The sequence below is a fragment of the Triticum aestivum genome, chromosome 5B (assembly GCF_018294505.1).
Source record: "Triticum aestivum cultivar Chinese Spring chromosome 5B, IWGSC CS RefSeq v2.1, whole genome shotgun sequence".
NCBI classification, from domain to species: Eukaryota; Viridiplantae; Streptophyta; class Magnoliopsida; order Poales; family Poaceae; genus Triticum; species Triticum aestivum.
This window is the reverse complement of record NC_057807.1, coordinates 143,619,232-143,691,320: the sequence shown is the minus strand read 5'-3', so window position 1 is coordinate 143,691,320 and position 72,089 is coordinate 143,619,232.

The window sequence follows — 72,089 nt, the reverse complement described above, 5'->3', positions numbered from 1 at the left end:
TCTGCTCTGCCAGACATGATGGATTGGCGTGATGTGGGAGGCATCACCCCACCTTGTGGTCCCCGCAGGCCACCGTTTGTTGGTCCAAGACCTCACCCTAGCCCTTTTGGTCCATAGGCTCCTCAGGACCGTCTGTTTCCGGATGCTCACGTTGAACTTCCAGGCTATGGAGGAGACTTCTATGAGAACTACTACGGAGATGTCTGAGTTAGTAGTAGTTCCACTAGTATTGTAATAGTTGTATTTCCACCGTCCTGCATGACTTGTGGAATATGACTTAGTGTGTAGTAATTCCAGGGGTGTAGGAAAAATAATGTTTAGGAGCTTGGGATGCCTCCGATGAGATGTAATCTTCCTTTCACCGTAGTAGTACTTTGTTTGGTCTTGTACTAAACCTTGTATGGTGTGTATGACGATGGAATAAAAGAAGCAGTTTCTGTATCTACCATGTCATACGGATGATCATCTTGCATTCTGAGTTGTCCATTACATTCTACATTCTATGTCGGAATCTTGTCATTCTGGACTAAACCATTGTCTTGTTTGTTTTCCTAGGATGGTCAACACCCGCAACAACCCTGCTCCCCCAGAGCAGGCCAAAGGCGGCAGAATTGGGGAAACAAACCTACCTCACCCTCCTTCTCTGGCCGAAGTTATGCTGGAAGCCAAGAGAAACAAGCGGGAGACCAACCGTTTGTTGGAGCGTATCGAACAGAACACAGCACACCATCAGAGGAATAACTTGGTGTCACTCAGTGATTTCATCAAGTTACATCCACCTACCTTCCACCACTCCGTCGAGCCTCTCGACGCCGACGACTGGCTTCGCAGTATTACTCACACACTGCGTTCTGCACTCGTAGCTGAGGCTGATAGGGTCACCTTTGCTGCATATCATCTCGAAGGCCCCGCCAACCTCTGGTGGGAGAACTATGAAGCTATGCGCCCAGCGGGCCATGTCACTACTTGGGCTGAATTCAGCGAGGCTTTCCGTGAACATCACATTCCGGAGGTTCTCATGGACCGTAAACGTGAGGAGTTCTGCAGTTTCACTCAAGGTCGACTCTCTGTTGACGCCTACAGCAGGGAGTTCGGCAATCTTGCACGATATGCAACTGAGGAAGTTTCTACCGATGCCAAGAAGCAGGCAAGGTTCCGTAAGGGACTTAGCCCTGAGCTTCGTCGTGACCTCCGTCTGCATGAGTGCACCTCTTTTCAGAAGCTTGTGAATAAAGCCATCAGTGCTGAGACGGGTCAGACTGATTTCGACGCAACACGCAAGCATGGCCGTGACTTGGGTTCCTCATCCGGTGCTGGACCACAGAAGCGCCGGGTGTGGGTGCCTAACACTGCCCTGCCACCCAGGTTTACACCGAGGCCATCCTATCATGCGCCTCGCCCAGCTCAACAGTATGCACCAGCCAAGCCCTATGGTGGTCCAACCAACAATGCTCCTCCACGCGCCAGTTCCGTGACGTGATTCAAGTGTGGGGAATCAGGCCACTATATGCGCGAGTGTCCCCAAACCAACCCCAACCAGTCTGCAAAAGCTGTTGGCCGTGGCAAGCCGACAGGGAAAGTGTTCTACACCAAGCCGGCCACCACTGCACGTGGCCATGTGAATTGTGTCTCTGCGGAAGAGGCTCAAGAGGATCCCAATGTCGTTCTTGGTACGCTCCTTGTTAACTGCCACCCGACATCTGTTCTTTTTGATACTGGAGCATCTCATTCATTTATATCCGAGAGTTATGCTCGACTGCATAACACCACATTCTGTGAGATGCCTACCCCTATGGTAATTCAAACCCCGGGATCCAAATGGAAAACCTCTAGCGTAAGCCATGGGAATGAAATTCAAGTCGACAGACTTGTTTTTCTTGCATCTTTGATAGCTCTCAAATCTTCAGATATTAATATCATCTTGGGTATGGATTGGATGTCAGCCCATCATGCCAAGATCGATTGCTTCTCTAGGACTGTTCAACTCACACACCCTTCGGGAAAGATAGTCAATGTCTTGACCCGAGTAGCTAAGCACAACTATATTCTCTTAACGCCAGTCCTTTGCCAGACCTTGAAGACGTCCCGGTAGTCCGTGATTTTCCGGATGTCTTTCCAGAAGAATTGCCAGGTGTCCCACCTGACAGAGATGTCGAGTTCGTGATAGATCTCATTCCGGGAACTGTCCCAATTTCCAGAAGACCCTATAAGATGGCACCTTTTAAACTAGACGAACTTAAGAAACAACTCGATGAGTCCTTGAAAAAGGGTTTCATCCGACCTAGTTCATCTCCATGGGCTTGCCCCGTCCTCTTCGTCAAGAAGAAGGATGGTACGGACCGGATGGTTGTAGATTATCGACCTGTCAACTTGGTCACAATTAAGAACAAGTATCCGCTCCCCAGGATCAACGACCTGTATGATCAACTCGCTGGATCCTCAGTCTTCTCCAAAATGGATTTGAGGTTGGGCTACCATCAAATCAAAATCAGGAACGGGGACATTCCTAAAACGGCCTTTGTTACTCGTTATGGCCAATACGAGTACACCGTCATGTCCTTCGGTTTAACCAACGCTCCAGCTACTTTTTCTCGGTTAATGAACTCAATCTTCATGGAGTATTTGGATAAATTCGTCATGGTTTACCTCGACGATATACTCATCTACTCCAAGAACGAGGAAGAACATGCCAAACATCTAAGGCTAGTGTTAAGGAAACTTCGAGAGCATCGCCTTTATGCCAAATTTTCTAAATGCGAATTTTGGTTGCCAGAAGTGACCTATCTGGGACATGTAATTTCGGGTAAAGGTATTGCTGTTAACCCCGAGCGAGTTCAAGCCGTCCTTAATTGGACTCCACCTGAATCGGTCAAGCAAGTTCGGAGTTTCCTTGGCTTAGCGAGCTATTGTTGTCGCTTTGTCAAGAATTTCTCCAAGGTTGCTAAACCTCTAACTGAACTCCTTAAGAAAGATAAAAAGTTCGAGTGGACTCCACAATGTGAGCACAGTTTTCAGGAACTGAAAAGACGTCTAACTTCTGCTCCTGTACTAGTACCACCAGATTTCTCCAAGGACTTTGTTATCTACTGCGACGCCTCGCGACAAGGACTAGGTTGTATTCTCATGCAAGATCGACACGTAATTGCTTACGCTTCACAGCAATTACACCCACATGAGGAAAACTACCCTACTCATGATCTAGAGCTTGCAGCTGTAGTCCATGCACTCAAAACATGGCGACATTACCTCCTCGATAATCGTTGCGAAATCTTCACTGATCACCAAAGTCTGAAGTACATATTCACCCAACCGGATTTGAATCTCAGGCAAAGACGTTGGGTCGAGTTGATCATAGATTTCGACTTAGGGATAACTTACACCCCAGGGAAAGCCAACGTTATGGTTGATGCGCTAAGTCGTAAATCTTATTGCAGCAATCTGATGTTGCAACAAAGTCAACCACTTCTCCATGAGGAATTTCGGAAGCTTAATCTTCACATCGTTCCTCAAGGATTCCTTTCCACCTTGGTGGCGAAACCTACTCTTACGGATCAAATCACCGCTGCCCAAAAACGGGATAAAGGAATATCCTGGATCAAGGAGAACATTGCTAGCGGAGATGCTAAATGTTTCTCTACTAATGATCATGGTGTTGTGTACTTTGAGAACCGTCTAGTGGTTCCCAAGAACCAACAATTACGACAGATGATCCTTAAGGAAGCTCATGAATCTCCTCTCACCATTCATGCCGATAGCACTAAGATGTATCAGGACCTACGCCAGAGGTTCTGGTGGACTAGGATGAAGAGAGACATTGCTCAGTTTGTTGCTAGTTGCGACGTCTGTCGTCGTGTAAAAGTAGAGCATCAACGGCCTGCTGGCACCCTTCAACCCTTAGCTATTCCTGAATGGAAATGGGACAAAATTGGTATGGACTTCATTACCGGTTTTCCCAGGACCAAAAGAGGGAATAATGTTATCTTCGTCGTTATCGACCGTCTTTCCAAAGTGGCCCATTTCTTACCTATTCGTGAGAGTATAACCGCTAGTCAATTAGCAGACTTGTACATCTCCCGAATAGTGTCCCTCCATGGTGTTCCACTAGAAATTAATTCAGATCGAGGAAGTCTCTTCACCTCTCGATTTTGGGAAAGTTTCCAAAATGCTATGGGAACCCGCCTTTCCTTTAGCACCGCTTTTCACCCTCAATCAAGTGGTCAAGTAGAACGCATCAACCAGATTCTAGAACACATGCTTCGAGCTTCGGTTATCTCATTCGGAATGGATTGGGAGAAATGCCTTCCATTTGCCGAATTTGCTTATAACAACAACTATCAATCTAGCTTGGGTAAAGCCCCTTTTGAAGTTCTCTATGGACGAAGGTGTCGAACACCCCTTAACTGGTCAGAAACCAGGGAAAGACAATTCTTTGGCCCGGATATGATCCAAGAAGCAGAAGAGCAAGTTCGCATCGTTCGTGAAAAGTTGAAAACAGCCCAATCTCGTCAAAAGAGTCAATATGACCGAAAACATAAGGCTATGACTTTTGGGGTTGACGAGAAGGCTTACCTTCGGGTTACTCCTCTGAAGGGAACCCATCGTTTCGGTATCAAAGGCAAATTGGCTCCTCGTTACATCGGACCCTTTCGCATTCTTCGCTAAACGAGGAGAAGTTGCCTACCAATTGGAACTACCTCCGCATCTCTCCAGAGTCCACGATGTCTTCCATGTTTCTCAACTCAGGCGTTGCTTCTCGGATCCTATCCGTGGAGTGGACCACGAAACGCTTGATCTTCAAGATAATCTCACGTATCGAGAGTACCCCGTTCGTATCCTCGATCAAGCCGAGCGTACCACTCGACATCATAATATCAAGTTTCTCAAGGTTCAATGGTCGCACCATTCTGAGAAGAAGCAACCTGGGAAAGGGAGGATCGTCTTCGACTCGAGTATCCCGCCTTCTTCCCGGAGGAACCTAAATCTCGGGACGAGATTCTTTTGAGTGGGGGTGAGTTGTCACACCCTAGCTAGTTCATGCATTAGAGTGTTGCATCATGTTTATTCTTTCAACAGAAACTTGAAATGGGGATGACAGAACCCCCAGCCCCCTCTGAATCCAACTAGGGTTTACTAAAAATATTTTCAATGAACCTGAAATGCCCTTCTAAAATGTCCATCATTTTTGTCTTGGTTCAGAACCTCTGCCAAAAGTGATGCACAATTTCTAGGTCATCCTAAGGTCTTTGAGTTAAATCATAAGTATTTGAATTTGGGCATTTAAAATTTATAAAAATATTTTAATGCTCAAATAACCCCAAACTAAAATGTTCCATGTTGGAAATATTCCAACTAAGGACCAGGTGCAGTTTGGTGATTTTTGGAATGTCCTAGGTATTTTTAGAAATTCAACAAACTTACAGAATAAAAACAGAAACAGAAATAAAGGAAAAAAACTTACCTGGCGCCACCCAGAGGCCCACCTGCCGGCCCAGCCCAGCCACCGCTCCAGCGAGCTGCTTGGCTTGGCCAGGCAGGCAGGCAGGTGCTCGACGGCGGCCGCAGCATGCGCCACGCAGCTGCCCGTCGCCCTGCTTCCCCCCCTTGCCTCCCCGCTAGCCTGGATGAGCTCCACATCGTGCCCCGAAGCCCGTAGACACGGCCATTCGACCCCAGCTCCTCTCCCTTGCTCTCCCACGCCATGGCCGACGCAACCACCGCCGTACCCTTGCTGTAGTCGTGCTCCCCATCGTCCCCACGCCACGCCACCGTGTCCAGGAGCTTCGCCACCCTCTACTCCTTAGTGCTAGCCGAGCCCCGAGCACTCGCGTGCCCCGAAGCCACCGCACGGACCTCGACCGAACCACCATCGCCGGAGATCCCCTTCGCCGTCGCCGCCGCATCAGCTCGCCCCCGACCACGCCGTCTGCTCCCTCAAGTCCGCTGTGAGCCTGGCTACCTCCTCCCCCTTCCCTTTCTCGCTCTCGTGCACCACCACGAGCACACGTAGCTCACCCGCACGCACCGCCGTGGAGCTCGTCGCCGACGTGTCTCCGGCTAACCACCGGCCACCCCACTTTGTCTAACGCACTCACCGCGTCCCCAGGGGCCCAACGCACCTCACCACGGGCCTCGCCGTGCCCCGAAGCGTCGGATCCATCTTCACCCGACTCCGGCAACCGCCAAAGTCGTCGCCGGCGACATCTCCGGCCACCCCGAGCTCAACCACCACCACCAATAGCCGCGACTCGGTCTCAGCTACGCGTAGATGCTCTCCGCCGTCCATTTGGTCGCCGGAATGCACAAAATCACTTCCGCCGCCCGTTCGGCCTCGTCGGCGGCTAGACGCCGGCGTGATTGACTTTGACCTTGACCAGGGTGGGCCCAGTTTAACTCCCCTGAGTCTATGACAAGTGGGGCCCCCTCTGCTAATTACCTCAGATTAATTTAAACTAAATTTAGTTATTATAATTAACCACTGACATGCGGGACCCACTGGTCAGTTTGACCTGGACCGGCCTGTTGACTTGCTGAGGTCAGCATGACACCATGATGACGCAGTAATCCTTTTCTGGAATTAAAATAAATCTAGAATGATTTATAAATTTTAGAAAATGATCTAAACTTCAAAAATTCATAGTAAATCAACCATAGCTCCAAATGCAAAGTGTTATATATGAAAAATGATCAGAAAAATCCAACCTATCCATCTGTACTGGTTTCATGCATGTTTAAACAAGCTAACCTACTGTTTATTGCAGAACAAGTTAAAGCACCTTAAAGGACCATATATGAGTTTGGAAAATTGAATCTTTGGTTCAAAATGGTTCAAACCCATCTGGTCTTAGTTGCATTAGCCCAACACACTCATATTGCCATGTCTCATGCATGCATCATATTGTTGCATATTGTTTGGTGATGTTTGTGTATCGGTGTTCTCTGCGGCAGGTTCTGCCCCCGAGGAGTACCGTGATTACCCCAACGAAGAACAATACCAGTGCACCGACCCATCAGGCAAGCAACCAACCGTTTGATCATATCGATACAATCCCATGTTCTTGCTCCTGCTCTCTTTTACTGCATTAAGACAACGCGTTTCAAACTGCTGTGTGCTGCGGTAGTTGAACCCATTTCCTCTGCATGACCTGTCATTGCCACAGTAACTAGATGAAACCCACTAGCATGTGTAGGAGTTGATTGAGCCATGTGTGTGTGTTGTTCCTACCTTGCTATGCCTGCTATGCTTAGAGTCGTGTCAGGTCTGGTTCATCTGGGTGATGGGCTAGAGTGAAATGATCATGTCAGTATGAGAGTGGTGTGTTGAACACGATTTGGTAAAGGTATCGATGAGAGGCCATGTAGGAGTACATGGTGGGTTGTTTCATTGAAGCCGTCCTTAAGCACTGAGATCTGTATGTGTGATTTAAGATTCAACTACTACCATACATTGGGCCCTGAAATATGACCCCGCTCGACTTCCTATTCACACTAGTCCTCTGTCCAGGAGTTGCAAGTAGTTTCTGGTGTTTATAGCTTACTGGAGGCCGTGGACAGCACTGATCGTAGGGGTGGGCTGTGATGCGGTAGGTACGTGGCACGGTGTACCGGCTGCCCGTTAGGCATCTCGGGAACCCTGTTCACATCGTTTGGGGCTGTGAGCGAAACCCCGGCCAGATCTCCTCATGGATGGAACCCGAATAGGCGATAAACCTGGACTAGGGACTTGAGTGTCTAGGTAGGTCGTGGTCTACACCCACGTCGGCTTTCGCTTGAAGTCTGCCGAGCACATGTCGTGTGCAGACGCTAAATGGTGTAAACATGTATGAAGAAGTACACCTCTGCAGGGTTAACATAATCTATTCGAATAGCCGCGTCCGCGGTAAAGGACTACTTGGTTGCCTATACAGTTCATAGACAAGTAAACTGGAAACTACTAAAAGCCTCAAGATAAGCGTGAGTGCCGAGGATGGCTCTTCCGTAGGAAGACGGAGGTGAATCCTCGGTAGCGTATTGAAGTGGTGAGTAGTGGACTCGTGTGCGCAAAACTATTTCAAGTTGGAGTCTCGTAGGATAGCTTAGCCAAGAGTCAAAGCTGGCTTGCTGCAATAACTCCACCAACCCTTCTTGATAATGTGCATGTATGTAGGATCTGATGTAAGTCTTGCTGAGTACCTTTGTACTCATGTTGCTTTAATTTACATTTTTCAGAACATGCTACAACCCTTTCCGACGGGTTCTTCGTAGACGTTGACATCGATGAGTAGACTAAGGCCCAGGTGGTGATCCTGAGCACGTGAAGGACCATGTAGTATAGCTAGGCTTACCCAAGCCTCTTTTATTTTACTAGTTGTCTGTACTCAGACAAGTTACTTCCGCTGTCGGCTTGTATGATTGTATGACTTGAATGTGGGTCGTGTGACCCGTACTTGTGTGTATGTTATGTATGGCTCTCTGAGCCTTTAAATAAAGTACTTGTGTCGTAGAGTCATGTTGTGATGCCTTGTTGTATTTGCACATATCGAGCATATTGTGTGTATGATTGAAATGCTTGGTATGTGTGGGATCTGACTATCTAGTTGTTTATCTTTAGTAGCCTCTCTTACCGGGAAATGTCTCCTAGTGTTTTCACTGAGCCATGGTAGCTTGCTACTGCTCCGAAACACTTAGGCTGGCCGGCATGTGTCCTTCTTCGTTCATGTGTCTGTCCCTTCGGGGAAATATCACGCATTGAGTGCCGGAGTCCTATTAGCCCTCTACAGCCCGGTTTACCTGAGTCCTGCTAGCCCGGTGCTATAGCCCGGGCCCACTTGCTGATGACCGACACGTTCGATGATGGGTCATGTATGCCTGTCCCTGTAAGTCTGTGCCACTTTGGGTTTACGACTAGTCATGTCAGCCCGGGCTCCTTATCATATGGATGCTAGCGACACTATCATATACGTGAGCCAAAAGGTGCAAACAGTCCCGGGCAAAGGTAAGGCGACACCCGTGGGGATACCGTGCGTGAGGCCGCAAAGTGATATGAGGTGTTACAGGCTAGATCGATGTGACATTGAGTCGGGGTCCTGACAATTACTAGGGGTAACATGGTCTTTTAGCATGTCATTTAATAACCTCTAGTCCATGTTTAGTCCCTGGAACCAAGCAGGTAGGGACTAGGGAGTTTTTAACCAAACAGGGCAGATTAACAATAGCTAAAGAGTTGCACGGGACAGTGGATGCACCAGCACCATGTATAGTATGAAGGGGTGATGTACAATATGAAGGGGTGATGCACACTCTGTTGCAACAAAGAACAAACAACCAAGGAGCATATTTGTGTTGGTCCTTTGTTATCATTAGACACCTTTCCCTATCTTAGCGCAGCAAATCTACTCCTGCTCAAACTCTACAGCCTTATCCCCCAAAACAAAAGATCAGTTTGTTACAGATGTGCGTACTGTGTTTGTCATTGTTTTCCCTTTTCGAACAACATAGGTGCTGGATAGCCAGCCTGTACTAGTACTTTCCCCCCTTCCTTTCTTATTTGAACCACGTCCTAGATTCATGCTATACAACTTTCCCCACTACTTTCCCCCATTCCTTTCCTCTTTGAACCACGTCTTAGATTCATGCTATACAACTTTCCCCACTACTTTCCCCCCTTCCTTTCCTTTTTGAACCACGTCCTAGATTCATGCTATACAACTTTCCCCACTACTTTCCCCCATTCCTTTCCTCTTTGAACCACGTCCTAGATTCATGCTATACAACTTTCCCTACTACTTTCCTGTTTGATTCAACACCTAGATTCGAGTGCAGAAGCGGAAAAAGCCCACATGCAGGTAGAGCAATGCATGTGGAATAAGTAAATTATATCTCAAGGTTCTTGGGGTGTGGTTCGGTGGGCGACCGGAGGCCATTCGGCCCACACTATCTACGTCGGCGAAGAAGAAGGGGTTGAAGGCCCTCCCGTGCCGCCGCTGGGTGAAAGTGAACAGCTGCGCCGGTAGTGGATTTCCTCCCTTGCCGATGGTGACAGCGTTAAGCCTCCTTCCCTTCCCAGCGGACGGATCCTGCCGGCTCTTTGACCAGTAGTGAGGGGGGGAGAGAGAGGCCAACAAAGTCTTGTTTAGATCTGGAGAGGGTGAGAGAGTGTGAAGAGCGCAACTACAAGTGCTGAGGCTCCAGCGTGTGTGTATGTGTATATATATCCGAGCTATTCTGCAACCCATTCCTGAATAAGCTATTCAGGAACCCTTCCTAACAGCCCAAGAACACACAGCTAACTGTGCAAACTATACTAGTTAACTGTTGGGCGGACTTTTTCTCGCACCGTTTTTTCGCACTGTTTTTGGGTCGTAATTATTGAACCGTTAATCGGATTGATGCAAATGATATACCGTTGGATAGCTGTTGAGAAGGAGCAAAAAACTCATGTTGATCGTTTTCCAAAAATCGATCCGTTTTTTAAACAAAATTCAAAAAACTGAAAATCCATCAAACGAGTTTTCAATGTTTTTGTGAAAGAAATTTTCAAACCATTTGTCGGAATGTTGTGTATGATATACCGTTATAAAGGTATGGATTAGCCCAAACTTTGGTATACAGAACTCGTTTTCAGATTTGCTACGGTTTAAGAGCAGTTTTCAAAAAACTAACATCATTTTCGTCATTTTTTGCCCGAACTGCTACAGTACACGCTAACTGCCCAACCGGAATAGCTAACTAACATACGCTGACAAGCTAACTGCTGAGACTGAAGAAACTTATTATTATTTGTTTTTTCGTGGTTTTCCCGGATCAAGCTAACTGCCGGTATTGAAATAGCTAACTGGAGGGGATTGCGGCAGTTAATAGCAAGTTAACTGCCGGACTAAAGGTACTAAATTTTTCTTTTCATATTTTTTTCGCCTGGGTCATACTAACTGCGGGGCCCAAAATAGCTAACTGTCAGGACTACACCAAATTTAACTGTCGCAAACTATAAAGTTAACTCTCGGTTTTTTCCATACCCAAAATTTTTAGGTGTTTAACTTTTGAAAATATATAGGTTAACTGAAGCAGTTTAACTGCCTGATTAAGTCGAGTTAACTCTTCGTGCTCCCATAGCTAACTGCATCGATTTTTCCGATTATTGTACCCAGCAAGCTGCCACAATTTTTAGAATTTAACAGCTTTTTTCCTGATGCGTCCAAAGTTAACTAATATAAATAAAAAAATCAACTGCTAGAAATTTGTCAAAGTCAACTGCTGTGTACCGCAGTTTTTGTACACTTTACTACCAAAGTGCAATACACAAAAATTCTAATTGGGGCACATCCAAGGTTCAGAACTCAACAAGCACGTCCTCTATACATTGGACCTTGGTTACTTGCACTTAGCCCACACACTCTGTACGCCGGCATATATGCATATATGCATACAAACGCAAACAACCAAGTTCACAGCTTTCACGAGGACATCCTCTGGACTATAGGATGAAAGTGGCGACGCCATAGAAGCTCTAAACAATAGGGTCGGCAAAAAAAATCTAAAATTTGATAAGACGTGCATCCAAAATCAGAGGGAAATGAATGGAGATGTGCTGCTAACTACTTAGTTTTTTGAATGTACCTGTGTTATCCCATGATTTAACTACAGAAAGATGGGTCGTGGGAAGTCACTTTGTCAACTGAAGCCATGCCCACCACTAACTGCTCGGTGAATTTCAGATCAGGGGAAGATGTTGGTTTCGGGGCAGGATCTCAGTATCTCACTTGCGGAGGGGAGTCATGGACCTCGCCGTCGTAGACAAGGGGGCGTGCAGGATGGGCTGGCCGGCAATGGCGAGAGGCCCCCGACCAAGGAGCATGCTCAGGTGGGGGAGGCTGATGGTTGTCGGAGCTTCAATGGGAAGAGCACGCGGCTTCGTAACTCGTAGCCCGCACCACGAGCTCTCCAACAGCTCGGCGATGCAGTAAAAAGACACACACACACACAAGTTCTTTATTCACTTCTCTCCTAAGACCTAACTGCTCCCATGGCCGGCGGCGGATGGATAACTGCATGTCATACCCCGGGCGAACCGCATGCGCGCACTCTCCTAACTGCATCATGGCTGATGCAGATTTTTTTGCCACTGGAAGATTTGCTCATCGGGAGAGGAGGAAGTGGAAAGCCACCAGACATGCATCGTACTGGGGCTCTGACCGAGGGTGAATCACACATGCACTCGAGGTGCTCGCCGTGCTCCCGTAGCAATCAACGCACGCTGGCCGGGTTGTTGTGGTCGCCGACCCAATCTAGAAGGCAATGGCGTGCAGGAGGCCAAGGAGGAGAGGAGCACAGTGAGCAGAATCTGGCGCCACACTCGGCACTGCAGCGCACCTCCTCTGTTGTCCGAACCAAGGAGGTCGCAGCTGCATCTGTATGGTGGACCGACGGTCGGGGTGGAAGGTGGGCAGTGCTCACGCAGACCGGGGCAGAGAGGAGAGACTGCGGCTGCACCCACCGGATCTGGGGAAGAGAGGAGCGGTTGGGGCCGTGCTCGCCGGATCTGCGGCGGAGAGGGAGGTTGGGCGCGGTGCTAGAGGTCCGGCCCCACGGCGGCAACCAGAGGTAGAAGGTGGGGAGGATTTGGTGACTTGGGGGTGGAAGAAGGTGTGCGTCCCGGCTTACCGCCAGCTCCGCTCGCCACCGCTCGCTCCGCGGGGAGCTACAAGTAGGAGAGGGTGGGAGGTTGCGGGTAGCTACAGGTATGAGGGGGTGGGGGTTGCAGAATACCTTATTTAGGAACTCTAGAGGGGGTTGTAGAAAAGTCTCATTTCTGAATAAGCTATTCAGGAACCGTTTTTAACTGCCGGAAAACAGATAAGCTAAATGTGAGCCATACACTAATTAACTGCGGGGCGGACTTTCTCTTGCACTGTTTTTTCGTATTGTTTTTGGTCTTAATTTTTGGACCATTTATCGGAATGTTGCAAATGGTATACCGTTGGATAGCTATTGAATAGGCGGAACTTCATCATGTTGGTTCTTTTCCCAAAATAATTACGGTTTTTAAACAAAATTTAAAAAAATTGAAAATTCTTCAAACAAGTTTCCAGTGGTTTTTGAGAGAAAATTTCAAACCGTTTGTCAGAATGATGCGTATGATATACCATTGGAAAGCTATTGATTAGCCCGAACTTTGGCATATATAACAGTTTTTCAGATTCACGACGGTTTAGGAGCAATTTTTGAAAAACTAACGTCATTTTTTACCATTTTGCCCGAATTGCTATAATACGTGCTAACTACTTGAGCGGAATAGTTAACTGCACTACACTGAGCTAGCTAATTGCCCGACGGAAAACACTATTTTTTATTCTTTTATTTATATTTTCCTGGTCATGTTAACTGCCAGGATTGAAATAGCTAACTGTCGGGGCTGCAACAGTTAACACCAAGTTAACTGCTGGCATAGAAAATACTATTTTTCTCATTCTGTTTTACCCGGTTCAAGCTAACGACTAGAAGTAAAATAGCTAACTACTGAGGATTGCCGCAGTTAACACTGAGGTTAAAGATATAATTTTTTTCTTTAGTTTGTTTTTTGCCCTTGTCATGCTACCTGTCGAGGATGAAATAGCTAACTGTCCCGCGATGAGCAAGCTAACTGCCAAGGCGATACTATTCTTTTGCTTCATTCATTTTTTGTCAGTGGTCACACTAAGTTCCATACCACACCGGTCGACGTTAACTGCAAAACTTGATGAACTTTTATTTTTTATTTTGAACTACTACGGTTGTCGCAGTTAACTTGTATACCTTGTAAAGTTAACTGCTATGGTCGTTCGTTAGCTGACCATTTTATAACTGAAATATTATATATTGCAGTTTTTATTTATTTTTTTATTAATGGTTGGTTGAGCAGAGTTAACTATGTATGCTACCATAGCTAACTGCACCAATTATTTTTAGAGTTTTTAAAATCAAGCAAACAACCTCAATCTTTAAACCGTACACATATTTGTGCTCTAACAGAACTCACCTTCATTTAGTAAAAGTAAACTATTACAAATATCCAAAGTTAACTGAAGGAAGACGCACAACGCAAGAGAAAGTTCAATTGCTGCAAAGAAATACAAACTTAACTCTCATTTTTTTTATTTTTTTAGGTTCTTAACTGCTGCAAATTTTAAAGTTAAATACACATTTCTTCAGGCTGCAGTAGCACTCCCTTAGCTGCTGGATGCAGATGTCCATAATCTTCTGGAACATGTGGTCCTCCTGGATAAACAGATTCTTCAGGAACTCCTCAAGCGGCATCCACTGGACCATATAAAGGCACAAATATATATAGACGCTTCAGTAAAGCACTCCTTTTTCATGTATAGTTTTGTAGATGGTGACGCAACTTTGCTACCTGATTATCTATTTCGTCGATTTGGATAGCGCTAGACAAATGTCCCATCATGTAGATGAAGGACAAGTCGGACTTCTGAAACGCCACTTTGTGGGTGTCAGCGCGTGCCTGTCGTTGTGAACGGCAAGAGTGGTGAATGAGAAAACATTCAGTGTAAGATACGATAGTTTTCAACATTCCTACGTGGAGGTGGATGATTGTTTACCTGAAGGCAACCACATCCACGAATTAAGTGTCAACCCGTACAGAGCACCACTAGAACAATATGTTCAGACTTGATCCTCACAAGAAAGTCCCAGGCAACGGGTATCCAAGTGCTCGATTTCTTTCTTACCCATGTTTCTTCCAGCCTCTCGATGATGGCTTCTATGTATTTTTCTTCTTACTGCAAGAGGAAAACCAATTGCTTCAGTAACAGCGACAAACATCACATATTCTAAGGTTCTGTCGCCTGAGATGATCTTCAGCATGTCCTTACTCCTGAATGAACCCCATGGGGAGTCAGACACCATCTAACGCCTAGCCTTCATACTTCTCTTGCACCACTAGGACATGTCAGGTTGTTCATGGAAATGCTAGCTGCAAGAATGGTAATAGCTACTGAAGAAGTGTTAATAGCTAACTGACAGAGATACAAATATGCAGCTAACTGACGAATAAGCATGCAAAAAATCTCGCCGGCAGTGCTCGATGGCTCGGGGCCTCTCGCTAGGTGGTTGTCGACTGTGGTGGTGTAGTAGACAACCGAGAGGTGCGGTAGTGCCAGAGGCTAGCATGGAGCAGGTGAACTAGGAGGTTGCTCCACCAGCGAATCCCCATCGAGGTCCTGCACCTCGTCGATCCCTAGCGTGATGGAGCATGCGGCTGGGGCCAGGGTGCTTCCGAAGCACTGTGTGGAGAAGTGGGGAGGCCCATGTGGCGAACCAGACCATGGACGCTAACTACAGAAGTTAACTACATGATCGGAATAGCTAATTGTTGAAACTGCGATAGTTAACTGCGAGGATTAAAAATACTGATGAAGATATGCAAAATGCAAGCGATAGTTAACTGCCAGGACCGTGACATAGCAGTAATAGTTAACAATAGTAATTAGCAATAACTAATACTCCCTCCGTCCCAAAATAAGCGTCTCAAGCTTAGTACAACTTTGTACTAGAGTTAGTACAAAGTTGAGACAGTTATTTTAGGACGGAGGGAATAACAACTAGAGCATCAGTTAGCGGCAGAATTGGTGCACGTTGGCGGCGGAGTGTGGTCGCACGGGTAGTGGCTCGCTCAATGGGGGCCTCGAGCCTCGACGGGCCTCGCTGGGGGTAGGGAAGGTGGTCGGCGCGCAGCCGAGCTCCATCTGGTGGTCGTGCCCCGACGGGCCTCTGGCTGCGCCCCTCGACCTCGCGCGCCTCTTTTCCCTTCCATGGAGAGGTAGCTCCATCGACTAGCGGCCGCCGAAAGGGGCTACAGAGGTGTTGGGACGGCGAGGACGCTTGGCTGGTAGGGGAAACAACGGAGGCCAGGATCTTGACCGACGGGGGAGGCAAATGGGCGGTGCTCCAAGATCCAGGCGGGAGAGGTGAGGTCGTGGGCAAACCTCATTGGATCTGTGGACCTGGGGCCGAGCGGAGAGGTTGTGGTGGCGCCAGAGGTAGGGGGAGGTGGGCTCGACGGCCGGTGTCGGGGTAGGTGTGGGCCTCACAGTGTGCAGGGGAGAAGGTGCGGGAGGTTGGGGAGCTAGGTCGAGATGGTGGCGCACTGGCGGAGTAGGTGGTGGTGGCGCGCCGGGCGGTGTAGGTGATTGTGGTGGTCGTGGCGACGCGTCGACTATGGTAGAAACAGGTTAGGTGGGGGTTGCTGCAGCCGGCGGCAAACCATAGCTCGCTCGCTCCCTTCGGGAAAAGAAACATGCAGGAGTGGGGGTGGTTTCTGAATAAGTTTATTTAGGAACTCTAGAAGGGGGTTGCAGAATATATATTGGAGAGAGAGTGTGAAGAGTGCAAACCCTAGAAAACAAGTGTCGAGGCTGCAACTTATACGTGATGAGGTGATTATACGGTCACTACGAGATCATATAGCTCCGTATCCATCCATTTTGACCAGTCAAAGAATCCTCCTGGCACCGCCCCAGATCACTTTCTCTCTCTGTCACGCGGGGCCTACCTGTCATTGGGTGGAAGAAAGAAGTCGAACAACACAAAATTAATATCAAGTGTAGTTATCGAACCCGAGACCTCAAGTTTGATGAGCGAACAGGCTAACCAGTTACATAACCCTCCCGTTATGTTCAACGAGACGAAAATAACCTTTTATACATTCCTGCATTCGTGTGACAAGCATGTCGTGTTTTTTTTGCGTGGGAGTCATTGGGATTTAAATCATAACCGTGTCATGTGGCTTTGGTGGTAAGACTATCCACAGTATGTGGTAAAATCACACATCTTTAGGCAAAATAGATGATGTGGCGAGTAATTAATGAGGAAAGAGAGGCATGTCGTAACATATGTAGTTACTGTAACATCACACATACCAAGACAAAATGAGTCTATAATCTAATAAACAAAGTGTTGCATGATACCATACAATGTTACTCCCCACTATAGAGGTAGTAACATGGACTAGTAACATATGCATGTTACTAGTCTAAGTTACTATCCATTGTGACTAGTCTAAGGTGTTGTGGGATTTAAAGCAGTGTTGGTAGTAAAGAAATAATGCAGCCTTAGTCACCTTACCTCTCTCCATGTAGTACGTTGGGTCCCACCAGTCAGAGGATGAAAACACAAATTAATAAGAAAAAATAAAAGCGCCAGCGGTGTATCTTACCTCACACATCTCTCTACTACTCGTGAACTCTGTCCAATTGATCCCTCTGTTCGCTCACGTACTATTTTAAGTGAATCCTTATTATAACATGCACACAATTTTGGGCACTTGTATCCAACCTAAGTCAGTGTGCCACCGTATCTTGTACTACTCCCTCCGTCTAGGTGTAATAAAGTCATGTTAGAAGGTGCAGCAGGACCAAGGTGCAAGCAGATTGGAGGAGAAGGAGAAACTTGACCGGTGCTTCCTCCAATCAAAGCCCTGATTTCTGTCTCTAAACACAACAATTAATCCAAACAACTAAGAGATGCCATTTTAGTTACCATGCAGGGCTACGTATTTACTCGCATGCAAGCCGACTTTCTTTTCTTGACTGATCAACGCGTAGTTGCGCTCCATGCATTGGGTTTTCGGGGGAGATAACGCGGCAGAGTAAGGAGCATTCGGTTACATTGCTTAGGCTGGTCATAGTGGTGAGTAACTTGGACTAGTAACATGCATATGTTACTAGTCTATGTTACTACTACATGAAGTTTGCCGTCAGAAGCGAGCCGATCTGACTCTCCTAAGCTAGCAAGGTTTTTCTAACCCACCCAAGCTAGCTGGCCCACAAAAGCTAACATATTTTAATAGTTCCAAACGCCTAACCTTGCCCGGCTAGGCTATAAGCTATTCTTGCTAAGGATCCAAACGCTCCCTAAGTAACAACGCTCGCTAGCAACGAGGCCAGAAGGGGATTGAGATGCAAAGTTAATGGACGATGCCTAAATTTCTTGGGAATATCTGATTTCCGTAAGATGACTTAACACCTAGACAGAGGGAGTACTACTCCTCAGTCCAGGTTTGATGGAATATTCGTCACCTCTTCTCTTCTTGTACGTACTCCATTTTTATCTCACTTCCTGTGGCTTCGCACTCGCACGATTTTCCTATTCTACGAACCTGTGTGTGTATGTGTGTTTAACAACATGTGTGTGTTAGAGAGAGCGACAGGTCGACCTACTCCTACAGAGAGATGGTGTGTAGTGTACGATTTAGCCACGAGAGTCGGTGCATCCTCTCATTTCCGGGCGTCCGGTCGGGACAGGAGGACAGCTGCCACGCCCGCTCCTGACCAGCCTAGCCCACCCAAAAACCCTCCATCGCCCACGCGCGCTTCCCGCCCGAAATGGTCAGTGCCGCTCCAAAGAATCGGTGCCGCATTCATGCCCGGTTAGAGCAGATGCAACCTCTCACTGGCGCCTGCATTGAAGGGAGAAGCGGATTCAAGCATGATGGTTGCTTCGTCCGTCCAACTTACTGCCGGGTCTATGTGATTTGACATCTCATTGGTCATTATTACTGAGGTGGTAGGACTGTTGGATGTCCCACGCTTTTGGCGAAAGGAGGTACTACTACTAGATTACAATTTTCTCCATTCTTGCAGCGGAGGAGTGCGAGAGCAGTGAAAACACGCAGGCTCAATGATTACATGGCCCACCTCACACTATCACCATATTTTCTGGACACCGTGAGACATCTAACTCTTTACATATTAATAGTATAGTACGTACTGTAATTTATCAGCGACATAAATTTGTACAATGCTATGAAGTAATATGGTGATACAAAGGAGACTAACATGCATGCTATTGCATCTCAATGATTGACAGATCATAGCCAATATGTACTCCCTCCGTTCCAAAATAAGTGTCTCAACTTTATGCAAACTTTAGTACAAAGTTGTACTACTACTAAAGTTGACACTTATTTTGGAACAGAGACAACTAAAGAAAAAAAAACCGATCCATGTAGTCCCTAGCCCTTGAATCGTAAACCCTAACCAGGCTTTAATTTGCTGGCAACATTGGAGCTTCCCAAGAAATGAAGTTTGCAACCCTTTGACCATCGGATCATTTTGTGCAGTTTCACCAAAATCGAGATGAGCATCCCTTTGGCAAAGAAATTGAAGAAGCGTGATTAGAATAAAATTACTGGGACTAGTTGATGAGACATAAACTCATCAAAAATACAGTACGTAGAAGCCAGTAGAGGTATGTGCGGGGCAAAGAAGTAGAGAAATATCCACATGGAGTGATGTGGGCAGCTGGAGCAGTGGTGCAAGCCGGCTGCAAACGGAGTTGTACCTGAGGGATGTCGGGACGTAGCTCAACCTTGAGGAGGGCGGCGGGAGGCGGCAACTGCCCACGTTGCAGCAGTGATCAAGGGATGAAGGCAACCTCGCCGGCTTTGTGAGAGAGAACGGTGGGGACCCTTGATCAGTACGTGCCGATCATGGGTTTTCGCCGTCGGCGACGGCGACCGCATCTACACTAAGCATCCACCCCTTCCCCCGGTGGACATGATCCACTGGGATGTTAGAGATGTGGCCACAGTCATTTTGTGCGAGAGAGTGTGAAGAGAGCAACCCCAGCAAGCAACCGTGTTGGCTGGCCCGTCCTGACTATGTATATAGTGGAGCGGTTTCCTTTTCTTTCCATATGAACCTATTATATTGCGTATGTGCCACTGAAGAAAAAAAACTTTATTTATAAATGACGCGGCACCTACTACTCATTCTCCTATAAACCTTGCGCTTGGCATCTCCAAAATATTAGCCTTGCGATTGGCTCTTCGCCTCTTTGGGAAGTCGAGCAATAATGGTACCGCAGTATATATCGTTCTGGCTATATGAGATCGAATGAATTACTGCACGTCCACCACGTGGGCGAGGGTCGAGGGGCGAGGGAGAGTGCAAACTATTACGTCTGTTTCAATATGGACTACATACGGAGCAAAATGAGTGAATCTACACTCTAAAATACGTCTATATACATCAGTGTTTGGAGTATGTACTAGTACTTCATATTGAAATCTACCAAAGGACATATATAATATTCCAAACAATATGATAATCTCTCTAACCAAGGTAGGGACGAGGAGTAAACGGAGGGAGTAGTAAAATTTTCTCCTCGTCATGCGAACTACCCCGCGCGTGGGCGAGGGAGCGGGCATAAGGCGTACAGTACTAGTAAGCAAGCTTCACCTCATCCTGCAAGCCACCGCACCCACGGGTGGGGGAGATGGTGTACTAAACAAGCTTCTCCTCGTTCTACGAGTTGACGGGACACATCAAAAGTACTCCAGTGTATAGAGCCTTGCCTCTAAGGTAGGACCCACATGGTTTGCCTCTTTTTTAACATAATGCGTCAAGTCACAATTTGTTTGTTCACCCGTGATAGACGATCCTCCCTCCATCAAGTGGACAACAAATACACGTGCCAAATTACCACGTGGGCTGCCTATTCGTAAAGAAATGAGCTCCACCGTGTACCCGCGTGGGTGTGGTTGGGAAAGAAACGGGAGTACGTGCGCCGTGCGTGCACCTCTTCTCTTCGTGCACGTCCCCCACCTACGTGGGTGTGTGTGTGAGAGAGATACAATCCTAGATAGACGGCATGTGCGTTCATGAGTGTTTTTTGTTTGGGGGGTGTGTGATTTCGTGAATGTATTTGTGGGAATATGTGTCGATGACATCTCAAAAAAAATTGCGTGCAATGTGTGTGAAATGGAGGCCTGTCCATATCATATATAGAGGGTCGGGCGATCCACGAGAAGAGAGGGAGGGGTCATAGATATCGATAGAGTCGAAGAGAGGATCAAGTGGGTGGGTGCGAGATCGATGAAGAGAGCCATCAAAATTGTGTGTGTGTGCAAGTCAAAGATATAGGGCGACTGACCTACTGGAACGTCACAGGGCACATGTCAAGTTTGTGTGTGGCAGGGAGACATGACTAGATCGCTTGATGTATCGGTGTATGTGTGTGGGAGGGGGTGGGGGGAGGGAGAGGCAGAGGCCTAACTATAGTGGTAGAACGACTCGTATATGTGTTGAGAAGGAGAGACCCAGCTATGTCTTGAGGGAGATCGGTCGACATCCATACATAACTGAAGGACTGGAAATAGGGTGGGACAGAGAGAGAGAGAGAGAGAGAGAGAGAGAGAGAGGGAGGGAGGGAGAGGGGTAGAGTGTTGGATGGGTGATGGAGTTGCTTCTCAAAGATTGTGGGAGAGGCCTACTAGACAAACTGAGGGTGGAACTGCAACATTATCAATAAGAGTGGGGATGTGTTTCTGTGTGTGCCTGTGCGTGATAGATCTGTCGGGCGCATGCATGGATGATGAAGGGGAACCATGTGTTTGGTAAGCAAACCTAACTAGATTGGTAGATCAATTGTTGTTTGTCGGAGGAAGGGAGAGACATAACTAATGAGGTAGATTGATCGACACGTGGGAAAAACGAGTTATAAGGACCTAGCTAGCTATATGTATAGCGGGAGATCGGCCGGTGTACATCAATTTGTTAGAGGCAAATAAGGCCTAGCGAGACGGATAGACAGATAGAATGGACCTAGGAGGTGGTGCGAGAGGCCGAGCAACTAGCTAGATAGGGGGAGGAGTGTGCGGTTGTGAGATCGATGAAAAGAGGGGCGAGAGTTTACACGTGTGTGGGACTGTATGAGAGACACGAGGCATGGAAACAGAAAGGAGGAGATGGAAGGTGCGTGTCGCTGGAGAGGTTTATAGATTGGTGTGTGTCGAAAAGGAGTTGTGGAGGCTGTGAGAGAACGACCTAAGGAAAAAAAATGAATGTGCGCGATGGATAGAATGCTAAGGGAGGGGGTGGGCGAGGAGGGCGTGTGCATGCACGAGAGAAAGTTAGTGCTAGCTACAAAGGTTAGAGGATTGTGTGGGTGTAAGAGACTAACAAAGATCATAAATTGATATGAAAGTGGATTCATATATTTGAATAGGAGATCATAGTGTTATAAACATATGCATGCATGAATACAGCGGTGATACGCGTGTTGTGGTTTTGCACATGTTATACCATAATGTGATAATGCATGACGTTTGCAACTCACAGCTAAATGTCAAACAATCTAAACCATACTATACATTGAACAATCTCACATTTTATTTGAATTTGTGATAATGTGTGGCGTTTGCAGCTTACAGCTAAATATCGAACAATCTAAACAATACTGTATATCGAACAATCTCACATTTTATTTGAATTTGTGGTAATGTGTGGTGTTTGCAACTCACATCTAAATACTTGTAGGCGTAGGGGTGGGGCACCATACATTATGTGATAAACACATTATACATAATAGACATGGTTTAGATTATGAAGATCTAGCTAGAGCTTGAAATATACTGTGATTTGAAATCAACATAAAGTGGATTCAAAAAATCGAGTTCGAGTTCATATAGTACACATAGTTCATATGTAACTCGAGTGTAATCATGTGGTGTGATGTGAAGATAATACACAAATGATGGTTTAACTGGACGATACTGATGATTGTAGATCTTATTAAAATAGAGAAACGAATTCAAATGGTTTGACATCACAACAATCATTATTGTAGATCTTATTCAAATAGAGAAACAAATTCAAATTTAGTTCATATTGAAGCGGTAGTATATACGTTTGGAATGCACTAAATGGTTCATTTGAGTAGTAGGTTGCATGCATTATACACGTAGCGAAATATTTTAATTGAAAATAACATGAATTCAAAGTTTTTAGTGACATTTGTAGTGCGAATTGATTTGGTACAGTACACGGGACTAGACACTCTTGTGTGCTGCGATTTTTTTTTGTTTTTTCATCGACGGAAGTGCAAATTGATTTGGTACAGTACATGTTAGGCTTGTCTGGAAATTTCAACCCACGCCTTGTTAGCCCAAAATATTTAAGATATATCTTTGTCTCTTTGTGCTCCGACAACTCCCTTCATCTCAACCCGCGCCTTGCTATTCCAAAATTACAACGCGTGCGAAAACTCCCACCTCCTGTGAAATCCCGACATGCGAAATGCCCGTGATACCCCAGAACCAAAAGAACCGCCTCAAATCGGTGCGGGTACTTCCATAACTTACCCCACATTTCGGACAAGCGGGTCCCTAAGCCATGGTTCCCCACTCTCATCCCATCCGCCCACCCATTCGTACATCGAGGCCGCGAAAACCCGCGAAGCCCCACACCCTCCTCCGCCCGCCACCCAACCGGAGCCTCTTCCCCGACGACGCCGTCCGTAGCAACACCTCGACATCCCTCATCCACCGTACCGGATGAGGATCCGTCATTGATCTTGTCGTCCCACCGATTCAGCCACCCCGTCGTCCACCTCCAAGGAGCTGCCTCGATGTTCCCCTCGTATTTCACGCCACCTCCATTCCTACACCGCCGTCTTCACCTGCACCACCGGAAGAGCAGCATCAGCACTGTTTCCTTGGATGAAACCGCAGCCTAATCGGTGCCACCAAAAAGGTTGTACACTAATCGCCGCATTTTCTTCTTAATTCAATCTCACGGTGCTGCTAGCTCTCGGTCCCGAGCCGACACGGCACAGCTCCATCCACGGCGGCGTCGCCATCCACTTCCTCCATGGCATCACTCCCTCGGCGGCAACGTCCACATCAGTAGGAGTTGCTGCTACTTTAGCTCTTGCTCGCGCTGTTGCTCTGCTCTTGCTCTCGATCCCCTGCCTGGTCTGCTCTTGTTATTTCTCTTGCTCTTGCTCTTGCTCGCACTGCTGCTCTCGCTCTTGCTCTTGCTTGTGATGCTGCTCCGATTAAGCTACACTTCAGTCGACTGAATCGACTTTTGGGTCGGTGATTTTCAGGGGGTGGGGGGCTCGCTAGACTTAAGGAAGAACCATCCACAGCGGGGAGGAGGGCTAGCCAGAGAAGTACCCCACTATCTATCTTAGGGTTCAGGGTGGGGGCGGTGGTGGGGCGGTGGCGTGGGGATTGCCAGAGAAAAAGCTCGGCACGGGAGGGGGGGGGGATAGAGGGATGGCCGTGGCGGCAGCGGACCGGCGGTGGGGAGTGTTTTCGAGGCGGGCGAGATGGCGCACCGCCAGCCGCAGGCGGCGGGGGGCAGCTGTTTTGCCGGTGGTGACTGGCGGTTCAGGGGTGGAGGTTGAATATGAACTGCAGGCCCTTGATTTCGTATCCAACGGCTGCAAAATTGACTGACCAGAGATGAAAAAGTCAGTCGACTGACGTGTAGCCTCACCTCCAGTGCGTTCAGTTTCGACAGTAAAATTCAGTTTCGACAACAAAATTCAGTTTCTACAGTTAAGTTCAGTTTCGACAGTTAAATTCTGTTTCGACAGTTAAGTTCAGAGATGAGATGCTGATTTATTTTATATCTAGCACTTTGTGGTTATGTACTTTACGTCATCTATTGGAGATGCTATTAGAATTCCACTCAGGTAAACCTTGTCTCTCCTGTCCTGCTTCAGCCTCGGTGTCGTACAACTCACTGGAGCTGCTCCAACGACGAAACCCTCCATCACAGCGGAGCAGTACCCCGGGCTCCATCTCAAGATGCCTAAGATCTTCTTCCCCTCCTCTGACAGCCAAGTCAGCCGGATCATCCTCACCGACCAACCCAATCACGCTGAGATCAACATGGCTTCGCCAAAGAGGTTGTACACTTGTTGCATCTCTTTTTTACTCTACATGTTATATATATTCTCCACTGAGCACACGCAGTAACGTGAAATACGATTAGTTTCTCCTACTATAGGACAAGCAGTTAGGTACCAGACAACTTAGCTATCCATGATGGACTCTCTTGAATGCCATCATTATTTATCTCTGCGCGTTTGAGTTGTGCATTTGTCAATGGGCCTAGGAGTTGATCTAGTAGGGCAGTGGCCTGAGTCCAAAGTAGTAGAAGTAGCACAAAACCATTTTTTGAGTGTAGGCTTTTCCTTGCTCAAGCCTGCCTACTAGAATCGCCAGTGCTGAAAGGAAAAGTGAAGGAAAAACATAAGAATTGGAAAGTTTCCTATGGTACTACTATTCATGCATTTGGTTCAAAGGAATGGAGCAAAGGAAAACTGTAGGATTTGTTCCTTTAGTATCTCCTTGAAAGAAAAACCATAGGAATTTTAATATCCACTTGTCCTCCTTTTCAAATTCCTATTCATGAAGCACAAGACTAAGAGATAGTAGCATAATAGCATTATAACCGTACATTTTCTTCTGGTCTGACTTAATCTCACCATCCTTCTTTGCATCCTGTGATCTTCCAATTCTTGTGAACCAAACACCCAGATTGGCAGAAATCCTGTGTTTTTAAATTCTCTGTTTTGCACGTGCATTCCTATCCTATTACTGTGTATTTCCTATACCTGCATTGTCAGAATCCTCCAATTCAAACGAGCCCTTACAAAATTACTTCTCTTACAGATAGTTGTCAAATAAAACCTTGCGTGGTTTGTCCCGCTCCTACAGCGCCGTCGTCCACCCCAGCTCAGCTGCTCCAACGACAGAAGGGCCCAACACAGCAGGGATCCGACCTCTAGACTGTCTTTCACCGCCTCAGACCTTCTTCCCCGCCACCGGTAGCCATGAAAACTGCATTACCATCATCAACCGAGCAGATGACCTCCAGGACTACACGGGTCCGCAAGAGAGGTCGCACTCTTTCATGTCTGCTTATGTTATGCATCGCTTAATAGTACATGCTACTTTATTGTCCTATTCACCGATTAGCCTCTGAGTTAGATCAAAACTAATGGTCAAACTTGAGTTTTTAAATGGTTGTGGGGTACATATCGGGGCCGCAATCAATAGTATCTATCTACTATCTGGTTAATCTCTGTGGTCTACTATTAGTTTCATGTTGGGTGGGAAACAAACAGTAAAGAAGCCATTATCTGTATTTTTTAACTGAAGCCATTGCCTGCTATCATTGGTTTTGGTTCTATTCGTAGGTTGCTACCATCACTCTGGATTTCTGCATGCACTCCTTACATAATCTCACTATGTTTTATTCCTATGCATGCCAGTTATTGTAAACAATGGAACTGAACATGTAGAGCAAAAGAGACGAGCCTTGCATGGCAATAAAATTCCATGCATACGTCGCTCCATGGTAGGCGCAAAGGCAGCCCCCCCTCCACCCATTTCAGATTGTAACCGAGAGGAAGATATCTATTCTGAGGGGGATTCAGAAGGAGAAGACTACTCCTATTTACCCCCTCAGGTCTTCGCTCTAACTTGGCATGCTGATGTTGGTTATATCATGCATATGGTGCCTTGCATTGCTTACTTTATACATCAAATATGTCATCTGCTTAGTTTAGACATCCTTTGTGTGAATGCCATATGTTTAGTTTATTCATCGTTTATGTGAATTATGCAACGCCATCTTGTTTAGCCAGGCATCATATGTGTGAATTTTGCAATGCCATCCTGCTTAGCCAGTCATCTTATATGTGAATTATATCAGGCCATCCTTTTTTTGTTACGTACTACATTTGTCAAATATGGTAGTACATTCAACTACTCTTCGTGTGCATCAGCCATTTGACACGGTGATGGAAAATTCTGGAGTGAAAACAAGGTCTTCAGAGCAGACTATGCTATCTGACGAAGCTTATATCTCGCTAGTTATGGATAGCTCCTCAGAGGAGGATTCAGAGACAGATGACCAGTCCTATTTCCCCCCTGAGGTGTATGCTCTAACTTGGCAGGGTTATGTTGCTCATATCGTGCGTATGGTGTCTTGCATTGCTATGTCATTTGATTAGTTTAGACATGCTTTGTGTGAATGCCACCTGTTTAGTGTCTAATTACCATATATGTGAATTATGCATTGCCATCTTGTTGCAAGACATTATATATGTGAATTATGCAATGATATCTTGTTGCAAAGGCATTATATATGTGAATTATGCAATGCCATGCTGTTTAGCCAATCATCATGTATGTGAATTATATCATGCTATCATTTTTTTGTATTACGTGTTCCATTTGTCGACAATGTTTGTATATTCAACTACTCTTCCTGTGCATCAGCCATTTGAAGCGGTGATGGAAGTATCTGGAGTGAAAACAAGGTATTCAGAGCAGACAATGCTACCTGCTGAAGCAGACATCTTGCTGGTTACAGAGAGCTCCTCAGAGGAGGATTCAGAGACTGATGACCAGTCCTATTTCCCCCCTGAGGTCTATGCTCAAACTTGGCAGGGTTATATTACCCATGTCATGCATGTTGTCTTGCATTGCTTAGTTTTTACATCATATATGGATTGCCATCTGCTTACTTGCTTACTATATAAATCATATATTTGAATTATATCATGCCACCATGTTTACATACACAGCATCTATCTGAATTATGGCATGCCAACCCATTTAATAAAGACATCATATAGTTATATCATCTCATCCTGTTTAGTGTTTACAATCATCATATTTTGAATTATGTCATTCTATCCGTGAATTATATCATGCTATCATGTTTCCATAGGCGGCATGTATGTGAATTATGGCATGCCAACCTATTTAATAAACACATTATATAGTTATATCATGTCATCCTGTTTACATAGTCATCATATTTTGAACTATGTCTTTCCATCTTTTTTAGTTAGCCATCATAATGTGAAATTGTGTCATGCTATCCTGTTTAGTTGGCAATCATATATGTGAAATTGTATCATGCTATCCTGTTTGGTTAGACAACATAAATGTGAATTATTTCATGCCCTCTTTTATTCCCCACTATCCATTCCAACTGTCTATCATACAATGTCTGTACTTTCATTTACTTTTATTGTTTATCAGCCATTTGAATTGGAGAGGGTGATGGCAGTATCTAAGGGAGTAACAGCACAGTCTTCGGAAAAGATAGTGCTACCAGTTGATGCAGATAGAACCATAGTTGTACTTTCCCAAGAACCAGCCCAACCACACATAACCCAGACTCTCGCAGATTGTACCCCTACCCAGTTGGACAGAGAACCAGCTACATCCTTCTAACCCCAACCCCGGCAGATAGTAACCCAGTTCCAGTTGACACAACACCGTCTCCACTACAAAGCGCCCAAACACGAGCAATTAGTAAGGGGACTGCAGTGCCCAAAGCACGAGGACCACCACTCCGAATCCCAACTCAACGCTTAAAGGAGAAGAAGATTTGTTCTCAGGTCAGGTTCTGTAGCTATGGTTCATACTCCTTTGCTCTTGCATCACTATATTTACTCATACCAACTATTTTCAAATTTGAAGGATGGAATTGAAACTCCAATGGCGCAACAGGTATGTTTTAAACCTGTTTCTTTAACTGGTTTGCTGTTATAACTTGCTCTATGTTGATTTCAGTTTCAATTGAATAAACAGTTATGTTCCCATGTCATGCACATTACAAGTATTGTTATTGCTCTATAGTTCCCCACACTTATATTCTATCTATTCTGCTTTGTCTTGAACAAATATTATTTGAACTGTGTCTCTATCTTGATTTGGCAACAAAAACTAGAATGATATAGACCATAAATTGACCATGGTACATAGGTATATGTTTGTTTCATGCTGTTATCCTGTCCACTTTACTACTGAACTGATTTACCAAAATGAGTTTCATATACAACATGGTAAACCTGTGATGTGTCCGCTTGTTTATCTTTTAAAATGCGGACAAAATATTGGAGAACAGTACCCCTTTATGCAATGGTAGAGGAAGTAATGCAAATAAGGTTCAAGATAGTGAGACATCCCTATTGGTCTCCAAGAAAGTTGATAAAAACTATCTTGACGACAGTGAGAGAACCCAAAAGTCATGTCTTGATGTAGTGTTCGAGTTACTGGCCACTACTGCTGGCACAAGCTCTTCGAACTCGCTGCCTGGATCAGTTCGTCTTCTTGAGTCTCAACTTCAAGTTGAAAGACATCGATCAGATGTGCTGCGATAGGAGGCTGAAGGACTGAGGAAGTCCCTGCAGAATTCAGATGCATACTTTCTGGTGCAACAACAAGCACTGGAGGATTTAAGCGCCAAACAAGTGTAGCAACCAGACCTCAAACAGTCTGATCTCTATGCATCAGTGTCATCCCTGGATCGATAATGCTAACACGCACATTACTTGAGGATTTATAACAGAGTAGCAGTCCCACACTTATTACATTGAATGTCTCACGAGAGAACTTATTACAATAATATGGCTTAAGGCCATCTAAAAAGATAACAGCGGAAGGCTTGTAAGATAAAGTGAGCCCATCAACTCCAACGGCATCACTGAGTGAAAGACAATGACCTATGGCACCTTACTCGTCGTCTGAAAAGTCTGCAACATGAACATTGTAGCCCGAAATGGGTCAGCACATGCAATATGCTAGCAATGTAACACATAGAGTAATGAACAGAATGAATGCTATCACTACATGTATATATGGCTGGTGGAAAGCTCTATGGTTACATTTTTGCATAAAGCCAATTTTTCCCTACAACAAAGGAATAAATTTTATTTAACTATCATGGTGGTTGTTAAACATTGAGAAGGTTCCTCCAACTCAATCCCAATTAAACATCATCATTAAACCCAATCAAATTGTATTAAGAGTGATGAGATCAACATGATAATACAAGGACTAGATACTCAAAACGTCCATAACCGGGGACATGGCTAACCATGATTAGTTTGTACACTCTACAGAGGTTTGCGCACTTTTCCCCACAAGACTCAAATACGTCCATGGTCGGAGATTCGAGACACAATCTTTCTAAAACAATAACTCTTTACTCTGGGTGGACAGTTACACCTACTTTCCCCTACATCTGCTAGCCCACCACTGAAAGAGGTCTTGTAACATACTTAACTATGCTAGAGCCCATAATAGCTTGTGGTTGCACACGGAAGTTTCTAGCATGAATAATCTTATGATCCCTTTGAGCCTGGGTGGCGGGCCATAGGATGATCACACGGGTACTCCGGGATATCCTAGGACAACACTGGATTCTCCAGGTGCCCTGATGACCACTGGGTACTCCAGGGTTCCTCAAGCAATCGACCCAGATGTGTATTAAAGTAGCCACCTTAAGTTAACCATTAATTAACAATACTCACATCTGTCATGAATCACTCGAACCAAACCACGTCTACAAGCATAGTAGCAATATAAGCAACATAGAAGTAACTCCCAAAGGTTTGATAGTAAACAGGGTAATAGGTTCTACCTCATCATATACTTCCCAGAACCCACAAGTTAAACAGATCCTACCATGCAATTTTTTGAGGATTGATCAAAGTGTTACTTGCCTTGCTGATGATCCGTGAAACCTATAGACTCATAGTAGCATGCTTCGCAATCCGGGTACTCTATCGCAAACAAACAAGCATACAATAAGAACTCAACTGCAAGCACGGGTAAAACTCAAATAAGAGATCTAACCAGAAAGTCCAACTTAAGAACTCCGGTTTGCAAAAAGAATCAAATCAAATGAAGCAACGAAACTCAAACTGCGAAAGAAACAAGATCCGTTTACTAATCTGGACTAAAGTCAAATTTTACAGTAGCAAAATCTTGTTCAAGCTGATTAAACAGAAAGAGGGCTTCGAGACGAAGACCCAGGCGCTTGAATCGCCTGATTCTGATAAACGAGCGAAAAGATAAAATAAAATGAAAATCAGGGCAGAAATCGCGATCGAAAATAATCGCGGAAAAACTCTGGAAAAAGAAAAACTGATGAACAGGCTAACGAACGAACATTCACTGTCTGGGTGAACTCCGTTCGTTAAAACAAACGTACGGACGAATGTTCGCTATTTAGGTAAACCGAGAAAACCGAACCGATCTAATCTAAAACAATAAACCTAGGTTTCTAAAAAAAACGAGCGGTTTTAAAAAAAACGAATCGGCGGCGGTGGCTGATTCTACCTCCGGCGAGGCGGGGCGGCTCCGGCGGGGTCCTGTTGCAGCGGCGAGGCTCCGGGGCGGCGGCGAGGTGGCGGTGAGGCGACGGGGACGCGCGGCAGCGAGGCACGGCGGCGGCTCCGACAGGCGGCGGCGGTGGCGGCGGGTGGCGGGGTGGGGTGGCGAGAGGCGGCGGGGCTGGCGGTATTTAAGGAGGGGAGGAGGGCTCGGCGGCTTGGGGAGGGGGTCGAGGAGGAGGAGTCCTCCTAGGACGCGGCGGCGGCGGCGTGCGCCGGCCGGACTCCTGGTCGAAGTCGGTCGGGGTGAGGCGGCGGTGCTGGCGAGGCCGGCCCGGCTCGGCTGGGCCACTTGGCCAGTTGGGCATTACGAACACTTTTTTTAAAAAAAATTCCGCCTAAACTAAAAAAATCCTAGAAAATAAAATAAAAATCTAAAAACGCCAAAACAAATTTTCACCGTCTAAATAAAATATTTAGAATAAGATGAACATTTTCCTGGCCTAAAAATGCAATTTTGAAAACGTGCAATTTTTCTAATATAAATAAAATTGCAATAAAATCCAAATAAAACTATTTATTTGATTTAATATTTTTCCTCTAACATTTCATTTATTTTGAATAAGTCATATTATCTCCTCTCATATATTTTTATTTTAGAAATATTATGAAAGAAAAATAATTAAAACCAAATGATCCTCTTTTCAAAAATTTGAGAAAACTCAAATATGAAAATAATGAAATCCCCAACTCTCTCCCTGGGTCCTAGAGTTTGTGTAGAATTTCTAGGATCAACCAAAAATGCAATAAAATATGATATGCAATGATGATCTAATGTATAACATTCCAAATTGGAAATTTGGGATGTTACAAACCAACCCCCCTTAAGATGAATCTCGCCCTCGAGATTCAGGTTGGCTAGAAAATAGGTGTGGATGGTCCTTCCATAGGTCTTCCTCTCTTTCCCAGGAAGCTTCATCCTTGGTATGGTGGCTCCACTGAACTTTGCAGAATTTGATAACCTTGCTGCATGTAACTCGGCTGGCAAACTCAAGAATCTTTACTGGTTTGTCCTTGTAGGTCAAATCGCTATCCAACTGAGTCACTTCCAGTGGCACTGTATCTCTCAGAGGGATATCGGCCATCTCCTCGTGGCACTTCTTCAACTGAGAAACGTGGAACACATCGTGAACTCCTGACAATCCTTCGAGCAACTCCAACTTGTAAGCAACTTCTCCCATACATTCCAAAACTTTGTATGGTCCCACAAAACGTGGTGCTAACATTCCCTTAACTCCAAAATGCTTAAATCCTCAAAGTGGGGACACATGAAGATACACTCGGTCTTCGACTTTGTAATTTGTCTCCTGGCGTTTAGAATCCGCATAGCTCTTCTACCTTGACTGGGCTACCTTGAGTCTATCACAAATTAGCTTAACCTTCTCTTCAGACTCTTTAATCAAATCTGGTCCAAACAACTGACGATCTCCAACTTCATCTCACAACAATGGTGTCCTACACCTCCTTTCGTACAAAGCTTCGAAAGGGGCCATCTTCAAACTGGCTTGATTTGTTATAAGAGAACTCTGCATAAGGCAAATTGTCGTCCCAACTAGATCCATAATCTAGCGCACAAGCTCTCAGCATGTCCTCCAGAATCTGATTGACTCTCTTGGTTTGTACATCTGTCTGTGGATGAAAGGTTGTACTGAATTCTAGCCTGGTACCCAAAGTTTCATGCAACTGATTCTAGACTTTGAGGTAAACTGGGTTCCTCTATTTGATACAATGGTCCTCGGAAGTCTATGCAGACATACGATCCTGGTCATGTATATCTTTGTCAACTTAGCACTGGTGTAAGTGGTCTTCACTGGAATGAAATGAGCTACCTTCATCAAACGATCGACTACAACCCATATCGAGTCATAGCCTGAACGAGTCATGGGTAATCCCGTGATAAAATTCATGCCTAGCTTATCCCACTTCCATTCGGGTATCAGTAATGGTTGTAGCAATCCTGCTGGCTTCTGATGCTCTTCCTTCACTCTCTGACATACATCACAAACTACTACATACTCCGCAATATCCTTCTTCATTCCTGTCCACCAGAAACTATCCTTTAAATCCAGATACATCTTGGTGTTTCCTGGGTGAATCGAATACGGCAAATCATGGGCCTCCTGCAGAATCAACTTCCTGATCTCTGGATCATTTGGCACATATACGCGGTCCTCAAACCATAAGGTATCGTGCTCATTCTCACGAAATCCTTTAGCCTTTCCTTTGCTCATCCTTTCCTTTATCTCGGCAATCTCCTTGTTCGTCTTCTGAGCTTGCCTGATCTTATTAATTAGAGTAGACTGAATTTCCAATGCTGCTACATAGCCTCTTGGAACTATTTCCAAACATAGCTCACGAAGATCCTCTGCTAACTCCTTGGGTAACTCTCCGGTCATGAGCATATTGACATGGCTCTTGCAACTCAACGCATCAGCTACTACGTTGGCCTTTCCAAGATGATAATGCGACCTCACATCATAATCCTTGATGAGCTCTAACCATCTCCTCTGCCTGAGATTCAATTCCTTCTGCGTGAAGATATACTTCAAACTCTTGTGATCTGTGTACACCTCACAGTGGTTTCTTATGAGAAAGTGTCTCCATGTCTTCAACACATGCACTACGGCTGCTAACTCCAAATCGTGTGTAGCATAATTCAACTCAGGGGGTTTAAGCTATCGTGAGGCATATGAAACAACTCTTCCCTCCGGCATAAGCATTGCTCCAAGTCCTCGACGAGAAGCGTCGCAATACACTTGATAATCCTTGCGTCGATATGGAAGAATCAACACTGGAGCTGTAACCAAACGTTTCTTCAACTCCTGAAAACTGGCCTCACATTCCTTAGTCCATTTGAACTTGGTGTCCTTCTTCAACAATCCGTCATGGGCTTTGCAATCTTAAAGAAATTCTCCATGAACCTCCGGTAGTATCATGCGAGTCCTAGAAAACTCCGGATCTCTCCAACTGACGTGGGTGCTTCCCAGTTTGTCACAGTGACAACCTTGGTGGGGTCTACTGCTATTCCTTCTACGGATATAACATGTCCGAGGAATCCAACTTCCTTCAACAAAAACTCTCACTTGCTGAACTTGGCATATAGCTGATGTTCTCTGAGCTTCCCAAGTACCAAACGCAAATGCCCCTTATGCTCCTCTTCATTCTTCGAGTAGACCAATATGTCATCAATGAACAGCATAACGAACTTATCCAAAAACTCCATAAACACCTTGTTCATCATGTTCATGAAATAGGCAGGTGCGTTAGTCAGACCAAATGACATAACGGTATACTCATATAGCCCGTACCTTGTGGTAGAAGCCGTCTTAGGTATATCCTGCTCTCGAATCTTCAGCTGGTGGTATCTTGATCGCAGATCGATCTTGGAAAATACTTTAGCTCCTTGCAACTGGTCAAACAAATCATTGATCATCGGCAGTGGGTACTTGTTCTTGATTTTCACTTCATTCAATCCACGATAATCAACAACCATTCTCAACGATCCATCCTTCTTCTCCACTAGAAGTACTGGTGATCCCCAAGGTGACGAACTTGGGCGAATATAGCCTTTATCCAGACTCCTTAATCTGGTTCTTAATTTCCTCCAAATCCTTTGCGGGCATCCTATACGGTCTCTTAGATATTGGCCATGTGCCTGGCAAAAGCTCAATCAAAAACTCAATGTCTCTATCCAGTGGCATGCCTGGCAACTCTTCTGGAAATACATCAGGGAGATCCTTCACCACTGGTACTTCCTCCTGTACAACTCCTGATAAGGAATTCACTTCAGTCCTCTTCGGCACATGCCGGGATACATACTTAATCCTCCTTCCTTCTGGGGTGGTGAGCATAATCGACTTACTGGCACAATCGATGTTTCCTCCGTACATCGATAGCCAATCCATACCCAAAATCACATCCAAACCTTGCGACTCCAGAATTATCAGGTCTGAGGGGAAAACATGCCTACCTATGGTCAATGGCATCTGAAAACATCATTGGCTTGCCATATGCTCCACTCCTGGCCAGCTTACTAACATAGGTGTTCTAAGAACTTTGGTGGGCAACTTATACTTATCCACAAATCCCCTTGATATGTATGAATGCGATGCACCAATATCAAAAAGAACGATTGCAGTAAATGACTTAACCAAAAACTTACCTATTACTGCATCGGGTTGCACTTCAACCTCCTCCACGCTAACGTGGTTCACTTGTCCCCTGTTGAAGGGATTGGGCTTCTTCCCAGAGCTTCCATTGCCATTTCCATTCTTTGCTTCAGAACACTCCAAGGCGTAATGTCCATTCTTCTTGCACTTGAAACAAGTAATGTGACTTAGATCCTTCTTGGCGGGCATTGCTGGGATGGAACGGTTCTGGCCGTTGCTTCCTCCATTCCCGTTCCCATTCTTGGGGCCACTATGGTTATATGAACTCCCTCCATCGTGACTGTGACCTCCATGGTTATGGTGAAGGTGTCCTCCCAAGTTCGGGGTAAAACGGGGCCTCTACTGAGCTCCTGAATTGTACTTCCCTTGTCCATACTGCCTCTTGCGGTTGTCAATCTGATGCAGCTTCCCTTCAATCAGAAGAACTCTCTCTACCAACTCCTGGTAGTTGTTGAAAGTTGCCACCATCAACTGCATGCTCAGCTCATCATTTAGTCCTTCCAGAAACTTCTCCTGCTTAGCTGCATCCGTAGCAATGTCATCTGGGGCATAACGTGCTAACTTGCTAAATTAATCCACATACTGGCCCACTGTGCGCCCTACCTAGTGCAAGTTACGAAACTCACGCTCTTCATGGCCATAGCTCCTGCTGAAACATGGGCAGTGCGAAAAGCTTGCTGAAACTGATCCCATGTGACAGTGTCGACGGGGTAAGTGGCTATGAAATTCTCCCACCATGATGCTGCGGGTCCATCAAGCTGATGTGCGGCAAAACGCACCCTCTCCGCATTTGTGCATCCTGCAGTGGTCAACTCCCTTCCAATCTTGCAGAGCCAATCATCTGCAACTATCGGCTCAGTGCTACCGGAGAACACTGCTACGTCTTGAGCTTGCGTTGGTTTTCCTTGAAGAGGAAAGGGTGATGCATCAATAGTAGCATAAGTATTTCGCTCAGTTTTTGAGAACCAAGGTATCAATCCAGTAGGAGGCTCCTCAAAAGTCCCACGCACCTACACAAACAAACAAAGAACTCGCAACCAACGCAATAAAGGGGTTGTCAATCCCTTCACGGCCACTTGCGAAAGTGAGATCTGGTAGAGATAGTATGATAAGATAAATATATTTTTGGTGTTTTATAAGATAGATGAAAAAGTAAAGATGCGAATAAAAGTAGATTGGAAGCAAATATGATAAGAGATAGACCCTGGGGCCATAGGTTTCACTAGAGGCTTCTCTCAAGATAACATAAGTATTACGGTGGGTGAACAAATTACTGTCGAGCAATTGATAAAAAAACGAATAATTATGAGATTATCTAGGCATGATCATGTATATAGGCATCATGTCCGCAACAAGTAGACCGACTCCTGCCTGCATCTACTACTATTACTCCACACATCGACCGACTCCTGCCTGCATCTAGAGTATTAAGTTCATAAGAACAGAGTAACGCATTAAGCAAGATGACATGATGTAGAGGGATAAACTCATGCAATATGATATAAACCACATCTTTTTATCCTCGATGGCAATAATACAATACGTGCCTTGCAACCCTTTCTGTCACCGGGTAAGGACACCGCAAGATTGAACCCAAAGCTAAGCACTTCTCCCATGGCAAGAAAGATCAATCTAGTAGGCCAAGCCAAACTGATAATTCGAAGAGACTTGCAAAGATAACTCAATCATACATAAAAGAATTCAGAGGAGATTCAAATATTTCTCATAGATAAACTTGATCATAAACCCACAATTCATCGGATCTCGACAAACACACCACAAAAAGAGTTTACATCAAATAGATCTCCACAAGAGAGGGGAAGAACATTGTAATGAGATCCAAAAAGAGAGAAGAAGCCATCTAGCTAATAACTATGGACCCGAAGGTCTGTGGCAAACTACTCACATCTCATCGGAGGGTCTATGGTGTTGATGTAGAAGCCCTCCATGGTCGATTCCCCCTCCGGCAGAGCGTCGACAAAGGCTCCAAGATGGGATCTCGCGGATATAGAAGGTTACGACGATGGAAATTGTGTTTCGTTGGCTCCCTGGATGTTTTCGGGGTACGTAGGCTTATATAGGAGGAAGAATTACGTCGGTGGCCGCCCGAGGGGCCCACGAGACAGGGGGTGCGCCCTATAGGGGGGGGGGCGCCCTACCCTCTCGTGGCCGCCTTGGCTGCTTCTTGACTTGCAGTCCAAGTCCTCTGGATCATGTTCATTCAAAAAATCACGCTCCCGAAGGTTTCATTCCGTTTGGACTTCGTTTGATATTCCTTTTCTTCGAAATACTGAAATAGACAAAAAAACAGCAATACGGGCTGGGCCTCCGGTTAGTAGGTTAGTCCCAAAAATGATATAAATGTGTAAAATAAAGCCCATAAACATCCAAAAGGGGTAATATAATAGCATGGAACAATAAAAAATTATAGATACGTTGGAGGCGTATCAAGCATCCCCAAGCTTAATTCCTGCTCGTCCTCGAGTAGGTAAATGATAAAAAAGAAATTTTTGATGTGGAATGCTACCTAGCATAATTCTCAATGTAATTTTCTTTATTGTGGCATGAATGTTTAGATCCAAATGATTCAAAATAAAAGTTCATATTGATAAAAGAAATAGTAACACTTCAAGCATACTAATCAAAGTAATCATGTCTTCTCAAAATAAAATGGCTGAAGAAAGTTCATCCCTACAAAATCATATAGTTAGGCTATGCTTCATTTTCTTCACACAAAGATGTTCCCAACTTCTATACCCCCGATGACAAGCCAAGCAATTGTTTCATACTTAAATAATCTCAAACTTTTTCAACCTTCACGCAATACATGAGCGTGAGCCATGGATATAGCACTATAGGTGGAATAGAATATGATGATGGGGATTGTGTGGAGCAGACAAAAAAGGAGAAAGTCTCACATTGAAGAGGATAATCAACGGGCTATGGATATGCCCATCAATTGATGTCAACATGAGGAGTAGGGATTGCCATGCAACGAATGCACTAGAGCTATAAATGAATTCTCAACAAAAGAAAACTAGTGGGTGTGCATCCAACTTGCTTGTTCACGAAGACCTAGGGCATTTGAGGAAGCCCATTGTAGGAATATACAAGCCAAGTTCTATAATGAAAAATTCCCACTAGTATGAAAAAGACAACTTATGAGACTCGCTATACGAAAAACATGGTGCTACTTTGAAGCACAATATATGAGACTCACTACATGAAGAACAAGGTGCTACTTTGAAGCACAAGTGTGGAAAAAGAGATAGTAGCATTGCCCTTTTTATTTATTTCTTTTTTTTCTTTTTCTTCTCTTTTTTCTCTTTTTTTCTTTGGCCTTTCTTTTTTTTACTTTTTTCTTTTGGCCTTTCTTTTTTTTCTTTTTGGGGAATGCTCTAATAATGATGATCATCACACTTTCATTGATTACAACACATGAATTACAACTCGAAACTAGAACAAGATATGACTCTATATGAATGCCTCCGGCAGTGTACCGGGATGGTGCAATGAATCAAGAGTGACATGTATGAAAAATAATGCATGGTGGCTTTGCCACAAATACGATGTCAACTACATATTCACGCAATGGCAATATGACAAAAGTAAAGTATGTCATGATGATGATGAACGGAATGTGGAAAGTTGCATGGCAATATATCTCGGAATGACTATGGAAATGCCATAATAGGTAGGTATGGTGGCTGTTTTGATGAAGATATAAGGAGGTTTATGTGTGATAGAGTGTATCGTATCACGGGGTTTGTATGCACTGGCGAAGTTTGCGCCAACTCTCAAGGTGAGAAAGGGCAATGCCCGGTACCGAAGAGGCTAGAAATGGTGGAAAGGTAAAAGTGCGTATGATCCATGGACTCAACATTAGTCAAAAGAACTCATATACTTATTGCAAAAATTTAGAAGTCATCAAAAGTCAAGCACTACGCGCATGCTCCTAGGGGGATAGATTGGCAGGAAAAGGCAATCGCTCGTCCCCGACCGCCACTCATAAAGATTCACAAGCCAGGTACACTTCATGTTTCAAATTTGTTACACAACTTTAACCATACGTGCATGCTACGGGACTTGCTAACTTCAACACAAGCATTCTTTAAATTAATGATAACCCAACTAGCATGACTTTAATATCACTACCTCCATATCTCAAAACAATTATCAAGTATCAAATTGATCATAGCATCCAATTCACTTCCTATGATAGTTTTTATTATACCCAACTTGGATGCCTACCATTCTAGGACCAATTTTATAACCATAGCAAATACCATGCTGTTCTAAAAGACTATCAAAAAGATATAAGTGAAGCATGAGAGGCTAGCAATTTCTACAAAAATAAGTCACCACCATGCTCTAAAAGATATAAGTGAAGCACTAGAGCAAAAACTATCAAGCTCAAAAGATATAAGTGAAGCACATAGAGTATTCTAGAAAATTCAATCAAGTAGGCTTCTCCCAAAAGGTGTGTACAGCAAGAATGATTGTGGTAAACTAAAAATCAAAGACTAATATAATACACGATGCTCCAAGCAAAACACATATCATGTGGCGAATAAAAATATAGCTCCAAGTAAAGTTACCAATGAACAAAGACGAAAAAGGGGATGCCTTCCCGGGGCATCCCCAAGCTTAGGCTTTTGGCTATCCTTGAATATATTGGGGTGCCATGGGCATCCCCAAGCTTAGGCTCTTGCCACTCCTTATTCCATAGTCCATAAAAGCTTTACCCAAAACTTGAAAACTTCACAACACAAAACTCAAGAGGAAATCTTATAAGCTCCGTTAGTGAAAGAAAACAAAACCACCACATAAGGTACTGTAATGAACTCGTTATTTTTTTATTTTGGTGTTAAACCTACTGTATTCCAACTTCTCTATGGTTTATAAAATATTTTACTAGCCATAGATGCATCAAAATAAGCAAACAACATACGAAAAACAGAATCTGTCAAAAACAGAACAATCTGTATAAATTTGTAACTAATGCAAACTTCTGTACCTCTAAAAATCTTACCAAAATAGGAAGTCCTGGACAATTTGTCTATTGATCAGCATAAAAAAGAATCAACGCAAAAGCACGATCCTGTGATTTAACAAAACTAAATTCGTGCGTGCAAAGTTTCTGTTTTTCAGCAGAATCAAATCAACTATCATCATAGGTTATCCTATAGGTTCTACTTGGCACAAACACTAATTAAAAGATAAAAACACATCTAAACAGAAGGTAGATGCAAGATTTATTACTAAACAGGAACACAAACAAAAAACACAAATAAAATTGGGTTGCCTCCCAACTAGCGCTTCGTTTAACGCCCCTAGCTAGGCATAAAAGCGAAGATAGATCTAAGTAGTGCCATCTTTGGCACTAAATTCATAAGTAGCCCGCGTGATAGATTCAGAAGGTAATTTGACTTTCTTTCTTGGAAAGTGCTCCATCCTTTATTTAATGGAAATTGGAATCTAATATTCCCTTCCTTCATATCAATAATCACGCCAATCGTTCTAAGGAAAGGTCTACCAAGAATAATAGGGCAAGAAAGATTGCAATCTATATCAAGAACGATAAAATCTACGGGCACCAAGTTTCTATTTGCAACAATGAGAACATCATTGATCCTTCCCATTGGCTTTTTGATGGTGGAATCCGCAAGGTGCAAATTTAAAGAGCAATCATCAAGATCATGGAAACCTAGAATATCACATAAAGTTTTCAGAATCGTGGAAAAACTAGCACCCAAATCACACAAAGCAAAACACTCATGATCTTTAATTCTAATCTTTATAGTAGCTTCCCACTCATCATTAAGTTTTCTAGGTATAGAAACTTCCAAATTAAGTTTTTCATCATAAGATTGCATCAAGGCATCAACAATATGTTTGGCAAAAGCTTTATTTTGACTATAAGCATGAGGAGAATTAACAACGGATTGCAACAAGGAAATACAACCTTCTAAAGAACAATTATCATAATGAAATTCCTTGAAATCCGAGATAGTTGGTTCAATACTATTTAAAGTCGTGACCTCTCCAATCCCACTTTTACCAAATTTAGCATCAAGATCTAAAAACTCCGAATTCTTGGGACGCCTTCTAAGTAAAGTTGACTCATCATCAGTCCCATAATTATCAAAATTCATATTGCAAAACAAAGATCTAATAGGAGATGCATCAATAACTTTAAGATCTTCATCATTATTTTCATCTAACTTTTCTGGCTTAGCGGCCATTTTATTGACTAAGGTGGCTTTCTTATCAGAAATTTTGGCTATAGCATTTTCAAGCCAGGTAATATGAGAGTTCACACCATAAATTCTTTATTCATATCATCAAGTTCTTTGTTCATAAACCCCAACAACCCTTTTTGTTCCTTAAGCTCTTTTTGGAAGAAATTATTATGCTCAAATTGCAAATTCATAAAGCTCCTAATATTTGATTCAATCTCTTCCAACCTTCTAAGAAGGTGGTCGGTACTCTTAGGCAAAGCCATAAGGAAAACAAGCACACAAGCAAACAGAAAAAGGCAAGCAAAAAAGAGCGGAGGAGATTGGGAAAGAGAGGGCGAATAACACGGCAAGGGTGAAGTGGGGGAGAGGAAAATGAGAGGAAAATGGCAAATAATGTAAATGCGAGGGATATGAGTTTGTGATGGGTACTTGGTATGTCTTGACTTCAGCGAAGACCTCCCTGACAACGGCGCCAGAAATCCTTCTTGCTACGTCTTGAGCTTGCGTTGGTTTTCCTTCAAGAGGAAAGGGTGATGCAGCAATAATAGCGTAAGTATTTCCCTCAGTTTTTGAGAACCAAGGTATCAATCCAGTAGGAGGCTCCTCAAAAGTCCAACACACCTACACAAACAAACAAAGAACTCGCAACCAACACAATAAATGGGTTGTCAATCCCTTCACGGCCACTTTCGGAAGTGAGATCTGGTAGAGATAGTATGATAAGATAAATATATTTTTGGTGTTTTATAAGATAGATGAAAAAGTAAAGATGCGAATAAAAGTAGATTGGAAGCAAATATGATAAGAGATAGACCCTGGGGCCATAGGTTTCACTAGAGGCTTCTCTCAAGATAACATAAGTATTACGGTGGGTGAACAAATTACAGTCGAGCAATTGATAAAAAAGCGAATAATTATGAGATTATCTAGGCATGATGATGTATATAGGCATCACGTCCGCAACAAGTAGACCGACTCCTGCCGACATCTACTACTATTACTCCACACATCGACCGACTCCTGCCTGCATTTAAAGTATTAAGTTCATAAGAACAGAGTAACGAATTAAGCAAGATGACATGATGTAGAGGGATAAACTCATGCAATATGATATAAACCCCATCTTTTTATCCTCGATGGAAACAATACAATACGTGCCTTGCAACCCTTTCTGTCACTGTGTAAGGACACCACAAGATTGAACCCAAAGCTAAGCACTTCTCCCATGGCAAGAAAGATTAATGTAGTAGGCCAAACCAAACTAATAATTCGAAGAGACTTGCAAAGATAAATCAATCATACATAAAAAATTCAGAGGAGATTCAAGTATTTCTCATAGATAAACTTGATCATAAACCCACAATTCATCGGGTCTCGACAAACACACCGCAAAAAGAGTTTACATCGAATAGATCTCCACAAGAGAGGGGGAGAACATTGTATTGAGATCCAAAAAGAGAGAAGAAGCCATCTAGCTAATAACTATGGACCCGATGGTCTGTGGTAAACTACTCACAACTCATCGGAGGGGCTATGGTGTTGATGTAGAAGCCCTCCGTGGTCGATTCCCCCTCCGGTAGAGCGCCGACGAAGGCTCCAAGATGGGATCTCATGGATACAGAAGGTTACGACGGTGGAAATTGTGTTTTGTTGGCTCCCTGGATGTCTTTGGGGTACGTAGGCTTATATAAGAGGAAGAAGTACGTCGGTAGCCGCCCGAGGGGCCCATGAGACAGGGGGCAAGCTCTATAGGGGGGGGGGGGTTCCCTACCCTCTCATGGCCGCCTCGGCTGCGTCTTGACTTGCACTCCAAGTCCTCTGGATCACGTTCGTTCCAAAAATCACGCTCCCGAAGGTTTCATTCCGTTTGGACTCAGTTTGATATTCCTTTTCTTCGAAATACTGAAATAGGCAAAAAAACAGCAATACGGGCTGGGCCTCCGGTTAGTAGGTTAGTCCCAAAAATGATATAAATGTGTAAAATAAAGCCCATAAACATCCAAAAGGGGTAATATAATAGCATGGAACAATCAAAAATTATAGATACATTGAAGACGTATCAAACACCGGCGGATTCAGCCTTAAGAAAATGGGCTAAGTGATCAACATGTGGTGGTGGTGGTGGGTTGTTATTGTTGTTGTTCTCCTGATTCTGATTCTGGACTAGTATGTGCTGCTGGATCAACTGAGTGAGATCCGGTGGGAAAGCAAATCCATTGTCGTATCTCGGAGGCATCTGATGGGTTTAGAGAAGATGAGAAAACAAAATAGAATGATATCTAGAGGGAAAACACTACCCATATGCACATGAGACAAACACAAACATATCACTTCAATCAATTCAAACAAGGACATACAATCGGTCTAACTATCATTACAAAAGTGCTCGGACTATACTATATACATGGGGGAATACTACTACTGATATGGTGATTGACTAGAAAACTTGATCGGTGGAAGACTCCATGATATCTGCTCCAGCTTCATCAACGTAGTCATCATCGCTATCGGGGTCCGAGTCGGTGTCGTCGTTGATGATGTAGTTCTCCGGACAAGTGGAATCATCGTGTTCTCCTCCTGGCGCGGGGTCTCCCATGAATACTCCTAGCTTCCTCGTCAAATCGTTGTTCTTCTCAAAGATTATCGTAATTTCCTCCTCATATCCATCATGTGTAGACTTGAGTTCTTCCTCCAGCTCTATGATCCTGGTCATTGCTTTCTTCAGATTCATCATGCCTGCGCACATCTGGTTCTCCTGGCGATGAATGTGCTGGTTTAACTCCTGGATGAAAGCTGCAATAGACCTATTCTTCCTGGTGCTGGTCATCTCCCATTGCTCATCTCGGCACCCACAAATCTGGTAGATAGTATCCTTGAGATCCTTGTTGTAAACTTCTCCAATGCGTCCCGTGGTGATGTGGGATGCCATGCTCTTTCCTAGACTCCAGGTTGGTGCATCAAACGAAAACTCTATGGGCTCGATGACTGGCATGAACGTCCTTCCTGGAACTTGAACTCGAATCATCCAAAGCTCCTCTTCTGGTAAAGTGGCAATGTAGGTCTCGGTGAAGCTTGGTATTCCGATGTTCAGGTATCTAGTAACTTCCTTCAAGTGCCATCCAAAAGGTGTATCTTCATCTGGTTGGGTGAACTTGTTCCTTGCATCCGCCATCCTAAAGAGTAGAAAAGGGAGAGGAGTCAGAACCGAGAAGAGAGTAGTGATCTAGCGCTTTAGCTTAGTGGTCGTGTCCGACAGTCAACGTGCACTCCAATACCATCTTGTAGCGACCAGACCTCAAACAGTCTGATCTCTGTGCATCAGTGTCATCCCTGGATCGGTAATGCTGACACACACAATAGTTGAGGATTTATAACAGAGTAGCAATCGCACACTTATTACATCGAATGTCTCAAACGAGAACTCATTACAATAATATGGCTTAAGTCCATCTAAAAACGATAACAGCGGAGGGCTTGGAAGATAAAGTGAGTCCATCAACTCCAAGAGCATCACTGAGTGAAAGACAACGACCTATGGCACCTTACTCATCGTCTGAAAAGTCTACAACATGAACATTGCAGCCCAAAACGGGTCAGCACATGGAATATGCTGGCAATGTAACACATAGAGTAATGAATAGAATGAATGCTATCACTACATGCATATATGGTTGGTGGAAAGCTCTATGATTACAGTTTTGCATAAAGCCAATTTTTCCCTACAACAAAGGAATAAATTTTATTTAACTATCATGGTGGTTGTTAAACATTGAGAAGGTTCCTCCAACTCAATCCCAATTAAACATCATCATTAAACCCAATCAAATTATATTAAGAGTGATGAGATCAACATGATAATCCAAGAACTAGATACTCAAAACGTCCATAACCGGGGACACGGCTAACCATGATTAGTTTGTACACTCTGCAGAGGTTTGGACACTTTTCCCCACAAAACTCGAATACATCCATGGTCGGAGATTCGAGACACAGTCTTTCTGAAACAATAACTCTTTACTCTGGGTGGACAGTTACACCTACTTTCCCCTACATCTACTAGCCCACCACTGAAAGAGGTCTTGTAACATACTTAACTATGCTAGAGCCCATAATAGCTTGTGGCTGCACACAGAAGTTTTTAGCATGAATAATCTTATGATCCCTTTGAGCCTGGGTGGCGGACCGTAGGATGATCACACGGGTACTCCGGGATATCCTAGGACAACACTAGATTTTCCAGGTGCCCTGACAACCACTAGGTACTCCAGGGTACCTCAAGCAATCCACCCAGATGTGTATTAAAGTAGCCACCTTAAGTTAACCATTAATTAACAATACTCACATCGGTCATGAATCACTCGAAGCAAACCACGTCTACAAGCATCGCATAGCAATATAAGCAACGTAGAAATAACTCCCAAAGGTTTGGTAGTAAACAGGGTAATAGGTTATACCTCATCATATACTTCCCAGAACCCACATGTTAAACAGATCCTAACCATGCAATTGTTTGAGGATTGATCTAATGCAATAAAAGTGGGTAGTAAAGAGGTATGATCAAAGTGTTACTTGCCTTGCTGATGATCCGTGAAACCTAGAAACTCGTAGTAGCACGCTTCGCACTCCGGGTACTCTATCGCAAACAAACAAACATACAATAAGAACTCAACTAGAAGCATGGGTAAAACTCAAATAAGAGATCTAACCAGAAAGTCCAGCTTAAGAACTGCGGTTTGCAAAAAGAATCAAATCAAACGAAGCAACGAAACTCAAACTGCGAAAGAAACAAGATCCGTTTACTAATCTGAACTAAAGTCAAATTTTACAGTAGCAAAATCTTGTTCAAGTTGATTAAACAGAAAGAGCGCTTCGAGACGAAGATCCAGGCACTTGAATCGCCTGATTCCGATAAACGAGCGAAAAGATAAACTAAAACGAAAATTAGGGTAGAAATCGCGATCGAAAATAATCGCGAAAAAACCTTGGAAAAGGAAAAATTGACGAACAGGCTAACAAACGAACGTTCGCTATCTACGGCTAACGGGGGAACACCGTTCGTTAAAACGAACATATGGACGAACATCCACTATTTAGGTAAACCGAGAAAATCGAACTGATCTAATCTAAAAAAACTAATCCTAGGTTTCTAAAAAGAACCGAGCGATTTTAAAAAACCGAATCAGCAGCGGCGGCGGTTTCTACGTCCGGGGAGGCTCCAGAGTGGAGGGCGGCTCCGGCGGGGTCCTGCTGCAGCGGTGGGGCTCCAGGGCGGTGGCGAGTTGGCGGTGAGGCGACGACGAGGCACGGCGGTGAGGCACGGCGGCGTGGCGGCGGCTCCGGTAGGCGGCAGCGGTGGCGTCGGGTGGCGGGGTGGGGTGGCGAGAGGCGGCGGGCCTGGCGGTATTTAAGGAGGGGAGGGGGGCTCAGCGGCTTGGGGAGGGGGTCGAGGAGGAGGAGTCCTCCTCGGACGCGGCGGCGGCGGCGTGCGCCGGCCGGACTCCCGGTCGGAGTCGGTTGGGGCGAGGCGGCGGTGCTGGCGAGGCCGGCCGGCTCGGCTGGGCCGCTGGCCCAGTCGGGCGCGCGAACACTTTTTTTTTTAAAAAAATTCCACCGAAACTAAACAAATCCTAGAAAATAAAATAAAAAACTAAAAATGCCAAAACAAATTTTCACCATCTAAATAAAATATTTAGAACAAGATAAACATTTTCTTGGCCTAAAAGTGCAATTTTGAAAACGTGCATTTTTTCTAATCCAAATAAAATAGCAATAAAATCCAAATAAAACTATTTTTGATTTTAATATTTTTCCTCCAACATTTCATTTATTTTGGAGAAGTCATATTATCTCCTCTCATATATTTTTTATTTTAGAAATATTAGGAAAGAAAAATAATTAAAACCAAATGATCCTCTTTACAAAAATTTGAGAAAACTCAAATACGGAAATAACGAAATCCCCAACTCTCTCTGTGGGTCCTAGAGTTGCGTAGAATTTCTAGGATCAACCAAAAATACAATAAAATATGATATGCAATGATGATCTAATGTATAACATTCCAAATTAGAAATTTGGGATGTTACAACAAGAGAAAGTTAATAAGTTTGCTAAGCATCTTGCCAGCATTATGGATAGCCAGGATATTGTTTCTTGAGATCTTCTGAAATGGTTTCAGTTCTGGAAAGGCGTTTATTTGCGCTGGTCAATAACTTTGGCAAGCAGTGTATATGATATGCTGCTTTGTTCCCTATATTTGCACTAGTGGCGAACTTTGATGCCCAGTGGATGTAATATGTGTAATAGCCGTGGTAGCCTAGTGTAAGTTGCTTGCTTATTTATTTCCTTCTTGTCTTGTTTATTTGTTTGCTTGTAGTGAGTGCAGTTATTTTTCCGTGGTTTGCTAGTGGCCGCAGTAACCTATTTTTTTAAAACTAGGCCACAATAACCATGGGCTACATATTTACTGTAGTGACACTGGGCCTCCTACAATATGTAGAAACAATGGGCCTTCTACGGCCGTAGAAACAATGGGCCTCCTACGGGGCATAGAAACAATGGGCCTTCTACGGGCCGTAGACACAAAGGGCCTTCTACAGGCCGTAGACACAATGGGCCTTCTACGAGCCATAGACACAATGGGCCTTCTATGGGTCGTATGATCGATTGGCCAAACATTGGCCAATAACAGACCGCATTATGGCCATAAACGGGCTAGAGTTGGAATCGTCCGTTCATGGGCCGACCATAACGGGCCGTCGTTAATCGGTCATATTTAATGACCCTATAAAAAGGGCCCAACGTATTAACGGGCCACAAACAGGACGACTGTAACTACGGGCTGCAATTGGACACAAGCAGAAAATTACAGTAACGGGTCGTAAGTAACCGAAAGCTGGAAATGAGTCCAAGAATAAATGGGCCTTGAGAAGGCCGAAAGATAATGTGGGCTGGAAACGACCCAATGGAATAATGGGCCATTAATGGGTATAAAGTGATACAATGTTCATTACGGGTCAGTTTCACCACGGGCCGTTAATGGGCCAAGAGTTACAAAGGGCCTCATATGGGCCGAAAAACGTCATGGGCCATACATGGGCCGGAAGTTAAAACGGGCTGGAATCATATTGGACGGCCCATATGACGCTACTGGGCCTAATTCGGATAGGTCGTAACGGGCCCTGGGTTAGCGGGCTGTAAATGGGCTATATGCGTACATGTTGTTAATAGGCTTTCCGTGGGCCAGCCCGCCACCTTTTGACCAAGTCAAACGGGTCGTCCTTTTCACAGGAATGGGCCTCCGTTCGGTCTTGCCACATGTCGATGTTTCATAGGCTCCTTCGGTCCAATGAGTGGATGACATCTGTCCCAACGGTGAGCCGACACGTGTTTCCTCCAGGCAATGATGATTTTACACGTGGAAAATCCCCATTGGTCGGGGCTGTTAACGGGTTATTGGATCCAAAATCGGATCCGATAGCTTAACGGCGTTCCGTTACGGTGGATGCCACGTGTCGGTCACCCTTGACGAAAGCACTTCTATGACGCGTGATTTATCGTCATGGAAGTGGACACTTCCATGATGATAATTTTGGTAATGTCATGGAACACATCTACGACATCACAGGTATGACTATCTTGATTCTGTCGTAAAATCGTCATGGATGTACATGCATGACAGAAAACGTGACCTAGTGTGACAAACACGTATCATCATGGAAGTGTATTATTTTTGTAGTGTCATCTCCTCCATCTTGACGTGTTCCAATCGTGGATGCCTCCAAGTCAACTTGTGTTTCACCTTGATGTGAAGTTGAGGCTTCCACTTGAATGGATGAAGTACTCTCCTTCACCTCCGTTGGGCGAATCTTGCCAATGGATAAGTCTTGGATTGCTTCTGGAGGATATTTGTCTCCTACATCAATTGGCAATTTCTCTACTTGCGAGCCGTTAGATTCATCAAACTTCAAATCTACCGTCTCTTCAACCTTTCAGGTGAATTGTTGTAGACACAATAAGTGTGAGAGGTCAAGCCATAACCGAGTAGGAAACCTTCATGAGATTTAGGAGCAAATTTTGAGAGACGATGCTTATCAAGAATGTAACATTTTGAGCCAAATACTCAAAAGTATCCAACTTGGGGTTTGTTACCGGTTAGAAGCTCGTATGTCGTCTTGCCGAGAAGCTTGTGAAGATATAGTCGATTCGTAGCATGACAAGCTGTCTCAACCGCTTTCGCCCAAAAATGTCTTGGCGTCTTCTATTCATCAAGCATCATTCTTGCCATCTTGACAAGTGTCCGGTTCTTCCTATCAACAACTCCATTTTGTTGAGGCGTGTACGTAGCTGAGAATTCATGTGAAATCTCTTGTTCATCAAGAAAGGTATCCACATTGGCGTTCTTGAACTCTGTTCCATTGTCGCTTTAAACCTTCTTGATCTTCACTTCAAATTGGTTTTGGGCCTTCTTAGAAAAGTTCTTGATGATCTTTTGGACTTGCGATTTGTCATCAAGAAAGAACACCCACGTATATCTTGAAAAGTCATCAACAATGACCAAACCGAATGAGTTACCATCGAGACTCTTGTAGGCGTTGGGACCAAAATGATCCATATGGAGTAGCTCGAGCGATCTTCTCATGGTCATGATGTTCTTCATGGGATGACTTCCTCCAACCTGTTTTCCTGCTTGACAAGCACTACAAAGTCTATCCTTTTCAAATATGACATCTTTAACACCAAGGATATGATCACCTTTAATAAGCTTATCAAGATTTCACATGCCCACATGACCTAACCTTCTATGTCGTAAACAACCTTTAGAAGATTTAGCAATTAAGCAAGTACGAGGTTGAGCTCTCTTAGTGAAATCAACAATGTATAGATCACCTCTACAAATACCAGTAAAGACCATATTATGATTATCTGTATGAAACACTTGGCAATCTACTTCAGTAAATAGAACATTGAAACCGAAGTCAGCTAGTCTAGATATAGAAAGGAGATTGTAACCAAGGGATTCAACGAGCATAACGTTTTGGATAGAGCCATCATTGGAAATGGCCACCTTACCAAGGCCAAGTACCTTACCCTTGGAGTTATCTCCAAAAGTGACATACTTGCGTGGACCGTCGCTCTTAGCAAGCTCTTGGAACATGTCCTCATCTCCGGTCATATGATCAGTACATCCACTATCAAGAATCCATTCTTCCCCCCGGCCATGTAATCATGAAGGTTAGCCATAAGACCAAAGTGTCTCATTGATTCCTCAAGGTCAAGGTCACTATATTCATCTTCATCATAATATCCATGTTGAACATCATCATGTAAATGATCATCACCTAGAGCAAGTGATTCATTAGATTTATGACCATGGCGATGTGCATGTTTACGAATTCTAATAGTTTGTGAAATGATGCTCCTAATGACTCCAACATTTCCTTTGGCACGCATAACGTCACAGAGCTAAAATAGACATTCATCAAACTTAGGATCACTTGGGTTCATGTCCTGAAAAGCAATAGACTTTTGAAGAATCTCATCTAGATTTTTCAAGGAATAATTTGGAAAGTGCTCCTCAAGATATTTCCATATAGTATAAGTACATTCAAAGCTAGGCAAGCATACAAGCAAATTTCTAGGCAATCCTCTAATGATAAGATCAATAGTTCTAAGATTGCGAGTCATGTCAAGATACACATCGGGGGTAGGATGCAAAGGATCAATAGGGGGCACATAAGATCTAGTAATATACTTGTTTAAATCATATTAATTGAAAATCTCAGGCGTCTCATTCTTCCAAGAATTATAGAACTCTTCATCAAGCATAGGCACTCTACGTCTAATACTCCCGACCGTAGACTCATCCATCTTCCTCCAATGGTGATTAAACCAAAGCAATGGAGACCAAAGATCTAATACCAATTGAAAGGATCAAGAAGAGGGGTCTAGAGGGGGGTGATTAGACCCTCAACAAGTAATAGTGGTTGTTTTTAAGTTCTTCAAGTTAAGGTGGATTTTTAGCACAAGTTTAAGCATTCACAATACATTTCAAGTAAGCATGACAAGAGTATATGCAGCGGAAAAGGTAGAGCATGATAATTGCAAGAAAGTAAAGGGATGGGATTAGAGTGTGCAAACATAATGAAGACACGGAGATTTTTGGGGTGGTTCCGATAGGTGGTGCTATTGTACATCCACGTTGATGGAGACTTCAACCCACGAAGGGTAACGGTTGTGCAATTCCACGGAGGGCTCCACCCACGAAGGGTCCACGAAGAAGCAACCTTGTCTATCCCACCATGGCCATCGCCCATGAAGGACTTGCCTCACTCGGGTAGATCTTCACAAAGTAGGCAATCTCCTTGCCCTTACAAACTTCTTGGTTTAACAACACAACTTGACGGAGGCTCCCAGGCGACACCTAACCAATCTAGGAGACACCAATCTCCAAAAGGTAATAGATGGTGTGTTGATGATGAACCCCTTTCTCTTGTGCTTCAAATGATAGTCTCCCCGACAGTCAACTCTCTCTCTCACATATTTGGATATGGTGGAAAGATGATTTGAGTGGAAACAACTTGGGGAAGGCTAGAAATCAAGATTCTTGTGGTAGGATTGGAATATCTTGATCTCAACGCATTAGTAGGTGGTTCTCTCTCAAAAAATGTATGGTGGAACTGTAGGCACGTTCTGATAGCTCTCTCACAGATGGGAGGGGTATATATGGCATCCACACAAAATCCAACCGTTACACACATTTGACCCTATTCGGTGAGACCGAATAGCTAAACTCGATGGGACTGATTAGTTCAAAATGTAAACATTAGGAATCCCGATGGGACCGACTAGAACAACTCGGTGGGACCAATGTGCTAGGGCTTTAGGGCAAACATCATCCTGGTGGCACCGATTGCATCAACTCGTTGAGAACGAAGTGAAGCAATAAGGTAATAGAGAGAGTGTCAAGCCAACCCGGTGAGATCGATTGCATAACTCAGTGAGACCAAAATAAATGCATGTAACGCCCGGATAATTAGGCTACAGTAAACTCTCCTAATGATGCCATGTCATCTTTGATTACTGTTGCTATACTTTCGTAAGTTCAAACCGATCCAGAAATCAATTAAAAAAAATGGCAAACAACAAAAGTTTTTAGAAATTGAAACAAAAATGTTCAAATAGTGCCAAAAATGACATAGATAATTATGGTGTAGAAGAACACGATTTTATAAAATACCTAAATGCCATAAATTAAGTAAAACAGAAAAAGGAAAAGAAAAGTAAAGAAAAGAAAGAAAGAAAGAGAAGGGACCCCCCCAAACCCCCCTGGGCCAACTGGCCCAGCTAACCCAGCCGACCGGCTCAGCCGGCCCGGCCCGCCTTCCCCTACCGTCTCCCTTCCTGTTCCCCCGACCCGGGCGGAACACGGGAGCATCGCCACCAGACCCCCTCGCCGGCGACGAGGAGGGGATAAGGCCGCCACGCCCCCCCCCCCCCGCCTCGATCCCGCCTCCCACTCGCCCCCACTTTCTCCTTGGCTCCTTCGCCTCTCCCTCTCCCCTCCAGATCCATCTCCCCCTCGTTCCCCTTCGTATCCGAGCGCCACCGCCGCCATGGCTCCGGCCTAGCCACGGCCACCATGCCCACCTCGCCGCCCCACGGTGTCTCCAAGGGCCGCCATCGTCCGCTGCTTCGACTGGTGCAACCCGTTGGAGACCGGAGCCACCGCAACGCCCCGACGCCGCCATCTTCCTCCCCTGCTTCGACAAGCTCCGCCGCCGTTCTTCACCGACTCCGGCCGCGCCCCTGCAGCTACTAAACCCCCAAGGGCCACCGTGTGCGCCGCTCGGTGAGCCCCTGCTCCCTCCTCTCTCTCTCTCGTGCGCCCTAGCTAGCTGCCGCCGAAGCACCCGAGTGCTCTGCCGCGAACCCCGTCGCCGACGACTCTCCGGTGACCAAATGGTCACGGGGCCGAGCCCTTTGTGCTCAGCACGTCGCGCAGCTCCACCCTAGCCTTCCCGTTAGCCCCGAAGCGCGCTGCGTCGCCGTCTTCGTCTCACGCCCGAACCACCTCGCCGCCGTCGAGCCTATTGCGCTCGACTCTGGCCACCACAGCCTCCGCAACCACCACCATTCGCTCAGTCGTCGTCTTGTCGTTCGAATGCGACCGGTCCCGCCCGTTTTGGTGGCCTACAGACGAAACCCGACGCTCGCCCAAGCCGCCCCGACGCGAAAACAAACTCGCCGGCGTCTAAACGCCGGCCAGCTAACGTGGCATGCGTGGGGTCCACCCCTGGGTCTCTGCCAGTGGGTCCCAGGGCCCTAGCTGACCTGTTGACCAGGTCAACACTGACGTGGCCGCCTTCTGTCTCGCTGACGCCTGGGCCCCCACCACCCTTTTAAATAACTAAAACGATTTTATAAATAAAAATAATTAAATTAGTCTAAGCACTCACTGACAGGATGGGCCCACGCCCTTAATTAACCCAGTTAATTAGTGTAAACCCCCCTGTTAGTACACTGTCAATGACATGTGGGTCCCAATGGACCCACCTGTCTGGTTTGACTGGTCAACCGATCAGTTGACCTGCTGACATCACTCTGATGTCATGCCTGCATCATCATTCACTGTTTTGGATAATGTTGGATTTAAATAAATAAATAAATCAGAAAATGTTTTAAATCTTTAGAAAATCATATCTTTTAATCCGTAACTCGGATGTAAATACTTTCTACATGAAAGTTGCTCAGAACGACGAGACGAATCCGGATATGCAGTCTGTTCGTCCGCCACACACCCCTGGCATGCCGAACACGCAACTTTCCCCCTCCGGTACCTCTGCCCGAGAACGCGGAACCCCGGGGATACTTTTCCGGATGTTTCCCCCCATTCGTCGGTACCACCTACTACCTTGATTGGGCACACCTAGCATCGTTACTTGTCATGTCATGCATCAATATGCATCTGTTTGCATGGTATTCATTGTTTCTCCCCCTCTTCTCTCCGGTAGACTACGAGACCGATGCTGCTGCTGCCCAGATCGACTACGGAGTTGACGACCCCTCCTTCTTGCCAGAGCAACCAGGCAAGCCCCCCCCCCTTGATCACCAGATATCGCCTATTCTTCTCTATATTGCTTGCATTAGAGTAGTGTAGCATGTTACTGCTTTCCGTTAATCCTATTCTGATGCATAGCCTAACATTGTTGCTACATCTGTTGATACCTTACCTACAATCCTAATACTTAGTATAGGATGCTAGTTTATCATCTGTGGCCCTACATTCTTGTCGGTCTGCCTTGCTATACTATCGGGTCGTGATCACTTGGGAGGTGATCATGGGTATATACTATACATATATACATATTACAGATGGTGACTAAAGTCGGGTTGGCTCGAAGAGTACCTGCGAGTGATTCACGGATTGGGGGCTGAAAGGACCTTTGTCCCGACGGCCCTCTGTGTGGATCTTTGTGGCGGACCGACAGGGCAGGTTGAGACCACCTAGGAGACAGGTGGGCCTGGCCCTGGTCGGCGTTCGCGGTTGCTTCATAATAACACGCTTAACGAGATCTTGGTATTTGATCTGAGTCTGGCCACTGGCCTATACGCGCTAACCAACTACGCGGGAACAGTTATGGGCACTCGGCGTCGTGGTATCAGCCGAAGCCTTCGTGACGTCAGCAACTGAGCGGCGCGTGCTGGATTGGAACATAAGCCTGCTCTTGTATTAAGGGGGCTAGTTCTGCTTTCGGCCGCGTATGGAACGTGTAGGTGTGCAAAGGGCGATGGGCCCAGACCCCTGTGCCATAGGAGTTAGACCGGCATGCTGACCTCTCTGTTGTGCCTAGGTGGGGCTGCGACGTGTTGATCTTCCGAGGCCAGGCATGACCCAGGAAAGTGTGTCCGGCCAAATGGGATCGAGCGTGTTGGGTTATGTGGTGCACCCCTGCAGGGAAGTTAATCTATTCGAATAGCCGTGATCTTCGGTAACAGGACGACTTGGAGTTGTACCTTGACCTTATGACAACTAGAACCGGATACTTAATAAAACACACCCTTCCAAGTGCCAGATATAACCCGGTGATCGCTCTCTAAAGGGCGACGAGGAGGGGATCGCCGGGTAGGATTATTGCTATAGGATGCTACTTGGAGGACTTCAATCTACTCTCTTCTACATGCTGCAAGACGGAGGCTCCCAGAAGCGTAGTCTTCGATAGGACTAGCTATCCCCCTCTTATTCTGGCATTCTGCAGTTCAGTCCACTGATATGGCCTCTTTACACATATACCCATGCATATGTAGTGTAGCTCCTTGCTTGCGAGTACTTTGGATGAGTACTCATGGTTGCCTTGCTCCCTCTTTTCCCCCATTTTCCTCTTCTTCCCGGATGCCGCAACCAGACTTTGGAGCCTAGGAGCCAGACGCCACCGTCGATGACGACTACTACACTGGAGGTGCCTACTACTACGTGCAGGCTGCTGACGACGACCAGGAGTAGTTAGGAGGATCCTAGGCAGGAGGCCTGCGCCTCTTTCGATTGTATCCCAGTTTGTGCTAGCCATCTTATGGCAAACTTGTTTAACTTATGTCTATACTCAGATATTGTTGCTTCTGCTGACTCGTCTATGATCGAGCACTTGTATTCGAGCCCTCGAGGCCCCTGGTGAAAGATCGTGGATGTCGCCTAGAGGGGGGGGGTGAATAGGCGTTTTAAAATAATTACGGTAGAGGCTCGAACAAATGCGGAATAAACCTAGCGGTTAATTTGTCAAGCACAAAACCTACAACAACTAGGCTCACCTATGTGCACCAACAACTTATGCTAAGCAAGGTAAGCAACAAAGTGATAGCAAGATATATGACAAATAACAATATGGCTATCACAAAGTAAAGTGCATAAGTAAAGGGCTCGGGTAAGAGATAACCGAGGCACGAGGAGACGATGATGTATCCCGAAGTTCACACCCTTGCGGATGCTAATCTCCGTTTGGAGCGGTGTGGAGGCACAATGCTCCCCAAGAAGCCACTAGGGCCACCGTAATCTCCTCACGCCCTCGCACAATGCAAGATGCCGTGATTCCACTAAGGGACCCTTGAGGGCGGTCACCGAACCCGTACAAATGGCGACCCTTGGGGGCGGTCACCGAACCCGTACACTTTGGCAACCCTTGGGGGCGGTCACCGGTACCCGTCAAATTGCTCGGGGCGATCTCCACAACCTAATTGGAGACCCCGACGCTTGCCCGGAGCTTTACACCACAATGATTGAGCTCCGAACACCACCAACCGACTAGGGGGCCCAAGCACCCAAGATAAACAAGCTCAAGGGCACCAAGCACCCAAGAGTAATAAGCTTCTCAACTTGTAACTTCCACGTATCACGTGGAGAACTCAAACCGATGCACCAAATGCAATGGCAAGGGCACACGGAGTGCCCAAGTCCTTCTCTCTCAAATCCCACCGAAGCAACTAATGCTAGGGAGGAAAATGAGAGGAAGAACAAGAAGGAGAACACCAAGAACTCCAAGAACTAGATCCAAGGGGCTCCCCTCACATAGAGGAGAAAGTGATTGGTGGAAATGTGGATCTAGATCTCCTCTCTCTTTTCCCTCAAAAACTAGCAAGAATCCATGGAGGGATTGAGAGTTAGCAAGCTCAAAGAAGGTCAACAATGGGGGAAGAACACGAGCTCGAAGAATTAGACTCAATGGGGAAGAAGACCCCCTTTTATAGGAGGGGAGAAAATCCAACCGTTATCCCCTCACTCAGCCCGCACAACGCGGTACTACCGCACCAGGGGCGCGGTACTACCGCGAGGCTGCGCGGTACTACCGTGGAGGACCACGGTACTACCGCGACAGCAGCACAGGCCGGAACTTGCCTGACTAGGGGGCAGTACTACCGCTTGCGCGGTACTACCGCTCCCCCTTGCGGTACTACCGCAAGGCAGGAAAGTCTCAGCCTGGGAAGGGCGCGGATGAAATAAATTACATCCGTGCCTACTTCCGCTGAGGGAGGACCTGCGCAAAAACTCCGGCACGGTACTACCGCACACGAAGAGCGGTACTACCGCGTAGGGCGCGGATGTAAAAAATTACATCCGCCCCTACGTCCGCTCATGCTGCTGAGCCTGGCCAGAGCCCACGGTACTACCGCGCCCACGGCGCGGTACTACCGCGTAGGGCGCGGATGTAAAAAATTACATCCGCCCCTACGTCCGCTCATGCTGCTGAGCCTGGCCAGAGCCCACGGTACTACCGCGCCCATGGCGCGGTACTACCGCGTAGGGCGCGGATGTAAAAAATTACATCCGCCCCTACTACCGCTCGAGCAGCTGCGCCTGGCCTGAGGCCACGGTAGTACTGCTCCAACAGAGCGGTACTACCGCAATGGCCTGCGGTACTACCGCTCCAAAGAGCAGTACTACCGCGTGCCCTAGATCAGCAACACTAGCAGTCCTTCATTTTGCAGAGAAGACAACGGGGGTAACAATAAAACCAGAACCGCCATAACTTCCGCAAATGAGCTCCGAATTGAGAAAACTCAAGCTTGTTGGATACAAGACAACGAGTAGCATCAAAACAGAGACTGGTTAGAAGAAGAGGCAGAGGAGGTATGCCTTACAAGAGAGGAGAGAAACCTCCAACAGAGAAGAACCGGCATACCCTCCAACATCGAAAACATCATAGAAGACGCATGTGAACTCCGTTTTCGATGAACTCGAGCTTGTCATAAAAATGACCAAAAGCTCCAAAACTCACAAGGAGAAGAACCAAACAAGAACCAATAAGGATGATGCAAGGATGCAATGGTTTGAGCTCTCTACGAACGATACGATCAAGCAACTCATCGAGAGCCCCCCTTGATAGTACGGCAATCGATCCTATAACCCGGTCTCCCACAACTACCATGAGACCGGTAAAATAGAAAACCTATCAAGGGCAAACCTTTGCCTTGCACAAAGTCCACTTGAGCTAGATGATGATGATCTACTCCTCCTCAAGATGGACCACCTTTCTTGATTGCGTTGGCTCGATGAAGACTAGTTGATTGCTCCCCCATACTCCACTATGGGTGAGCCACTCTTCCGCTCATCTTCACAACTCCATTGTCACCACAATGGACGGCAAGCTTCAAGCACTTGATCTCTTCATGATACATCACTTGAACTTGCACACCGCAACCTAACCCCATAAAGAACTCTCACGAAGACCATGGGTTAGCACACAAAGTGTAATGGACAATGCTTACCATACCATGGGACTTGATCCCTCGGTACATCTTGTGCGCTTTGTGTGTTGACTCTTTTCAACTCTCTTCATTTGGATGATGTCTTGAAGGTGGACATGAATGATCACACAATCTTATTCTTCAAGACATGCTTGCAATAAGCTCAACACTCACATGACCGATCTTTGGATAATTCCTTAAAAGGACGATGGTCATCACAAACTCTCCTTGAAACCAACACATGGACTCCAAGAAAAGCCTATGGACAAACCCTTCAAATACAACTCAAGGAAATCATTAGTCCATAGAGATTGTCATCAATTACCAAAACCAAACATGGGGGCACCGCATGTTCTTTCAATCTCCCCCATTTTGGTAATTGGTGACAATCACTTTCAAGAGAGTTAATATAAGGAATTATGCATCACCAAGCAATGCAACAACTAATAGTGCATGCGAATGAGATGCAAATACTGAGGAACAAAACCAAAGCACGAGGAGATAACTCTCTAAACTTCTCCACAAAACTCTCTGAAACTTCTCCCCCATTGGCATCGATTGCCAAAATGGGTGAAAAGCTTAGAAGGCCAAAATAAAAGGTGTTCCTCCATAAATTGTGTATCTCTCAACAAGAGAGTGGAATGCAATACACATATCCAATTGCCGATACGTGGAGGAAGACAAACTATATTGAGGCCCAAAGATTGCAAAAGAATGATATGCCACAAGGACATAACAAAGAGAGAACCAAGTAATCGAGCAAACAAAAAATACCAAATGAAGCAAGCAATCAAATGATATCAATTGAACCAACTAGACCAAGGATCCTATGAGCCACATGAATGAAGGATATTATGATGAGCAAAGGAGTGTTCTAAAGAAGCTAGAGAAGCTCCCCATGATTTGTGCACACAAAAGAAATTTTGTATTTGAATACAAAGTGCACAAAATAGGATCATAGCTCCCCCAAAATCAATAGAAACTCACATCCAGTGCAAGTGAGCATATAGGAAACAAAGCCTAGCGCTTGCAACAAGCACATGGTTGAGCAACATGTAAAAGAGACAACTTAAGAAAGGGCTCAACCAAAATGATGTGTGTGAGTCATGGCGAAGCACTTGAGAAGACTAAAAATAGAATGAGCATTAAGCATCAACATAGTCTTGAAAGAATGAGGCACACGATGCAAGGCCTATCATTCCCACACACAACTAGCAAATGGGTTCACAAGCTTACTAATAAGCATATAAAGAACCTATGCTTGTGACAACCCGTGGTGAAGATAGAAGATGAAAGCCTCATCAAGACGAGGGATACCAATAAGATGGCAAAAGCCTCGTAAAGACAAGCATAGGGAAAATAATCTTCACCACACAAGAGTGCATCAAGATGCTACAATAGAGGACACGCACCCAAGGCAAAAGCTTTCACGGAGCCACCAAAGAAATAACAAAAGAAAGACAAGGTGGACGTGAAAGAAAGGATATCAACTAGAGATGTAAGTTCTCTCAAGTGTATAGGGTTCTAGGTAGACGAAATCATGATGATATATATATCTACAAAGAAGGATGTACACCCGAAATAGTTACAGAACGAAGGAACAAGATACCCACAAGGAAGTCATAAATATACCAATAAGATATTTGCTTGAAAGCATAGCACTTGGCTAGATATGGTCTTATTGTATATAAATGAAGTCCTACCGCACACCCATCAAAGGCATCACAACTAGCAACAAGAGACCATCGTTGTGATGCTTTGAGAAAGAAAACAAGTATCACAAGATATGAGATGAATATCATGCCAAGATACAACCTACACAAGGTTGAATGCAAGAAGGGAAGGCATGAATAGATACTTGTTACCGAGATATCATTGGAAGGATGTAGTAGATACCAATTGAAGGTAGATAGTAGTTCATTGATCATCCTAGCTTGACTCCAATATGCACATGGTGACAACACCTTCCTTGTGAGTGAGCCGAGCATCCAATGCATCTCCAAATGTTCCTAGAAGAACAACACAAACTAAACGGTACCCAAACTTATTGGGACCAAATAGTTAGACACACCAATACATAGGACAAACTCCACATAAATATGTGCATATAGATATGAAAATGAATTTCATGCACATCTCATCCAAATTGAGACTAGGTGGAGTTTCACCTATATATTGAGTCAAAGAAAGAAAACATGCCAAATGAAATACATGAAGTAAACATGCATGCTCAAGACTTTCAAAACTCGAAACCAAAGACAAAGAAATGCCAAGTGAAAAGGATACCAAATGGAGAAATCATCACTTGGAAGATATCATTAAAGATACATCAAGGAATGAGATATCCATTGATACACACTAAACTAAAGATGTCAAACTCCCAAAGAGAGGATGGTTCCAAACAAACCAAGCTCTCGACAAAGTTTCATGATGGCACAAAGTACCAAACGAAAAAGGCTTGCCTTCCACCAACACACTTGATAAGGATCACAAAAAAAAGTGTTCTAAAGAAAATAGAATAGCTCCCCCACGAGTTGTGCATTATATAGGATTTGTATTTGAATACAAGAAGCACAAGGTGGGATCACCGCTTTCACTATATCTAGAAAACACTAGACAAGAACAAGAAATAAACAAGATCCACAAGTGGTATGGAAGACAACGGGAGTTGACACAAACCTTGGCAAGAGAAAAAGCAAGTAAAACAAAAGCCAATGTAAAGATGATCAACAAATTCTACCACACATAAGACTACCAATTGTCAAAGACAAGAAGTATTTGGTAATAATTCCCGGTGGTAGATAGCAAGGATATCCGACATCATCTTCACTCCAAACAAAAAGCAAATTGCAACTTGTAGAGCTAACATGCCACCTAGGAACAAGATAATCTACAATATCAATTCTAGGTGACAATATCTCAAATGTACACATTTTCTAGGCTTGTAATATGCACTTAGCATATTACTCCCCCATAATGTGATACCAATAAGAACTTAACAAGAGGCAATAAGAGGAACAAACAAGAGATAATTAATGGACTATTTAGAATTTGAATTTCTCATGAGAGATATACCACCTAGCGACTAGATAATATTGTAATATCAATACTAGATGGTATTCCTCATGTACACACATTTATAGGATTGTGAGGTGCACAAAGCACATCACTCCCCCAAAATGGGATGTTCCATCAATCTCTCACACGAGCCAACTAGGATACAAACAAGAAGCATAAAGGCTCAACGCATGACACACACGTACATGATGTGCAAACCAACACACACATACTTGATTGCTCAAGGTAAGCACGTTGGAATCACAACATATACAAACACATGCAAGGAACAAAACCAAAACATGCAAGGGGGCAAGTAACTTTCAAGGTAAACAATTTTAAGTACAAGTTACCGCAAGGAGGCACATTGGATATAAGATAGAAACTTGATAATCCAATTGACTTGGCTTGAGACAAAGAGAATGATGAAGTCCCCTTAATTCTTCATAATTTAGCCAAGTCTCCAATGCCCTCCAACAACACCTATTGATCAAGTTTGAGCTTGTTGGTCCCCAACCAAGTTGGGTCCTAAGAGGTTAGTCACAATAGGTTTGGCTACCCAAATGGTTCTTTTCTTGACACCACTTTGAGTACCAACAAACTTGGCAAACACATTGCCAACCTTATCCTTCCCAAGAGAATAGATATCATCAATAATAATTGGGTTGGATAAGTTATCACTAGTGCATGAAGAAGCGACGTGACCTTTCTCACGACATAAGTAGCAACGTCTACTCTTCACTTTCTTCTCATTTGATTTCTCAACTTGAGAAGCATTAGCTTGAGTCTTCTTGGGAAGAGGCCTTTCTTCAACTTGAGGTTGAGCATGAGAATGCAATTGTAGCCGCTTCCCTTGTTGCTTGTCACTAATAGCCTTCTTCTTCAATGGGCAAGATCTAACATGATGCCCTTCAATTTTGCACTTGAAGCAAATAATCTTGGCCGAATCCTTGACTTGTTTTTGGCCCTTCTTCTTGTTGATCTTGGACTTATTCTTCTTGTTGGAGTTGAATCCAAGTCCACCTTTGTCATTGGGGGATTTTTGCACACTCAAGATATTGTTGAGTGTGGATTTCCCTTGATGACTCTTTTCCAAGTCTTTCTTCAAGGAAGTGACTTGGGCCTTGAGCTCTTTGATTTCCTCTACATGGTTAGTCTCAACACAAGTACTAGAGGAAGTATAAGCTTCATCATTAGAGCAACAAGGCAAGGAAAGCAATTCATCGCAAGATGTACCAACATTGTGAGTAGATGAATTACAAGGACTAGCACATGGCAATATACTATTTTGACTAGAAGTAGTGCTAGTATCCACATGAGGCTCACTAGATGTTACCTTGGCAATCATGGCCTCATGAGCTATGTTTAGCACACTATGGGATACTAGAAGATCATCATGAGAGCTTGAGAGCTTTTCATGACTTTCTTCCAATTTCCCATAATTGCTAGATAGCACCTCAAGTTGAGCCCGTAGCTCAACATTCTCCTTCAAAATGGATGCTTCACAAGTAATAGAATTAGTAGCACAAGCATCATCATTAACAACAAGAGGAGAAGGCAACTTGGCAAGCTCTTTGAGATAAGAAGCTTCAAGTTGGGCATGAGACTCGGTGAGTTTGATGAGCTCACCCTTGATGACCCTTGAGCCATTTTCGAGGTGCTCAAAATCCTCAAGGAGTCTAGCATGAGCAACTTCAAGCTTAGCATTTTTAGTTTTAAAAACATTGGCCACCTCAAGGGCTCTATCAATAGATTCCTTCACTCTAGACAATTCTAGAGCAAAAGTCTCCTCAAGAGATTCCTTGGTGGTTTGTTCAAGTTCAAGGGCTTGAGAGAGGTCCGCAATCTCATTTGCGTAATCACGCCCATGAGCTTCCATTTTCTCAATGGTGACCTCATGCTCCTCGAGATGAGATTCCAACTCCTCAATATATTTCTTGCCCTCAATGGCAATGGACATAATTTCCATGAAGTTGGAACGAGCAATTTTATTTTTATGAAGAGCTTTAAAAATCATCTCCCCCTTAGTTTTTAAGGAGGCAACATTATTATTCTCTTCATCATTATCCTCATCATCATTAGCATCAACATCATCATCAAGAGACATATTGGGGTTCAAAGTAGGAGATACCTTTGACGCCTTGGCCATAAGGCAAAAAGCAATAGATGATGATGTAGGATCCCTTGAGGCACCATTAAACACCACATCTTGTTCCATGGAGTGTTCGGTTTCCTCTACATTGTTAGCACAACAATTCGAGGAAATAGATGCATTTTTATCATGGCAACAAGACATAGCAAGCATATCATCATGAGATTTAGTCAAGCAATTTCTACATGATATGCAAGGACTATGAACACAAGCATGTGAAACATTTGGAGTGCTCGAAGTGTTAAAGCCCAAAGAGGGAGCATTGCAATAATATAGTGATGAAGAATCATCCACAATAAGCATACTATCATCATTGCAATGACCAACACTACTCACCATATCATTACCTTGTGGCAAACCACATGTAGGTGAAGTAGAAGAAGTTGAGAAGACTATATGACCGGAGGTGGAGGAAGAACAACCATCCCCACAAATCTTGGACACACCATATTTATCTTGAAGCTTTGTCCATAACTCATGAGCATCCCGGAACGGCATGAGTTGAAATATAACTACATTGCTCAAAGCATCGAAAAGCACATTAGAGGCTTGAGCATTGAGATAAGAGTTTTTCTCATCCTCTAAAGATAATCTTTGGGGATCCTTTGGAGGAGAAAAACCCATATCTACAATTCGCTCTAAATTTGGGTCCATGACCCTAAAGAGATTAAGCATGCGAATTACCCAAACATCAAAATTTGTGCCATCGAAACTAAGAGTGTCAGAGAATCCTAATCCTCTAGTCGACATCTTTACTCTCTAGGCGGTTAAGCCCAACAAAGAGAGACGAGGCTCTGATACCAATTGAAAGATCGTGGATGTCGCCTAGAGGGGGGGGGTGAATAGGCGTTTTAAAATAATTACGGTAGAGGCTCGAACAAATGCGGAATAAACCTAGCGGTTAATTTGTCAAGCACAAAACCTACAACAACTAGGCTCACCTATGTGCACCAACAACTTATGCTAAGCAAGGTAAGCAACAAAGTGATAGCAAGATATATGACAAATAACAATATGGCTATCACAAAGTAAAGTGCATAAGTAAAGGGCTCGGGTAAGAGATAACCGAGGCACGAGGAGACGATGATGTATCCCGAAGTTCACACCCTTGCGGATGCTAATCTCCGTTTGGAGCGGTGTGGAGGCACAATGCTCCCCAAGAAGCCACTAGGGCCACCGTAATCTCCTCACGCCCTCGCACAATGCAAGATGCCGTGATTCCACTAAGGGACCCTTGAGGGCGGTCACCGAACCCGTACAAATGGCGACCCTTGGGGGCGGTCACCGAACCCGTACACTTTGGCAACCCTTGGGGGCGGTCACCGGTACCCGTCAAATTGCTCGGGGCGATCTCCACAACCTAATTGGAGACCCCGACGCTTGCCCGGAGCTTTACACCACAATGATTGAGCTCCGAACACCACCAACCGACTAGGGGGCCCAAGCACCCAAGATAAACAAGCTCAAGGGCACCAAGCACCCAAGAGTAATAAGCTTCTCAACTTGTAACTTCCACGTATCACGTGGAGAACTCAAACCGATGCACCAAATGCAATGGCAAGGGCACACGGAGTGCCCAAGTCCTTCTCTCTCAAATCCCACCGAAGCAACTAATGCTAGGGAGGAAAATGAGAGGAAGAACAAGAAGGAGAACACCAAGAACTCCAAGAACTAGATCCAAGGGGCTCCCCTCACATAGAGGAGAAAGTGATTGGTGGAAATGTGGATCTAGATCTCCTCTCTCTTTTCCCTCAAAAACTAGCAAGAATCCATGGAGGGATTGAGAGTTAGCAAGCTCAAAGAAGGTCAACAATGGGGGAAGAACACGAGCTCAAAGATTAGACTCAATGGGGAAGAAGACCCCCTTTTATAGGAGGGGAGAAAATCCAACCGTTATCCCCTCACTCAGCCCGCACAACGCGGTACTACCGCACCAGGGGCGCGGTACTACCGCGAGGCTGCGCGGTACTACCGTGGAGGACCACGGTACTACCGCGACAGCAGCACAGGCCGGAACTTGCCTGACTAGGGGGCAGTACTACCGCTTGCGCGGTACTACCGCTCCCCCTTGCGGTACTACCGCAAGGCAGGAAAGTCTCAGCCTGGGAAGGGCGCGGATGAAATAAATTACATCCGTGCCTACTTCCGCTGAGGGAGGACCTGCGCAAAAACTCCGGCACGGTACTACCGCACACGAAGAGCGGTACTACCGCGTAGGGCGCGGATGTAAAAAATTACATCCGCCCCTACGTCCGCTCATGCTGCTGAGCCTGGCCAGAGCCCACGGTACTACCGCGCCCATGGCGCGGTACTACCGCGTAGGGCGCGGATGTAAAAAATTACATCCGCCCCTACGTCCGCTCATGCTGCTGAGCCTGGCCAGAGCCCACGGTACTACCGCGCCCATGGCGCGGTACTACCGCGTAGGGCGCGGATGTAAAAAATTACATCCGCCCCTACTACCGCTCGAGCAGCTGCGCCTGGCCTGAGGCCACGGTAGTACTGCTCCAACAGAGCGGTACTACCGCAATGGCCTGCGGTACTACCGCTCCAAAGAGCAGTACTACCGCGTGCCCTAGATCAGCAACACTAGCAGTCCTTCATTTTGCAGAGAAGACAACGGGGGTAACAATAAAACCAGAACCGCCATAACTTCCGCAAATGAGCTCCGAATTGAGAAAACTCAAGCTTGTTGGATACAAGACAACGAGTAGCATCAAAACAGAGACTGGTTAGTAAGAAGAGGCAGAGGAGGTATGCCTTACAAGAGAGGAGAGAAACCTCCAACAGAGAAGAACCGGCATACCCTCCAACATCGAAAACATCATAGAAGACGCATGTGAACTCCGTTTTCGATGAACTCGAGCTTGTCATAAAAATGACCAAAAGCTCCAAAACTCACAAGGAGAAGAACCAAACAAGAACCAATAAGGATGATGCAAGGATGCAATGGTTTGAGCTCTCTACGAACGATACGATCAAGCAACTCATCGAGAGCCCCCCTTGATAGTACGGCAATCGATCCTATAACCCGGTCTCCCACAACTACCATGAGACCGGTAAAATAGAAAACCTATCAAGGGCAAACCTTTGCCTTGCACAAAGTCCACTTGAGCTAGATGATGATGATCTACTCCTCCTCAAGATGGACCACCTTTCTTGATTGCGTTGGCTCGATGAAGACTAGTTGATTGCTCCCCCATACTCCACTATGGGTGAGCCACTCTTCCGCTCATCTTCACAACTCCATTGTCACCACAATGGACGGCAAGCTTCAAGCACTTGATCTCTTCATGATACATCACTTGAACTTGCACACCGCAACCTAACCCCATAAAGAACTCTCACGAAGACCATGGGTTAGCACACAAAGTGTAATGGACAATGCTTACCATACCATGGGACTTGATCCCTCGGTACATCTTGTGCGCTTTGTGTGTTGACTCTTTTCAACTCTCTTCATTTGGATGATGTCTTGAAGGTGGACATGAATGATCACACAATCTTATTCTTCAAGACATGCTTGCAATAAGCTCAACACTCACATGACCGATCTTTGGATAATTCCTTAAAAGGACGATGGTCATCACAAACTCTCCTTGAAACCAACACATGGACTCCAAGAAAAGCCTATGGACAAACCCTTCAAATACAACTCAAGGAAATCATTAGTCCATAGAGATTGTCATCAATTACCAAAACCAAACATGGGGGCACCGCATGTTCTTTCACCTGGCTTGTATTATGATGCTTGTATGACTTATTTATGTTTTAGAGTTGTGTTGTGATATCTTCCCGTGAGTCCCTGATCTTGATCGTACACGTTTGCATGTATGATTAGTGTACGATTGAATCGAGGGCGTCACAATGCAACAAGTCACAGAGCGTTGGCAAGTCCATCTCGGTGATACCGAGACCCATATCGGCGAGACCGAATTGTTAGGGTTTCTGTCTGTGGCTATGTCATATGAACTCGATGGCGCCTGGATAGAAAGAATCGGTGGAGCCGAGTTGGGTTTTAGGGTTTTGACATATTTGGATGGAGAAAGTGGTGAGGGTTTTTGGAGCAATATCAGTAAGCATTTGAGCAAGCAAGCCATTAAGCAACACCTCATCCCCTTTTAATAGTATTAGATTTCCTATGGACTCAATGTGATCTTGTATCACTTAAAACAAAATGAAGAGTCTTGAGCTTTTGCCAATATGTGTCCTTAGCAGCTTGAAGGGGTTCCACATCCTTTTGTCCTTTCCACTCCATTGTTGAACTTGTCTGAAATACACTAGATAAAAGCATTAGTACAACAAGATATATGTGGACATTAATTACCAAAATCACCCAGGGAGAACTTGTGCTTTCAACCTAAAAGTGGTTATTTGCTTTGTTTCACTAACGGATCTCACGAGTTCTCTGTTGAGTTTTGCGTTGTAAAGTTTTCAACTTTTGGGTGAAGTTTCGATGGACTATGGAATAAGGAGTGGCAAGAGCCTAAGCTTAGGGATTCCCAAGGCACCCCAAGGTAATATTCAAGGATAACCAAGCATCTAAGCTTGGGGATGCCCCGGATGGCATCCCCTCTTTTGTCTTCAATCCATCGGTAAATTACTTGAATATGTGTTTTGCTTGGAGCGTCTTGTATTATATGAGTCTTTGCCTTTTAGTTTGCCACAATCATCCTTGATGTACACACCTTTTGAGAGGGACACACATTAATCGTGAATTTATTAGAATACTCTATGTGCTTCACTTATATCTTTTTAGAGAACGGCGGTGGTTTTATTTTGAAGAAATTTATGAAATCTCATGCTTCACTTATATTATTTTGGGAGTCTTAAAAATAGTATGGCAATTTTCTTAGGTTATGAATTTAGTCCTAATATGATGGGTATTCAAGCGGGATATAATAAAAACTTTCATGAAGATCATTGAATATATGAGAAGTTTGATTCCTTACATTTGTTTTGAGATATAAATATGGTGATATTAGAGTCATGCTAGTGAGTAATTGTGGATTAGTTATAATATTTGTGTTAAGGTTTGTGATTCCCGAATCATGCACATATGGTCTCTCGCTATGCGATGAAGTTGGAGCATGATTTATTTTTTATTGTTTTCCTTATGAGTGGCGGTCGGGGACGAGTGATGGACTTTTCCTACCAATCTATCCACCTAGGAGCATCCATAGTAGTACTTTGTTTTGAGGGCTAATAAACTTTTGCAATAAGTATGTGAGTTCTTTATGACTAATGTTGAGTCCATGTATTATACGCACCCTCTCCCCTCCACAATTGCTAGCCTCTTCGGTACCATGCATTGCCCTTTCTCACCTTGAGAGTTGGTGGAAACTTCGCGATGCATCCAAATCCCGTGATATGATACGATCTTTCACACATAAGCCACCTTATAACTTCCTCAAAACAACCACCATACATACCTATTATGGCATTTGCATAGCCATTCCGAGATATATTGCCATGCAACTTCCACCTTTCCATTTTATCATGACACACATCATGATTGTAATATTGCTTTGCATGATCATATAGTTGACATAGTATTTGTGGCTTGGCCACCATTCATATGTTTTTTGTACATGTCACGCTGATACGTCTCCAATGTATCTATAATTTTTTACTGTTCCATGCTATTATATTATCTGTTTTGGATGTCTAATGGGCTTTAATATGCTCTTTTATATTATTTTTGGGACTAACCTATTAACCGAGGACCCAGTGCCAGTTTCTGTTTTTTACCCTTTTAGAGTTTTGCAGAAAAGGAATACCAAACGGAATGAAACCTTCACGACGATCTTTCTTGGACCGAAAGCAAACCAGAAGACTTGGAGTTGAAGTTAGAAACACCACGAGGCGTCCATGAGGCAGGAGGGCGCGCCCAGGGGGGTAGGCGCGCCCCCACCCTCGTGGGCCCCTCGTAGCTCCACCGACGTACTTCTTTCGCCTATATATAATCTTATACCCTAGAAACATCAGGGGGAGCCACGAAACCACTTTTCCACTACCGCAACCTTCTGTACCCGTGAGATCCCATCTTGGGGCCTTTTCCGGTGATCTGCCAGAGGGGGGAATCGTTCATGAAGGGCTTCTACGTCAACACCATTGCCTCTCCAATGAAGCGTGAGTAGTTTACAACAGTCCTTTGGGTCCACAGTTATTAGCTAGATGGCTTCTTCTCTCTCTTTGATTCTCAATACAAAGTTCTCCTCGATGTTCTTGGAGATCTATTCAATGTAATTCTTTTGTGGTATGTTTGCCAAGATCCGATGAATTGTGGATTTATGAACAAGATTATCTATGAATATTATTTGGTTCTTCTCTGAATTCTTATATGCATGATTTGATATCTTTGCAAGTCTCTTCGAATTATTGGTTTAGTTTGGCCTACTAGATTGATCTTTCTTGCAATGGGAGAAGTGCTTAGCTTTGGGTTCAATCTTGCGGTGTCCTTTCCCAGTGACAGTAGGGGCAGCAAGGCACGTATTGTATTGTTTGCATCGAGGATAAAAATATGGGGTTTATATCATATTGCTTGAGTTTATCCCTATACATCATGTCATCTTTCTTGATGCGTTACTCTGTTCTTATGAACTTAATACTCTAGATGCATGCTGGATACCGGTCGACGTGTGGAGTAATAGTACTAGATGCAGAATCATTTCGGTCTACTTGACACGGACGTGATGCCTATGTTCATGATCATTGCCTTAGATATCTTCATAATTATGCGCTTTCTATCAATTGCTCGGCAGTAATTTGTTCACCCACCGTAATTCATGCTATCTTGAGAGAAGCCACTAGCGAAACCTATGGCCCCCGGGTCTCTTTCCTATTATACTACATCTCTTTTATTTACATCGCATCTCATTTACTATTTTACAATCTTTACTTTCCAATCTATACAATAAAAATACCAAAAATATTTACCTTACTATCTCTATTAGATCTCACTTTTGCGAGTGACCGTGAAGGGATTGACAACCACTTTATCACGTTGGTTGCAAGGTTCTTGATTGTTTGTCAGGTACTAGGTGACTTGTGTGTTGTCTCCTACTAGATTGATACCTTGGTTCTCAAATTTGAGGGAAATACTTACGCTACTTTGGTGCATCACCCTTTCCTCTTCAAGGGAAAACCAACGCATGCTCAAGAGGTAGCACACGCTAGATCATTGCATGAGGCATTCATATATATTTATATTTTTGTTCTAGCATCGAGTTGTAGTTCTTGAGTTGTAAGTAAATATAAGCGTGATGATCATCATTATTAGAACATTGTCCCATGTGAGGAAAGGATGATGGAGACTATGATTCCCCCACAAGTCGGGATGAGACTTCGGACTTTATATAAAAAAAGGCCATAAAAAAGAGAAAGGCTATAAAAAAAGAGAGAAAAGAAAAAAAAGAAAAAATAAAGAAGAGGCCAAAGAGCCCAAAACAAAAAAAGAGAGAAAAGAAAAGAAAAGAAAAAATAATAAAAATTAGAGAAAAAGAGAGAAGGGACAATGTTACTATCCTTTTCCACACTTGTGCTTAAAAGTAGCACAAACATTCTTCATGATAGAGGGTCTCCTATTTTTTCACTTTCATATATTGCTAGTGGGAATTTTTCATTATAAAACATGGCTTGTATATTCCAATGAAGTGCTTCCTCATATTGCCCTAGGTCTTCGTGAGCAAGTGAGGTTGATGCACACCCACTTAGTTTTCTTTTGAGATTTCATACACTTATAGCTCTAGTGCATCCGTTGCATGGCAATCCCTACTCCTTGCATTGACATCAATTGATGGACATCTCCATAGCCCATTGATTAGCCTCATTAATGTGAGACTTTCTCCTTTTTTTGTCTTCTCCACACAACCTCCTCCATCATATTATATTCCATGTATAGTGCTATATCCATGGCTCACGCTCATGTATTGCATGAGAGTTGAAAAAGCTTAAGAACGTTAAAAGTATTAACCAATTGCTTGGCATGTAATCAGGGTTGTGCATGATAAATACTTTGTGTGATGAAGATAGAGCATGACAAGATTATATGATTTTGTAGGGATAACTTTCTTTGGACATAATATTTTGAGAAGACATGATTTCTTTATTATTATGCTTGAAGTATTATTGTTTTTATGTCAATATTAAACTTTTGTTTTAAATCTTATGGATTTCAATATTCATGCGACATAAAGAAAGATTACATGATAAACATGTTAGGTAGCATTCTTGTCATTTACCTACTCTAGGACGAGCATGAATTAAGCT